This window comes from Carya illinoinensis, chromosome 5, assembly GCF_018687715.1.
Source record: "Carya illinoinensis cultivar Pawnee chromosome 5, C.illinoinensisPawnee_v1, whole genome shotgun sequence".
Taxonomy (NCBI): Eukaryota; Viridiplantae; Streptophyta; class Magnoliopsida; order Fagales; family Juglandaceae; genus Carya; species Carya illinoinensis.
Window position 1 is genome coordinate 18,715,836 of NC_056756.1, and position 72,089 is coordinate 18,787,924.

The 72,089-nt window shown below is 34.7% G+C and overlaps 5 protein-coding genes and 1 pseudogene across 5 annotated transcripts; 2 read left to right on the forward strand and 4 right to left on the reverse strand.

Moving 5' to 3' along the window:
• Positions 1-1,524: 1,524 nt before the first annotated feature.
• On the forward strand, positions 1,525-3,387 carry LOC122310718 (probable galacturonosyltransferase-like 9). Its single transcript, XM_043124839.1, has one exon. It carries the CDS (start codon positions 1,900-1,902, stop codon positions 3,058-3,060), a length of 1,161 nt encoding a protein of 386 aa, XP_042980773.1. The 5' UTR covers positions 1,525-1,899; the 3' UTR covers positions 3,061-3,387.
• Positions 3,388-3,435: 48 nt separating this feature from the next.
• LOC122310719 lies at positions 3,436-4,807 on the reverse strand (annotated as a pseudogene).
• A 3,019-nt stretch (positions 4,808-7,826) lies between these two features.
• On the reverse strand, positions 7,827-8,770 carry LOC122308929 (germin-like protein subfamily 1 member 1). The gene has a single exon (XM_043122206.1). The coding sequence runs from the start codon at positions 8,712-8,714 to the stop codon at positions 8,004-8,006; it is 711 nt and encodes a 236-aa protein (XP_042978140.1). The 5' UTR covers positions 8,715-8,770; the 3' UTR covers positions 7,827-8,003.
• Positions 8,771-10,301: 1,531 nt separating this feature from the next.
• LOC122310164 (protein WVD2-like 7) lies at positions 10,302-12,983 on the forward strand. Its single transcript, XM_043124043.1, is given in 4 exon segments — positions 10,302-10,896; positions 11,066-11,458; positions 11,461-11,486; positions 12,861-12,983. Coding segments are annotated over 4 exon segments (1,137 nt in total).
• A 6,257-nt stretch (positions 12,984-19,240) lies between these two features.
• Positions 19,241-22,188, reverse strand: LOC122308832 (formin-like protein 8). The gene is made up of 2 exons (XM_043122089.1): positions 20,825-22,188; positions 19,241-20,728 (listed from the first exon to the last, which is right to left on the reverse strand). Exons 1-2 carry the CDS (start codon positions 21,943-21,945, stop codon positions 19,408-19,410), a joined length of 2,442 nt encoding a protein of 813 aa, XP_042978023.1. The 5' UTR covers positions 21,946-22,188; the 3' UTR covers positions 19,241-19,407.
• A 15,712-nt stretch (positions 22,189-37,900) lies between these two features.
• On the reverse strand, positions 37,901-39,599 carry LOC122308918 (two-component response regulator ARR5-like). The gene is made up of 5 exons (XM_043122198.1): positions 39,086-39,599; positions 38,916-38,995; positions 38,719-38,796; positions 38,563-38,633; positions 37,901-38,446 (listed from the first exon to the last, which is right to left on the reverse strand). The coding sequence occupies exons 1-5, from the start codon at positions 39,234-39,236 to the stop codon at positions 38,134-38,136; spliced, it is 693 nt and encodes a 230-aa protein (XP_042978132.1). The 5' UTR covers positions 39,237-39,599; the 3' UTR covers positions 37,901-38,133.
• Between the last annotated feature and the right edge of the window lie 32,490 nt (positions 39,600-72,089).

The following is a 72,089-nucleotide window of genomic DNA, read 5'->3' on the forward strand; positions in this document are numbered from 1 at the left end:
TTTTTAATTAATGATTAATAAAATTACTATTAATAAATTTATATATATTTTTAATTTCTTAGTGATTAAAAACGTTTAAAAAATACTTAAAAAATAATAAAAAAATTTAAAATACACAATTTCATTAAATAATAAATAAATAAATAATCCACAGTTTGTGCGAGTGAAACTCTTTCAGAATTTATTACTTCGGACACGCTGGCAGATCACGTGGGACGCGGACGAGGAGGCAACGTTGGAGGAGGGATCCTTACAGCCACAGACAAAAATTACGAATAGGTTATTTCAATTGTTTTTACATACATTTATTACCACCATCGTTGGATTTTATCGACGGGACTAACATCATCCGTGGGAGGAGAGGGATGGTCAGAGCAGAGAGAGTGATGGGAGATGTCAACGTCATCAATGGAAAACAGAGAAATAGCATCGATCACAGCTGGCTTCATTGGACACGCAGCTGGCTTTTCATTATTGGTGGCAAAGAATATTATTACTTTCTTCCCAATTAAAGTGCTGAGCTGTTCCACACTTTTTTTGTCTCGTTCCATGCATTCCCCATTCTCCTGCTGCCACTTCATTACTCCCTGTCTCGCCCACTGTTTCTGTCTAATTTCCTACATTAAATATTATTTATTTATTTCCTTATTAAACTCTACATATATGGTGAATTTCTTAAAATTAAATATATAATTTTTTTAATTACTTTTTAAATAAATGAATTAATCGAAGCATCGCCGAATCCTGGATCAATGCCGTAATCTTACTCGATCAAACCCATGCATTACTATTCCTTGTCATTGACAAACTTTCCGAATTTTGATTTGTCCAGTTGTCTCTACAGACTACAACTCATGATCTCTCCCTTCCGCCCATCTAATTGCCTCAGCTAATTAAGGAAACTTTTAGAGAGTAAAAATAATATAATTTTTTTGTTGATTTTATTAATATGATTGATATATTATTTTTTAATATAAAATAATTAATTAGATTAATCACATCAATAAAATATATAAAAATATAAAATAAAAATTTTTATTTTTTCTGTTTAGAAAAAAATTATTTTCAAAGTGTTTATACATTTTTTGGTTGTGAACGCAATCATTGTGCCTTGTAATTTGGCCCATCACCTTGGATTAGTAGCTATTAAATTATAAAGCGCGTGATGGAATACAAAGAGAACCAAAAAAGTCATTAAATTTTGATAGAATGGATGACAAGAAATGAATTGAAGAAAACGAAAGGATTTTGGTTGGATATTTGGGTATTTCTCATATATAAAAAACCTCACTCAAATAAAATATGTTGGTAACTTTATAAACCACCTTAATTAAAAGAAGAAATAAGAATATGTTTATCTTTTTTAAGTGCTGTAACTTATTACCAACAATACTAACACATTATAAAATAAAAGAAAATAAGAAAATGAATGCAAGAGAAAAACAAAAGAGAACACGGACTTGGACATCGACAGTATGTAAAATTCCATACAAATGGCCTATAAAAATCTCTTTCATAAAACAGTCTACTCTGTCTCTGTCTCTGTCCCTGTCTCTCTCTCTTCTTTCTCTCTCATAGAAAGGGAAAACCGCGTTTGTTTGAAACGCTTCAAGAAGAAGAGGAAGAAGAAAGAAAGAAAGAAAGCTTAGCAAGGCGTGTTGAGCTTTTCTTTGAACTTTCTCTCGCCATTATTATTCCAGAGGCATATGCCCATTTGGCATTGACCCGACTTTGCCGTTCCAATCTTCAGAACCGTCTCTTTCTTTTCTCTTCCGCTCATATTCAAGATCTAGCCCTCCCCGTGTACTTCGTTTTCAAGAACTCCCAGCCTAGTAAATCTGCAAAAGATAGCCCATTTCTTCTCCTTGTATTTTTCTCAATCCACAGCTGAAGAGATAAATGATTCCTTCCCGACAAAGCGCCGACGTTTTGCTCATCCTACTTTCGCTTCTCTTGCCGTCGTTTTGTCTGGGTATTCGGTCATTTCCGACTAGGGTGGTGGACGCTGTGAATGGGTTGGGACTTGGGCCCGACGGTTTGTCCCGCTTCACGGAAGCGCCGGACTACCGTAACGGAGCGGAGTGCCCCGGGTCGAGCAACAGGGAATACGACTTGTCGTGCGACATATCTCTCGTCCATATCGCGATGACTTTGGATTCGAAGTACCTACGTGGCTCCATGGCGGCAGTGCACTCGGTCTTGAGACACGCTTCGTGCCCGGAGCATGTCTTCTTCCACTTCATCTCGGCCGAGTTCGACCCGGTGAGCCCCCGGGTCCTGAGCCAACTCGTCCGATCAACGTTCCCTTCGCTTAATTTCAAGGTCTACATATTCCGTGAGGACACGGTGATCAACCTCATCTCCTCGTCGATTCGCCAAGCTCTCGAGAATCCATTGAACTACGCAAGGAGCTACCTGGGTGACATACTCGGTCGCTGCGTCGAACGGGTCATTTATCTGGACTCCGACGTGATCGTGGTTGACGACATTCGCAAGCTCTGGGACATCCCACTCTCCGGGTCCCGGGTCATCGGCGCGCCCGAGTACTGCCACACCAACTTCACCAAGTATTTCACCGACTCGTTCTGGTCCGACCCGGTCCTCTCCCGGGTCTTCGGCTCCAGAAACCCGTGCTATTTCAACACGGGCGTGATGGTCATGGACCTCGTGAGGTGGAGGGAGGGTAATTACAGGAAGAGAATCGAGAATTGGATGGAGTTGCAGAGGAAGAGGAGGATCTATGATCTGGGTTCTCTCCCACCGTTCTTGCTAGTATTTGCCGGGAACGTAGAACCCATTGATCACAGGTGGAACCAGCACGGCCTCGGCGGTGACAATGTTAGGGGCAGCTGTAGGTCGCTGCACCCTGGTCCGGTCAGCTTGCTGCACTGGAGTGGGAAAGGGAAGCCCTGGGTTCGACTCGATGCCAAAAAGCCCTGTACTCTCGATCATCTTTGGGTGCCGTACGATCTTTACAGAGCAGAGGATCACACCGTGGGTTCTACATCTCCGGCGTCGTCGTCTTCGCCGTTACCTGGGTATTGGGGTTATTTCTTATGACGATTCTTTGGTACATTGTCTGGTTATTCTTTTTGACAGCTGTGTACAGATTGACGGGCCTGTTTCTTTCTTTTCTTAGTTTTTATCTTATTTATTTCTCGATTTCATTCTTGTGTTTACCTTTGAGATTTCGATTCCCATTGTTTGGGTTCCAAATTCTTTGGAACAGTTTTGACATTTCCATTTCTTTGTATGTAAATTGTAGTAGGAATTTTGGAAGCATTTTGTGGGTGGGAGGACACAGAATAACGGAGTTGTTCTTTGTTCTTTTCATTATAGTTTCCCAATTTCTTTTTTTAATACAAGTACAATTTTATTTTTGTGTTATATTTTTCGTTTTGGCAAATGATAATACAGAGAGTTACTCACACCAAATAAAGGATAAGCTTGGTTCTCGCAAATTCCAACCTTAACGACATAGAGCCTTAGTATATGATGCATGCAATCAAAACGTTTCATTACAATCCAAAATATGATTGCAATGGTAAATATCTATACAAAAGAGAACTAAACCTCCCTCCTTGCCTGTGTAATGCGTAAAACATAATTGAAGCAAAATTAGGCAGTGGGAAGGACTTTCTTGACGATATCCTGACTGAGTGCAGCGATCTGCGAATCGAGTCTTAATCGTCTCTTCTTTCTGCTGCTCCAAACTGATTAAGGCCTCTTGCAACTCCGCCTCCACTTTCTTCCTGCCTTCGGCCAGCTTCTCCTCCAGCTCTTCTTGCTTCTCCTTCTTCATCTTGTCGAGGGCGGCGGATATCTCAGCCCTGGCGGCCTTCGCGATGGCTGCAGCCTGTTCCTCCAACTGCTTCACCTCCCTTGAGGTGTCCTTCACGCTGTTCAGCTTCTCCCGAATGGCGGCATCTCTTTCATCCATGAAGTTGCCAAGAGGAGTGAAGTAGAGCTTGTCAAGAGCGAACTGTAGGAACAAGAACTCGGCCATGATGATGGGGAGGGTGAGGTTGAAGTCGAAGAGAGCAACTTTTTTAACCTCAATGATGAAGGAAGGAGGGGCGAGGTGACGGCCATGAGGGAGAGGGACTTGAGAGTGGAGGACGAGAGGGTAAGGAATTGGGAGGGCTTACTTGTGAGTTTGGGGAGTGGGGATTGGGAAATGAAGAAAGAGTTTGGGTTTAGTTGTGGTGGTGGAGGAGGGGGGGGAGGTAGAGGCCGTGAAAGAAGGGCTTGGAGGAGGCCATGATTATGTTGGCCATGGTTGCTGCAGCTGATGACTCTGGTGGTGGTGGTTGATTGAGTCTTAATTGATTATGGAATGTGTGAGGTTTGCTAGATTGCGAGGAGATTGAGAAGCGCTATCACATTCTTCGCCCCAAAACTCGCCGTCCCATTTTAATTTTTCTTCTGGCCTGACAAAGAACAAGTTTGAGAATAGATTTTTTTCATGATAATATTGAATAGTTGCGTGTGTTTTGTGCGATTTACTTGGGGGGGAAAATGTAAAGAAGAAAGAAACAAAGATGGTCCCAGCACTTTTATGGTGTTATGATTGAATTTTTTTTTTTTTTTTTTTTTTGGGTGTTATGATTGAATTGATCACAAATTCACAGTGCTTAAGCGCTAAAGATGATAAAGTTGAGAAAGGAAGACGAAGCTATTTTAATTGCTATTAGTCTATTAGATACAAGTACGGGGCAAAGTGGGGTTCACGGGGCCTTTGTCGTTGCTGAGAAAGCAGCCTCAGCCTGTCACGGCCCCCCCAACTATCTTCAACCACCTAGGATACCCGGCCATTTATATCACACTTTGTGCTAGCTTTCTTTGTTTTTGGGGGCAAAATGTGTTCAATACCCTTGACATTCTGAGGTGTGAATTTGGACCGATCAATACCTCGTTTTCTTTTTCAAAAATATTATCTCCAGTCACTTTTATATTTTTATTTGTACATTTTATTGATATGATTAATTATGTATTAAAAAAATAATACAATCTATCACATCAATAAAGTATATATAATATATATAAAAATAACTGTATATAATATTACTCTTATATATAATAATTTCATAAATTGATCTAATTTCATTTGATCTGTAGATTTATTTTATAATAAAATTAATTTTATAATTTAATGAATCACATTAAATCATATTAATTTATGTAATTATTTTTTATATAATCTTTTCATGATTAGAGCATTTTCCAATATATATATATATATATGAGTTTTTTTAACCGAGCAATCATACATCACAAACTTTTAAAGTTCATCTTTAGTTTTTATTATTATTTTTTCTCAGCAAATATATGATTGTAGGACTGTTGAATACCCTTTTAAAAAAAAAAAAAAAAAAAAGAATACAGGGGTAGCCAGTAGGAGTGGAGGTGCCTACAAAACCCCGCTGAAAAAAAAAGCGGGTTTCTAATTTTAAATCTAGGTTTTGGGCGTAGAGAAATAGAGATAAGTTAGTTAATGTTGATATGTATTCATTTTGACTATTTATGTATTTAAATATTTTATAAAATCTTTTTTACTTATTAATTAAATAATTAATTATTAATAAATTGATATTTTTGTATTTTAAAAAAATGTTTAAATATATTTGTTTGAAATTATAAAAAAAAAAAATACAATTCACATTAGAGGACAAACTGAAAGACATGGTAGCACTGCCCGTGAATGAATATGGTTGGAGGTCGTGTTTTGGGTGGGACGAGGGGCAAATTGAAGTACATAGTTGCAGTACCCGTGATTGAATATGGTTGGGTTGGAGGTCGTGTTTTGGGTGGACGAGGGGCAAATTGAAGTACATAGTAGCAGTACCCGTGAATGAATGTGGTTGGAGGCTGGAGGTCGTGTTTTGGGTGAATTGAGTATATCCACTTGCTTGTGTCTCTATGTTAGGTGGCACTCGTATTGAACATGCGAATGATCGACACGTAGGCTGGAGGTGCTAATCTAGAAAATTTGAGGCGAAAGAGTGTGGTGCGCTTTGGATAATAGATAAACAAAAATTTTATGTGCAGTACTTTTTGTGTACTCTTTTGTGCATTTCAGTGATATGATTGGTTGGATATTAAAAAAAAATTAATCCAGCCAATCATATCAGTGGAGTGTACAGGAAATACGTAAAAGTGACTGTATGTAACATTGCTCATAGATAAATGATATGGTTTTAAGCGAAACTTAAAAAGGGGTTGGTTTGGATACCATCTATACTATCTTATTTTATTTTATCGAATCATCTTATATAATTATTATAAAAAAATATAATAAATAATTTAATTCTTTTAAATTTTAAAATAAATTAATATTAAAAAAATATATTATAATAATATTTTATTCAAATCTTAACAAAATATCTCATCTCATTTGAATTATATAACTAAATGAGGTCTAAAAGTTTAATAAAATATTATTTTTTAATATTATTATTATTTTAAAATTTGAAAAGTTAAATTGTATTTTATATTTTATGTAAGAATTTGATAAAATTATAATGATAAAATGAAATGACATAAAATATTTTCACTATCTAAATGGCCTTAATCAAAATAGAAAAAAGAAATGAAATGATTTCAGATGATCTATAAATAGTAATAACAAATAAAAATAAAATATTAAACAATAATAAATAATAATAATAATAAAACTTAAATAATAATAGAATAGTCACTGTCCAAATACAGCCTAAGCAACGGAAATGTTTCACACGTCATGCCAAAGGCAAGAACAACATGAAGAGTGGCTGAGTTTCTCCTTCACCTACTACACTCCAGTAATAATAATAAAAATTATTATATTCTTAAATTAGTGTATAAAATATATCATATATATTATTAAAATTTTAAAATTTAAAATTTTTCTTTTAAATCAAATTATGCCATATAAATATTTTATTAGATGTGTTATTAATGCCAATTTATAAATATAATTTTAAAAAATCCCTCTTCTTCTTTTTTTATTTTTATTTTTTAAAAATATATATATTACTCCCTCTAGTGGTTTCTAGACATGGAGTGGAGTGGACACGATGGAAGCATTCATATTTCAGTATTTCCTCCAGTTCAGTAGTTGAATTTGAACTATGCAGGCCGATAGACAGATTTTCATTTTCCTTTTGACTTTGAATACAAACATATTTTAATCATTAGTGTAAAAATTCAAAACCACTTTCATTAATAAAGATTGAGAAGAATATCATAATTCAGATGGGTCACAAAAAACTTTCATCGGTTCAATCATTTGTCATTCTAATCGTCTTTTCAATTAATCCTAAGGGTATTGCTACTGGACTGATATCCCTACCTACAATCCAACTGATAAGTGCATTTTAAGCTTCTTCTTTTTTTAATTAATTTTTTTTTATCATCTTGAAATATTTTTTCTTTTTACAAAAAATTCATAAACTCAATAATATTCACTTAATTAATCACTAAGAAAAGAATTTAAAAATTAAAAAAAAAAAGAGTAAAAATTGGTCAACTATCGGAACTTCATCGGTTTAGACAGCATTATCCGTCTACCAAACACAAGCACAAAAATATTCGCAGAACATTTCATAGTTCAATATATCCGTTAACATCTTTACGGATGTCAAACAATACAAGTGGATTGAATCTTTTATTAATTGTTCACATGGGATGGGACAGTTCGTTTTGCCAAAAGCAATTGACAAATAGTCATCGGGTCACATGCCCAACATTCATTTGGCCCAAAACATTTGAAAATTTGTCATTTGGGTCACATACCCAATATTTCAATGGACCAAAATAACTGGAAATCAGTGAATTCATCATCATCAAGGGAACAAGATCCGCAGGTAATAATAGGATCTACCAGAATGTGTCAAAGATTGGGTAATTTTTTATTGAAAACAATAGGATTATAATATGAGAGTTGGATAATAATCCATTTTATGTGAAACAAGTGGGGGTTTCTAATGACCCTCTCAATACATATGACCTTGTGAGCAAGCATCTTATTTGCATAAGCAAGCATAGTCAACCTCTTTGAGGTTATTGCGAATCCTTTTGACATCTTGGTCATTAATTTGAAATGCCTTCTTCAATACCTCATCAGGAATTTCAGGTTTGGATGCAAATGTGGCTACTGATGTTAGATGAAAACCAGGGCTCTGGCTATTGAGCCCAGACAAGGTTAGTGCCGGGGTCTTTGAGTTTGGATTATAGAGAAAATGGATCAAACCCTTAGGAAAGACAAATGAGTCACCGGGCTGTAATATTTGCATAAATAGGCGGTCGGAGGAGTCGACAAAGCCCACAGTAAGTGGACCTTTGAGGCAAATGGTTACTTCCGAAGCTCGTGGGTGCATGTGAGGCGGGATGATGCCACCGGCCGCTAGGTCGAGTCGAGCCATGGCTAGGCCCATGGTGTTGAGCCCAGGAAAATTAACAGTGTTGGTCAGTGTTCTACTGGACCCGAACAGATTGCCACTCGTATTTCCGGGCTCGGATAAAATGGAGGTGACAAAGTGGGAAACCACTGCTTGATTTGGGTCAATGCAGGGTGTACTAGATGCAAAGAAAGACTGTGGACTTTTATTATTTGCAATACAGTAATCTTGAAGTGGATCCGGATCGGATTTGGATACGCCCAACAGAAGAGCCAATCCGAGGAATAATTGGAGCAAGGAGGAACACTTCGTTTTCAGTGTAGTGAAAATATACATTTGTTTAGTTGGGTTTGGTAAATATGATCTATAGAAAGCAAAGACTTTAAAATTGAAATTGGAGATGTAACAAATGGCGAGTATGTGAATGTGTTCTTTGAGAAGCGAGGACCATTGAAGTGTAATTAGATATATAACAAAGATTAGAGAGTGATGTTTGGGAAACTTAAGATTTGTGTTAGGAAGGTGAATGAGTAACTTAAAAGCACTTGAAGAATAAAATTCAAGGCAAGTTATGCCAATGTGATCAGTACGCAATCTCCCACACAAGTTGATAACAAACGCAAACGTCAGTTCTTGTACCCAACCTTCTAATGTCCTTTGTCTAATTCACAGTCACAACCCTCAATTTAATGTTCAGATAAACATTGCTCTACACAACTTTTGATGTGAATGAAGATATTTTAAAATTGATGCTCGAATTCGACCACTTTCTTAGCCTACATTACGTTTATTTAGGCGATCCCATGTGAAGGGACAACGAATGAGCTCCAACAATATAATGGTTACTTATTATTTAGTTCAACCAATTCAATCGTAAGGTCCCCAGATGAGGCATCGGTAGTCTCTGTAATTTAATTGGTAGAGAGCTGTCAGTCGCATTCAGTTGGGACTCACAAACACACACTCTCTACTATGCTTTTTTAGTGGGCCTTCCTACTATTTGTTTTCATGCCTTATATGTTCTGTTCAACTTCAATGTGTTTTGGGGTTATTGTGTCTCTCTGTCCTCAAGCCCTAGTGAGTAAGAAATGTGCAGGAATTTTCATAGAAAATGATGACAAATTTGGTTGTGATATCTTTGTTTCGTAGAACCTTCATTATTGAGCCAACTAACTAAAAGGCTCATCCCATTCCCTATTCCCTAAGCTATGAATCCTTGATAGAGTCTTGCCGATGCTACTGCACCTTTTTTCTTTTCGTCAAATCATGTATTCTTTCTCAAAAGGTTAACTTTTTATCTAATTAGAATGACTGTTAGTGAAGCTAATCTTTGGAAATATAATATGGGGTCATTTGCCATTTTTCTGTGTCTTTTTTTTTTTTTTTTTGTTAATTGGATTATCATTTAGGGGGACCTTCAGAAATTCTAGAAACAGACAAGTTTGTCATTACTGGATAAAGTTGGAAGCGGTAATTGAGTTTTAGGAGGAAAAAGAAAAAAAAGCTGTAGAATTTTGGAACACAACACATGGGGCATGTTCTCTTTTCTTCTTTCCTGGTCTTTCAGTGAGATCCATTGAACTTATGGTATGTCCATGCCAATCACAGGTCATGGTAAACACAGTTGGAGTCTTGGTGTGGTAGCTCTTGAGAAAATCAACCTTGAGTCAGGACATTGAGATGGGTGAATCAATAGTGGATGTTTCCAGATACGAAGATAAGGTGCCATAGCTTATCCTTAAAATCTGTGAAAAGTGACCCTTTTGTTCCGTGTTTATTTTATTTATTTTGTGGCTTATTGATTGATTCTCCTCTGTAATTGCTAATAGTCCATACTCCATACTGTTTATTGTTGTGAGTTGTCAGTCTGTTTCTTGCTGGAAAATATGATTGGGTTTTGGCTTTTCTTTGATATATGAACAGATGGGAGAGATATCTATCTCAAAAGCTGGTTTCGAAGTGTCGGTTTCCTTTGGTAGGTTTGAGAATGATTCACTGTCTTGGGAGAAATGGTTGTCTTTCTCGCCCAACAAGTATTTGGAAAAAGTTGAGAAGTGCGCAGCACCCGGATCAGTGGCAAAGAAGGCGGCCTACTTCGAAGCCCATTACAAGAAGATTGTTGTTCACAGAGCTGTAATAATAGATTAAAAAAAGCAAATGGAAGACGATTCCTTGAGGTCAGAGAACCAACATGGCGGAGATCTGGACGGTAATGTTAGTGGTGCTGGTTCTGAATCTGATATATCTAATAGCCACAACTTGGCAGAAGTTGTTATGCAAGAAACTAACTTGATTAGTGAGGTCTTTAGCACCCATGTCGATGATCTGAAGGAGGATGCTGCAACTAGTATAGAATGTCAAAGGTTAGTATCTGAGGGAGTGAGAGATGAACTTGATAGCAGATTAGATAGCCCCAAGTCAAGAAAACCAGAAAACTCTGTTTTGGTAAAAGAGGAAGAAGAAGAAGAGGGAACTAATTCGGTTGAATCTCAAGACATGAACCCAATTTCGCACAAATGCAACAACGAGGTGGGAAATTCTTCATAGGTTAAAGAAAACACGGCATTGGATCATCCAAAGGAATCTAAGAAGGTGAAGTGATTACTTTCTCTAATTGATTAATTTTTTTTTTTTTTTTTTGGCAAACTTAGGTTGTTACGTTGTATCTGGTGGCTCATGATTCTTAGGTTGGTTTTTACAAGTTACTTCAGCAAATAGGGAGAGAGATGTGACAAGGGTAAAGAAGAAAGTAGGATTGCTTGTACCTAAAGCATCACATATTTCCACCCCTAAAGTGTCAAAGCCTTCACCAACTTTCACTGCATTATCTGCGTCACGACCTTCAACAAAGAAGGGAAATTATTCATCTTTACCAAGGAACAAAAATCCTTCTATTCAGGAAAGAAAGTTTGCTCCTACATCTCTACACATGTCCCTTAGCTTGGATCTTACAAATTCTGATCCAACTTCACTTCATATGACTAGAAAATCCTTCATTATGGAGAAAATGGGAGATAAGGACATTGTCAAAAGAGCATTTAAGACATTTCAGAAAAGTATAAACCAATCGACATCTACTAGTGAGAGAGATCTTCTGTACCAAAACAAGTTTATCACATTATAACGTTTGCCTAAAAGAAGAAAACATGTTTGTTTATTGGAAAAGGAAACAACCTTTTGAAGTTTGAACAACTACTTTTATCTTTGCTGAGAAAAGGTTACAATTGACAATTCTAACACCATATCTCCATTTTGTGGAATATTTTTTGTTATTTTAATTCTTTTTGACCAGGTGCCTAGAAAGGGGAAAGAACACATGGTTTCAACTTCTATGACACCACAAAAAGAAAATTGAGGGTAATGTTTTGTTTTCACACTTTTTCCATCATGAATGTATTTACCGTAGCATGCTTGTTTTTTATAGTTTATTTACCATAGCATACTTCTGTGAATGTGTGTATTGTAGCTTTTGATTTAATGCATGTGAAACTTGCTTTTTAACGTTGTTAAGTGATTTTGCTTTAACGCATGCGATACTTGCTTTTTAACAATGTTTAGTTCTGCTACTTCTGTATGTTTTCTATCTAAACAAACCAGATCAAGGTAGCACAAATGGAAAAAGTGAAACCCAACTAGGTTCTTCAATTTTGTATGTGATTGGTAATGTCCAATAAGTGGATACCTGAATGTCTATTATGGCTCAGAAAAATATATCCTTTGAGATTTATGATGATTTATTTTTTTCGATGATTTTGATTCATTTATTTGCCTAAAAACGTATCACCCATCTCCATATAAGTCCGATCACAATTATTGATTGTCAAATCTTAACTGTAGGCACCACCACTTCCTCACAAATGCAAGGAGATCCAATTCTACTCATACGAAAATGAGATCCATTTCTACTCATACAAAAAAGATATCCAATCCTAACAATTTTATTAATTGCTATTTCCTGTGGGGATTGGTCTATTCCATTTCTTATGATGAAAGTGGGGTAGGTGGTGTAAAGAGAAGATTGAGGGGAGAAGGTTATAATTCCCTTATTGGGAAATACTCAAATTTCCATGCTTCATTATGCATTTTCTATGAAGTTTTGTTTTTGTTTTTGTCTCTAATTCATCTTATAAAGTGGCTAATTCCCTGAAATGTTTTGCATTAATAAATTATCAGGGCTGATTTTTTGAAATCTTTGAATTATCTCTATGGAAAATTCAATATTGAATAGTTTTCCTAGAATAGGTTACTAAAAGCAAGTTCTATGGATAAAAAAAGTGTTAAGCCGGCCCCTACTTTTGGCTTGAAAAGTGATGAAAGGGCTGAGAAAAAAAAAGAGGTACACATTGAACCCCTCCCCCACCCAACACACACGAAAAAAGAAGAAATCCTTTATTACGTGCATAGACAAATTTTCTTCCAGTACATTGAATATTCAATGTTAAACAAATATCTTGTAACCTTTTTTTACTGATTTATTTTTAGATTTCAAAGAAATTAAAGGAAAAACCAAATGTCAAAGAGGCAGCAAGGACTGGCCTTCAATCGAAATCAAAGGTACACTTGATTTATAATGAGTTCTCTTTAGATACAGCATGTAATCTGTAACAGCCCGCTAGAAATTTAATTGTGAAATTTTTATTAACTTTAAGAACCTCGTGAAAACCCCATAAATTTTCACGAATCTATTAATCGTATAGGTTTTTGTCTAACTAAATAGTTAGTGTTATTATTTACTATGGTATCAGAAGTGTGTTTTTGATTATTGGAAATAGTTAGAAGTGTCAAAATGTATTATGTTTTGTGCCATTAGACTCGGAGGGTTATTTAAAGTCTTATGGCGCAATAACATTTTTTCATATTTTCGGACAGAACGTCTGTTCAAAACTGTATATATTATTGGATAAAAAGAAATATTTTGAGGTAATTTTTGTGAATATTATTGGGTAAAAATATTTTGAGTTAATTTTTATAGATATTATTAGATAAAAATATCTTAAGTTAATTTTTTGTAGATATTATTGGATAGAATATTATGAGATAATCTTTTATAGATATTTTGGGTAGGAGAAAACTACACTCAACTCTCAACTCCAGCCTTATCATCTTCCTTATCTCGTCCATAAGTAGCTCCAGCCATCACCTACAAACTTATCTTCATTTACACGTTCCTTTAAAAGAATATCAAATACTTTCTCTCGGACAGCTTTTAGGAGTTCTTTTGCACGCCCATTTCGAAACTTTTGTAAGTGTTTTATCATAAAGTCTCCTTCATATAAGTTGTTTCTTTTTTAGTCTAGTTTACATGGATATATTATTTGCCCCATTTGAAAATCATTTGATCAGTCAAATATTATATAAACTATAAAAAGGTCATTCTGGGAGATAAACTGAAGAATATGTTATAGTTTGGAGTTTTTGACCAAGCTAATGGATAGATATTGGTCCAAAATTTTTATGGAGTATTTTTAACATGTATATGTGACTATTGGTTGAGGATTTTTGCATGATTAAAGGTTTTGATGAAAGATTTTCTTAGATTTAGAAACTTAGAAACTGGAAGAAGAAAAACAGTTTCTCTTTTAAGAAAGTTTAACTCTTTGGTGGTCTAAACCTATTCTAATGACTTTAATAATTTTATTGGAGGATCCTAAGCATCTTATATACATGTTATATTATTATTTTGAAGATATTTGATGTTAGTTTCAAAGATATGAAATTTTATGCAAAGAGATGTTCAGATAAGCCAAAGTGTGGATATTCTTGGCTAAATTTATGTTTTGGTTAATTTCTAACCATGTGATCTTGAATTAGAAGCTTATATATGTTTTAGGACATTTTTTTAAACCATGTGATGGTTTGGTTTGAAGATTATATATTTATAAGTCATAGATCAAGAGATTTATCAAAACTAGTTGAGGAAAAAGTTTCTGTTTTTGAACTAAGTGTAAAACCAAAAACTCCAAATGTTATTTTGTGATTTTGGTGACTTTAGTTTGATGATTTAAAGCATGGTTGATGTTAGGATGATATTATGAATATGTTAAAAGTAAGATTTGATTTTTGAAATTCTTGGAGATGTTTTGATTTAAGGTCAAAACTTGTGATTCAAGTGCTTGGATCTTTTTTACAAAAAAGTTTGGTGTTAATTATTAGCTTTTTCTAAATGGATGTTTTAAGTATGGTTTTGAACTTAGAATTGGAAGATGTTTGTTGCAAAATTTTGGTTTAAGCATGAGTTTTGAAGTTGGAAGGAATTGCAACAAAAATCAAGGGAAATGGCCAATGGATGTTTCGGCCATAGTATGTTCTTCATAATTGTGTTTTGTTTTAAATTTTTCTGAGTGGATATTTAAGTTTAGGACAAAATTTACATGAGGAATGTAAATTTTGGACACTTTTGGAGTTAGTATGCAAAATCCTTAAGTTATGGGTAAAACGATCATTTTCCCACATGTAGAGAGTAAAATGAAAATTTTACTCTTTAAGTTAGTATTTTCCATATTTCAAATTATTAGTGATTTAGTTCTAACTTTTAAAATCACTAATTACAGTTCCTCGTGATCGCACTTAAAGTTTTATAAGAAGCGCGAAAATCGGGGTAAGTTAGCTTTTAACTTACTAGCAGTCTACTGTGTATGTGTGCTAAGTAAAGGAACTACAGTGTATGTATGTGTGTTATCATATATGTCATGCCATGCCAAGTTATCACGTAATTGTCTATTATACAGAATTTATTCTGTCATCAATTTTTTATCTGTTACATAATATATTCTGTCATGTATTACTGTACCTTACAAGTACGTCATGCTAAGTATACCATCTATTACATGTATGTCAAGTCATGTAATATTCACTGTTGCAAGTATGTCATGTTAAATATGTTGTCTATTATATGTTATGCCATGTTACGAAATGTTTCTATCTCAAGTTGGTCATGTATTTCAATTTATGTTCAAGTCACGTTATGTTACGTCAGGACTTCAGTCATTTCGTATTCCAGTCACGTTTCATCTTGATTACTTATGTATGGGGTCACAGCAATTGTGGCGCATACACTACGTGAGACACAGCAATTGTGACACGTAGAATACATGGGGCCATAACAACTGTGGAGTATGTATTTTTCATGTTAAGTCAAGTTTGTGTAGAATACATGGGGCCACAACAACTGTGGAGTATGTATTTACACGTAGAATACATAGGACCACAACAACTGTGGAGTATGTATTTTTCATGTTAATTCAAGTTTCAAAGCAAGTTCATGCTAAGTCAAGTTTCAGATCAAGTTCATGTCAAGTCAAGTTCAATTCATGTTTCAATTTAAGTTATGTCAATTATGCTATGTTGTACGCCAAGTTATGCTTTAATTACTTATGAATTTGATTATGCATTTATGCTTTTACTGTCATCCATGCATTATTAGCTTGTGTGGAAGTTTTTTGTTAACTTACTGAGATTTATAATCAAATCTCATTTTGTTAGTCCCAACTACCATTCCCCCCGAATGGTAGATCTTGTTACAGGACCTGAAGGAGAATCAGGAGCTGATCAACTAGACACAGTTGACTAAGCGACTGTGTGACATAAATGTTAATATAGTAATTAACGTAAATTACTACTTGTATGATTGAGTTGCATCTCTAGTACTTTTTGGATCATAACCATTTTGGACTAGTGTTGTGATCTTAGTTGTACAATGGATTTTTATGTATGAAATATGTTTTAAATATTTGAGATATTTTCAATTTGGTGCATAGTATTGCTAAAGAAAAAATTTATCCGCTGCGAATATTGCATATTGTTAGATACATATTAGGAATATTCCATCTTATATGTCATGAACAGGGGTAGGTAACCTTGTGTTGCAGGTCTCGACGCTTTAAATGTTCGTCCGATCCCAAATAGAATTTGGGGGCATCACATAATCCTCTATTGAGGAATAAAATTGCAAAGTATTTCTTAAATGACCATTTCTATGAGCAACTATTAACAGCATTTAGTTCACAGAGCAATAACTTTATTCAGTGTACATAAATGGCATGTCTCAACTCCATCTGCCTAACACAGGAGGACAAAGGGGCAGAGATTAGAAAGTCAAGACAGAACTTAATTTTAAATCCACTCCATTACCTACCTTTTTCGGGGGACTAAAAATGTTGAAAAACATTTCAGATAAGGTATTCCATATCTCTATGCATTTATTTTTTTTTCTTTTTTTCCCCCTCCATATTTTAATCAGATAAGCATTTCACTTTATTTTTATGTCAGCAAATTTAATTGAAAAAGTCAATTCGTTGCTTAAGTCAACAAGTACTAGCCTTCCACAAGTTATTAGTTGTAGTGGTAGATGAAGCAGAGAGGCCAATGCTATCTTACTTTGCTATTGAATATATTCTGTCGAGTTGGTATCCCATTAAGTTATCACAATAACCATGATAGTTTTTCACTGCTTATCATTTCAATTTAACTTCTCTGTTCTTTCCTCCAAAATTAAGATGCATTTGGTAGAATCACTGGTATGGGAGGATTATGAGTACATAATCATTTGGTAACATAACCAATCAAGCATTAAAGGTGTTCCTTGAATCAGAGTAGCAATTTTGTAGAACCATAGAAGCATGGCTTCTACGTGTTATTATTCAAGATAAGTTTCATCCCTTTCTCCTGAATTCTAGATAATTTAATTAATGATTCATGAGAACCCAAAATGCCCTATGTTTTATTATCCACTTTCTGTGAGAACCCAAAATGGGTATTTTGGAGACTGGAAGAAGTATTTTATCAGCTCAAGCTGTAGTATCCTAGGTTGTTTGGATTTGGGTATTTCAAGGCATGTGCATCTCGATGTGTGAGAATGTTGTGTTAGTGTGTGTATCATCTCACATTGGATGGATACTAAGTTGATTTGTATTATAGAGAGGCGATTACAGAGAGTCCCAAATGTCTGGTCCTTTCGAGGCATCACATTGTTAGTGCGTCCGCAGGTTGTGAGACAGTATCAGAACCATTTAGTAGCACTATATGGCCTGGGAGTACTGGACATTATACTGGTTCTCATAATGAGGACATCATGCCTTTGAGTGCGAGAATTTTAGTACCCTAGATTCTGTAGATTTGAATGTGAAAGTATTGCATGTACATATATTGAATTTGCTTCTTTAAGATTATTTATTAAATACACCCAATCATTTTAGTTGTATTGTTAAGAATATAATACAAATAATTAAACTTACTTATTTTCATTAGTTTAAATTTTCGGGACAAGTAGTGATTTTACACGGTAATAAAGTAGAAGTTCTGAGTTCAAACCATGACTCTAATTCTACCAAATTTAATTATATATTACATGTGTTGGGTCCACTCATTAAGGGAGAGTTTGACCCACACATGAGAATGAGCGTTAAGAATATAATACAAATAATTAAATCTACCTATTCCCATCAACTTAAGCTTTTGGAATAAGTGGTAATTTCACAAGTACCAAAAAGCATTATTCCATGAAGGTCAATGCAATTATTACCTCTTCATAAAGGATCTCCCAAGCCTAATAAGCCAGTAATTAAGATCATGAAGTCCCGAGCTTTTTATATGTTCAGTTACTTGAGATCAAGATTGAAAACATTGGGTATATTTTTTAGGAGTCGTGGGTTATTTTTTTCGTGGGAGAGTGGGGTGGGGGGAGACAGAATTGGATATGCAAAATAAGAACTTAAATCTGTTTTAATGAGTTCTGGCTGCATACGTGAAGTTGATATTGTCCTCAATTTTTCTTCCCGTGAATGATGCAGGAATTTACTTTGTCAAGTTATTTTTTCTCCTTAATATGTGAAATTACTTTGTCAAATTGTGCAGGAAGTCTTGAAAAATGAGATTCATCGATGAGCGATGTTCTTGGAAGACTCAATTCATGTTCTAAGAAATACTTCTGCTTTCGAGCTAAATACTTGGGTGGATATGAAGAAATTGCTTCTCATAAGCAAATGTTGCCATAATATGTTACTTGGTCAAAAGGCTCTTATGAGGCGCAGACTGCATTCCTGAATGGCCAGAAGAGACAACCCATATCATCAATCTTCTTGGGTCGAATCCACCATCCATTGACAAATCATTACTCCTCTCTGGCGCATTCTTTCTCAAACCAAATGTAGTTAAAGCAAATATATAAATAAAAAGATGTGCATGAACCGTCAAACCGTTAGAAATGCATTAATTCTTGTAGTTGGTTGCCATTAAATTGTTCTGCCACTCTTTAGTCTTTAGTAATTTTGTTGAATCTATATGCTTTTTGCTTCTTATTACGATATAGAACTGCTTGTACCGCTAAATATTGACTAAGATTATATGAGAAATGATTTATGGGGCAATGTATTTCATTTTCTTTGGCGAATGACAATATATAAGCAATATCTGTCTGTGAGCTGCGTGCAGTTCATTTGGACTGTTTAAGGTGTAAAAATAATTTAGTATTTACCTAGTGGCCGCAGAGGAATTGGCCCCAAATAGCCCTATGTACGGACTTGCATAACTAATTCTCTACATCCTTAACAGTGCTTTAGAACAGTAATCACCTTAAAAACAATCACCTGAAGTAAATGCTGTTGTTCAAACGCCACCAAGGTTATCGAAATAAAATGTTACCTTCTAACATTGTATGTTACCGTATTTGCAAGTGGTACAAAGAAAACCTGGACTTTCACTTACGGTTCTACCACCCCTGTGGTTTTGCAAATTATGTCCGATCTCTTGGTTTGAAGTTATTATACATTATGAACATTTTCCCAACACTTATCTGCCATGAATTATCATATGCAGGTACCGCCTGTAATATAATTACCTCAATGACTAGAGGATTTAGACAAGAATTTGGTGCATCCAAAAAATTTCACTTAGGCTGTTCATTTCACAATTCATATGATTTGTTTAGCATCTATATACAGTGAACAAAATCCTCCTACTTCCATCCCCCCACCACAAAAAAAAAAAAAAAAGGAAAAAGAAAAGAAAAGAAACTATATGATACAGGCCTAATTCAAAAATCATCTGATTCACTAGAACTACTCCTTGACTTATCTGACATGAAATTTTCTGGCAAGTTTGGGAACGTCACTGGGGTCTTCGATGGCGGTGACTTTGGTGATGATGATCCCAAAACTTTTGTCGTTGTCTTCCTCCTTTGCAGTTTTCGTGCAATTTCAATGCAGGCCTGATCAACCATACCAAGAAAATCTTTTACTATAACAAATAGTTGAAGTGGGGATGCTCCCTTGTCGTTTGATGCTCCTGCTTGATAATATTCTGTTGTTCTCTTTACAACCTGCATCACCCTTGTTTCTTCTTCTTTCAACACCTGAAGTTCTTCTTCTGCCTCTTCAAGAAAACCTTTCATCTCCCTTGCAAACCCTCCTCCTCTATCACTGGAACATTTGGACACGAGTGCTCGAATTTCTGCTGCTCGTGCTGTGAGTGCTGAGTTCATACCTGTGAAGGTTTCATAATCTATAGTTGCTGCTTTCTTTACATTAGAGAACTCGGCACTGAGGCCTCCCACCATTGGTAATCCGAGCATTTTATATTCCTTCTCTCTTTCCTCCTTTGTTTTTGAACTCTCAGGATTAGAGTTGCTGTTGCTGCTGCGGCTGCTGCTGCGACTCAAGCTACTATTCCTGTTTATAACGCACCGCTTTCCCTCAGAGCGAACTACTTCTTCCACAACAAAGTGGAGTAAAGTGGTCCTTCCATCTGTACTTTTAACATCAGAGAGCTTTCGAAGAGCATTAAGGTTGAAGGCCAGGGCATTCCCTCGGGCGGTACCTGCATTCATGCGATTGCCAGCCTTTAGGACTGCTTCTAAAAGTTTCATGAAGAGCCCTCGTGTTCTAAGCTCCTTGCATCCAAATTCGAGTGTTTGTATAGCTTCCTTAAGGGGTAGAACCTCCGAGTCGTAGTTCAATCTGAAAAGCATGGCATTAAGGCGAGCAAAAGCCGACGGGACAGCTTTCAGAAGGTTGTAGAGGAAGGATTCAGCATCAGCAAGTCTTGTGGAATCTCCATCATATTCTAGGATCTGGGATTGTTCTTCCTCGGTTGGGGCAACTCTGACCAGCTTTTCAAGAGTATCTGTGTCAAGGCCTTGGCCTTCAATAAGTGCATCAAGAATTCCTTTGCGAGAGATTGCAAGAGATTTCAGAACAATTGCAGTGTTTTGAGACCTTCGAGGGTTGAGGATAAAAATCTGTGCCGGTGAATTAGAGTTGAGATTACTCCGATCCATTGTGTTATTGTTTCTTTGAGGCGATTGTCGGGTGGTGGCAACATATCCAAAGAGGTGTTCCATAAGATCTCCATCATACCTGAATTTTCAAATTCGAAATCATTGAGAGTCAGCATAATCTAGGAAAGGCGATTACATATAAGCTATTGAATCCAACCATGAAAATTAAAATTACCTAAAAGAACCACCATCGATTTTGTCCCACACCATGGAATGATCCGTGTTAGTGTTCACTTTGTCCCAATGCAATGGCTTCATTTTTATCTGACCATCTCCGGTTTCAGATGAAGACTCCCCTGTTTTATGGTCACCTGGCATCGCTTTTGGTGGTGCTGGGGGTGGTTTTAATGATGATTTCAAACTACCTGCCTTAGGTGGCGGAGGTTGTGGTGGCGTGGGAATTTTCTTCACTGGAATTGGTGGAGGCGGTGGAGGTGGTGGTGCAGGGCCTTTCATGCTAGCAATTGCTAAGGAAGAGGATAAAGGTGGCGGTCCACGAGGTGGTGTCGGTGGCGGCGGTGGAGGCGGAGGACGAGTTGATGGTTGAATTGATGGTTCTGGCTTCTTAACATCGGTGATGATGGCCATACCTGCATGAGTACTAATTGGGTTCGGATCATCCACTTCTGGTACAACTTTAACGTGGGAAGTTGAAGACTTTCCTCGGAGAAGAGGAACTTCTTGTATAGGTTCAGACTTCTTCCTTCTTGGATCTTTCTTAACATCCGTCCCTCCTTCATTTCCTAGATTATGTAATACCTCTTTACGGAGACTCTTGGGGGAGTTTTTCCCTTCAAGTTTCCTCCAATAAATCACATCCAAGCCGTTTTCATCAACGAACCCCTTAAAACCCCCATCAAACCGCGTAAACTCATTGCGTGGCAAGGCAGGCGGACCTTCATTTAAAGCAGTACTCCCATTCTCTCTTCTGCGTCTTGTAGCAGCACACCTATTGATCAGAAAGAAGAGTAACCCGGAAAGAACCAGAGTGCTGGCTGCGGTGGCGGCTACTGCCTTTACAATCTTACTCCTGCTTGACGAAGATGGTGGTGGGGGTACCGATGGAGGTGAAATTGGAAGAGGAGATGGCTGTAGTGGTGGCTCTGGTGAAGAAGTGGTAGGACGATCGGAGGGAGAACTTGGTGCAGGGGGAGGAGGAGAAGGAGCTTCAGAAGAAGGATAGAAAGTCTCGAGATTTTGGGGAGAACCGAATTGGCAATGGGAGAGAGGAATGGAAGAAAAGAGAAAAGCAAAGAAAAGGAACAGAGAGAGGCATGGCTGAAGCATCACAGCCATGATGTTTAGGATCTGTTTGCAGGCGATACATAAAAACAGAAGAAGTTCTATTTTCCTGTAATTCTTGCGGGGAATTGAAGGTTTATTCTTTGTTCTGTCGTGCACATTTGGGATTTGGTGGCTGACAAATTCAAAAGAAAGTGTAGTTAGTTGTTATCCCATTTATGTTTCGTGGCCTTTTACCTTTTGCAAAGTGTGATGCCAAAATTTACATATGATATCATATTGGGGATGTTTGAATTTTACTTTGAGAAAGTTTTTGAAATATGTTTCTATTTGAATTTTAAAACGCGGTGGGCTCTATCAAAAATTTGTTAATTTGTTTCTATTTTTATTGATAATTTAATGACAGGAGATTTTTTTTAAATGGATATTATAGCAAGGAAATAGTCTTAGACTGTGTTTTGAATAATAAATAGTCTTGTATTTATAGAATAGTGCTTGGCGGTGGATGGAGTGGGTTGACATGGTAAAAGTTCATAAAGAAAAATGATATAAAGTCAGAAGGAAGACTTCATCAAATTTGGTAGTTTTGTTTCTCTCTTAGCTAATGAATGTGGCTGAAAGTATGTTTATATAAAAAAAATTAATATTTATAGTTTTAGAATACGTAAATTTCGCGTAATTATTTTTAAAAAAATAAGTAAATATAATACTCATATGAAAAATTAATTTTTAAATGATGGATCCTACTTCTTTTCAAAAATAATACACGAGGCTTGCATATATTAAAATTGTATGTAGCATTAAATTGTACAAGTCTTCAAATGTATTTGCAGTCTTCGATACTCTATCTTAAAAAAAAAAAAAATATAAAATCTACATGAAACAATCATTTTTTAAATTGTGGACCTCACTTTTGTTTTAAAAGAAATATGTAAGACTTGTATATCTTAAAATTATATGTAGTATTACTCTTTTTATAATCTTCAAGCTTGTTAGATAATCTAAAATGGATCCATAAAAACAAAATCCATTTTCTTATATATATATATATATATGAGAAATGATATACACAAAATATATTTTATAATAATTTACACAATATATATTGTAAAATAAGAATATTTTTATAAAATATGACGTATGTTTATTATTTTTCTTATAATATGTAAAATGGAGAAAAGGAGTCTGGTCTGGGACCCTTCCAGCCAAACCCAATCCTGCAGAATGGTAGTAGCTCACCAGATTGTTGATCAAGACAAATTCGGCGGAGTGCACTGACGCGGTGTCCAGGGCATTTGACTTCACCTACTCCTGATGTATAGGTTGAAACTCTTTACAATCCCAGAAGCTTCTTGGGTTGACTCGGATAATTGGGCTACAAGTTACTTTTCATCTTCAATTTTGTTTAAATCGGTCATTTCGTAACGTGTCCATGTCAAATTAACTCGTTTTATCATAAGTTTAAATAATTATCATTTAAATGTGTCACATCAATAATACTTAAGGTTCACACTAATAGGATTTAAAAAAGGAAAATACTATTTGAACTTATAATTTTAATGATAAAAATTACCAATTGATTTTTTTTATTTTTTATTTAATAATTAAGAAAATAATTATTAATGAATAAATATTTTTTTAAAATATTTAAATATTTATAAAATGATTGAAAAACAAAAAAAAAAAAAAAAGTACATTTACACTCATGGATCAGATTTTAACTGTCCTTCATTGATTCCTCTAACAGCGTCCTTTAAAAAATAGGACCCGCTACTCCCACGGACCTATGCCACCGAAACCTCCCCCGTATAGGCAATTAAATTTTCATATTTTTTTTTAATCAAATATTTTTTTAAATCTATTAAAATTTTAAAAAAATTAAAAATTGTAAATTTATTAAAAAATATTTACTTAACAATTAAGTAAAAAATTAAAAAATTAAAAAAAGGGAATTGGCCACCATATGTGGATTTAATATTTCTCTTTAAAAAAAGGTCTGGACATAAAGATGGCAACGATTCAACGAACCCCCGCATCCTGCACTATAGTCTTTTGACTTTTGCTTGGATAGGGGTGAAGAAGTTTCGGTGCAGACCGGAAAATACATAAGTGGCAAATAAGTATGAATAATTTATGTATAATAAAATTATTTAATATTTATTAATTATATATAAAAAGAAAAATGTTACTCTTCTTGCTCAATATATATATATATATATATTTTTTATTTAGTGATTAAGTAATTATTTTTTAATGATGTTGTGAATTTTTTTATTTTTTTAAAAAATATTTAAAAGTGTTAAAAAATGCATGTGCAAAAAAAGCAAAAAAAAAAAATACAAAATACATTTCTAAGAGCTCCCAGTGGTGACCGTAAAGCCACCCTATATAAAATGTTAGAATTTTAATTTTTAATGTAAGATTCTATTAATAATTTTGCATACTAAAGTCTTAGTTAGCAAGTAGCAACTATTAGCGTCATAAATATAATTGTAGTTAAATATTTTTTTAATGAGTTAATTACATAATTCATATTAATAATTCATTTAATTTTAATTCTAGTAATTTAAATAATTTTTTATTAATTTATTTTAAAAAAATGAAACAAAATAACGAGACCAGACCTAACAAACTAACCAAATCGAACCAAATTGATAACTAATGGTCCTGTTTGGTCTACTAGGGGTGATCGGTCCGGTCCGGTCTGAGAAAATAATGGACATCCTGTTGAACCAATTTACACTTCTATGCTTGGGGCAGGTAGGGCCATCTGCCCGCATGCTATAAGCATTTGGGAACTGGGCCCGGGCTTGGTCCAAGCCCACCTGAGTTTTCATCTGTCTGCTCGACTCTATATATATATATATGTATGTATGTATATATGTATAAAACACTAGTACCACAAATAATCTCTTTTGAAAACTTTTTTTAATTATTTTTAATTTTTTATTTAGTGATTAAGTAAGCATTTTTAAATGAATATGTGATTTTTTATTTTAAAAAAAATATCTAAATAGTTTTAAAAAATTGTGAAAGAAAAAGTTAAAAAGAAAAAAAGAAAAGAAAATGATCGATAGGTAGAAGATTTCGATTGAAATCATCTGTGCATGTAGCGACGTCCTATATTAAAACAAATATTAGATTTGTAATAAAACGACATCTTGTTTTAAACGCAAGTCCCCCCCCCCCCCTCCCACATATTTCCTCTCTTTGTTTCTTCCTCGCTTGGTCTCTCGAACTCTCTCCCTAACTCTCTCCCTCTCGCCGTATCCCCCAACTCTCTCTCTCTCTCTCTCTCTCTCTCTCTCTCTCTCTCTCTCTCTCTCTCTCTCTCTCTCTCTCTCTCTCTCTCTCTCTCTCTCTCTCTCTCTCTCTCTCTCTCTCTCTCGTGCAATTTACCATGCAATGTGGGCCAATTCGCCCCCAAAATTTGGACGAGTGAACCTACCCATGAGAGGTGAGGCCGAGGCCCTAGAGCGTCTTGCTTGAGAGGAGCGAGGAGCACCCCTAACTCAAACACAAAATATTTTAATTTCAAATATTCAACTTGCTCATCTAATCGGTATATAATTATTATCCAAATACAAAACAATACAACTTTTTTAAACTTCAAAACAAAACTTATATTCAAATAATTTCTTTAACTTTATAATATTTTTTTTGACTTTTTTTCCTCTCATTTTCTAAAATCTAATAAAACATTTAAGTTAAACCATTTCACTATTATTCACGAAATTGTTATAGCCACAAAAGATTTTAGAAAAATAAATCTACAAACTGATATGATTTCATATTATACATTAGATCTACTTTATAATAAAAATAACTTTATAATTTAATGTGTTACAATAAGCCACTTCAATTTTTACGTTTACAATTGTAAATTTTATTTATGGCTAAAATATTTTTCTTCACATAATTTTGAAATACTTCAATTGTTGAAATTAGCATAAATGCTAAGTACAAATATCAAATAGACAAGTATGTCATTTGTAAAAAAGTAAATCTCACTAAAGAATAATAGATTTTTTAAAAAGTTTTTAAATGTGAGACAACTTTTTTTATAAATATTTGCACACAATTTATCTATTTAAAATTTAGACAAATGATTTATCTTGCCTGTGCCACTCAGACATTCAGGTACCTTAGTCAACAATAAACCACACTATGCAATCCACCGGTCAAATTTTGGTGGCTGGCAACTATTGCAATCGAATGTCCGTGTTTTCGCCACTTCCTCGTTGGGAGCCAACTATGACTTCTTTCTTCTTTTGTGAAAAAAATCTATGTTTCTCTTGGTATTCAAGACATTAATTAGGTCACGCTAGGTATGCGAAACCTTTCGCAATCATAACAATTCTTGTCACTTGAAATAAAAATTGAAAAATTGTTTTTGTATTGATTTTATGAAAATGACTTAAATGATAGTACTTTTTTTTTAAAAAATATATATTTTGGAATAGAGTTTGTAAAAGTAGCAAAATAGAATTGAAAAATTGTTAAGAATATTTTTTTGTAAAGATTGTTTTCTTTTTGTGAAAACTGCTTTTGACTCTTGTTAGTTTTAGTCACGTTAAGCTAATGCCAAGTTATACAAATTCGTCCATCCAATCCTGAATGCTGTTCCGTCTCTCTTTTAAGTTTCTATCCGAATCAAACTATGATTGGTAGCCGTTTATCTTAGGGTTGAATTAAAATTCGAAAATTTAACTCCAATTCCAACTTTGGCTTGGAAGTTGGAGTTTTTTTTAATAATAATAGTTTAGTATGTATATATATATATATATATAAAATGAACACCATAGTATTACTACCATATAATAATAATGTATAATAACACTAATATTGTTAACGTCATATTTTGTACACTTTTGGTTCGGCTTCTAGCAACTCGAGTCTTAAGTCTTTCACATGCACACTTAAAAAAATAGGAAGAGTTTTTTTTAGGGGGGGGAGGGGAGAGGTGGAGGTCGGGGAGTCTCCAATGCTAAAGTCAGTATATCTCCTTAGTATTTTATGCAAGAGTTTAGAGGAATCAAAGAGAGTTTTTCATATATGGAGGTTGGCTTTTACACAAGGTTTCTAGGTGGGGACAGCCAATTCCTAGTCTCAGGGGATTCATATTAGTTCAACTGTTCACTTAGTTAGAATCCTTTAATGAGGCGTGACTCTTGGGGCATAATCATTAATGTGGTTTGGAGTCCGAGGAGTGGTGCCATTAATGTGGCAGGCTCCTTGACTCACTTTACTCTGTGGACGTTCCTTGTCAACCCTCTCCATGCTTGTTGTCAGGAGATCAAGGGTTCCCTGCATTTTTCATCTACCTACATGCGCAAGTTCCTAAGGGTTGGGTGTCAACGGGGGGTATCAAGGTGGCAAGTCCCATTTGCCCCTATCATTCGCTTTCCCCATGTATGGGTTGCTTCGTGGGTGGGTTTTGCTCGTGTGCTTGTACTTTGCAAAGGCCCACTGCCTCCTTTTAGAGGAGGATCGTTGGGCTTAGTTGGGCTTGGCTGGGCTGTTGTCTGACTCACTATCGAGAGATCCATTGTGGGCTTGCCATACGGGCCGAGAGGAGGGGCAAATCCCCTTATACTTACCCTGCCAATTCCAATTGGGCTGGCCCAACTTCTGCCTTTATCTTCAAGCTGTTTTTAAATTTTTGGTTTTAATCAAATTTTACATATGCATTTTGGTTTTGTTTTTTGGATGATTTCGTTGATTGGGTGATTCATGGTTGGTGATTGTGATCTGTGATTCGGTGGTTGTGAGTCTTGTATTCTCAGATTTGTGATTGGGCGTAGGGTGGTTGTGGATCTAAATTCGCTCCGATTTCAATTTCGACTTGCCGAAGCAAGTCTACAGTGGTCAAAGATGGAGTCAGAGTTTGGGTTCGAACTCCAACAAAGTCAAAGTCAAAGTCGATATTAGAGCATATTGACTCTGATTGAATCGGTGCTCAACCCTAGGTTATATTATCCTAATGGTCTAGTTGGGCTGGAATATGATGCAAAGAGATTAGAGCAAGATGATACAGAACTATCATATTGCATGTTGGTGGCGTTGAACTACCTTGAGATAGCATATTAGCTCAATACAACAGGAAACAATGATTTTTCTTTGATTTGGGGTAGTTTTGAGCACGTGTTGTTATTTTGGCCATAACTTTGGGTATAGATATCGGATTCACACATCTGACCCCAATCTAGAAAAATCTTTTCAGTGTGCACACTGTTGTTACCCAGCTATGCTTGGTGTGCATGGTTTTCGAGCCCAAAATTAGCTATTTTCCCCCTTCAAATCTCTAATTTTAGATATTTTTTTTGGCTTATATAGTAATATTTCATTTCTCAATTAGGAAGTGATTTTGAATCCCGTTTTGGTCAGATTTTAGGTAGATTGCTTCTTTAATTACTTATTTATTTTTAGTGTATTTATTGGGATTTTTCTTTTCTTTTCTTTTTTGGCAAAACGATAATATTTTTGGATTTGCAGCTATTTCAACCCAATTTGTGGGTTTGGTTGGACCATTTTGAAGTTCTAATAATTTTCAATTGAAAAATAGTTGTTTTCTCTGTGTTTTGGGTGAATCTCTTGTCTTTTCTATTTCGATTATCTATTAAATTACTCGATAGAATTAATCTAGATTCTATTCGGCACTAGAATAACACGTTGCTCCTTTATCATATGTCTATTTTTAAACATAATAGTACCATTATACTTAATTTATTAGAAAAAAATTATGTATTTGATCAATTTAGTTGGGAATGAAAGTGTTGTACCCTTTTTTCTTAAAGAAAGTTAAAATTAAAACGGGTTGGAGTAACCAAAACTAGAGGTGAGGAAAATGGTTTGAAACAATCGGGTTGGGACAAAACAACTTCTCAAAAAATTGCTTTTGGATCATACCATGTCAACTTATCTCAAAATTTGAGGAGCCCTAAATTGCAACAGTTGGTTGTTGTCCTCTTTAGGGTCAAGGAGGGTCAAGGGTTTTAGAGTAGGTCAGGATTAGGGTTGGGCTTTGACTCCAATGAAATCAGACTATCCAACTATGACCTTTGATTCTAACCAAAGTTGGAGGCCAAGTTGAGCTCCGGACTCTAACTCTGAATCAGAGTGGATTTTGTCAAAGTCAATCGGAGTAACATCCAAACAGCATTGAAATATTCCAAACAACACAAAGCATACAAAAAGAATAAACAACATATGAACAACACAAAGCATACGAGAAAAGTAAACAAATCAGAAGACTTATTCAACATCCAAACAACATCAAGGGATGGATCAAAAAGCTTTCCCAACATCCATACAATATCAAGGGACGAGTTGAAACGACTTTCCGAGCATCCAAACAACATCAAGAAATGGATAAAAAATGATGCTTCATGGCACAACGGTAGAAATGAGATATAGACCTCTTTTTTTTTTTTTTTTTTTTTTGTTGGGGGTGGGGAGAGCAATGGTATGCATTGTGTAACATTTTAGTCAAATGATTTCACTATTGATGAGGAAGATTCAAGAGAGAATGAAGCTGTTCTCAAGACTCGAGTGTCGGCTGAGGAAATGTTCAAATGCATAGGGTTTGGTTGAAAGAAGAGATGAATATATAGGAGGTATAAACAAGCTATTTTAAGAGCTAAAAAAAAAGTTTGCAAAAATACACCCTCGTATACAATGGTACTTGAACTCAAGTTGCGTGTTGTAAAACGAATGCTTGCACCGTTAAGCCACTCAACCATCTATTATTAATTTTACGATATTAAATATATTAAGTATAAATGTCGAAATCAAAGCTCAGATGTCGGAGCATACATCAGCTCCAACTCTGACGGCTCCAACCAAAATTTTCGAAGCAACTGACTCCACCTACGAACTCTGAATTTTCCAACTAGATATTGGTCAAAGTTGGAGCCATAAGGGTGTAATTGATCCGGTTCAGTCCAGTTTTAGATATATTTTAAAATCGAACTAGTATATACCAGTTTTGATATTTGAAGAACTAATACACACTAATTATACTCCTAAACTAGTACTTTTAGTTTTACCGATTCTGGTCCAATTTTTTCGATATATTATATAGTATATTATAGTATATTATAGTATATAATAATATAGTGATAATATATTGTAACATATTAAATATATTATAGTATATTATAATATATAGTGATATAGTATTAGTATAACAATTAATACAATAGACTATAATGATGTAGGATTCTAAAATTTAATATTATATTAATTAATAATTTATAATATAATGCAAAATTATTTTATATATAATGATATATTAAAATATTTTATACAATATAAAAAAATTAAAAAATATATATAAACCGGTCTGGTCGGATTCGGTTCGGTGTTAGAAAAAAGAAAACTGGAACCAGACGGATTTGACTATTTTGAGAAAATGAAATTAGTACCCAACCGAACCAAATCCACTTGTTCGGTCCGGTTCACTGATTTTTTTTTCACCCCTACAGAGCCATCAGAAGTTTTGCACAGTCCTAGTCAAGATTCCTTTTTTAGTAGCCAGGATTATTATCATTTCACTAATGGGATGCCTAGTTGTGTAATACTAAATACAGCAATGGATTGTATAAGTGCTGCGTATTTTTTTTTTAAATAGTGGGGTATACCATTAAAAAAATTTAATTTAATTTTTCATGTAGGTCCTATATTTACTCATTTTTAAATTGAGTGTATGACTTTTGTACACTCTATGACTATAAATATCATTTCTCTTATAAGATATTTCCTTCCTAAACATCACTAAAAAACAAAACACTTTTTATTTCAAATATTAAACATTTTCATATGATCATTACACAATTATTATCATTTTCTCTATCTCCCAAATAAAAAATAAAAAATAATACTATTTTTTCAAATTTTAAAATAAAAATAATTTTTTAACTTTATAATATTTTTATTCAATTTTTTTTTTTCAAAATTCAAATCATTTCATTACTGGTTACCCATATACTAAAATATTTTAAATATCTAAATAGGCTCTAGTCTATACGAAAGAACTCACTCGTCCGTATAGAATACGATCAATAGAGAAGAGAAGCCGTAGGTACAGGTCGGATTAGATGTTGTTTGCATTGTACTTCGTCATTGTTGTTGGTTTTGTCAAGTTCTTGCTACAGCTAATTGTGTTGTCCTCGATCTTTATGAGCTCTTGTGTTTTGTTGATGCGGAGGACAGATAATTAGGCTCACGAGTAATTTACAATTGTTTATAGCTCATTTTATAATTGATTAATATAATTATAATATTTCATTAAAATCTAAATTTAAATTTAAATAAGGAACCTCCATTTGATTTGAGATTACAAAATTGACCTCTTTTTGAGGAAAAGAATACTTCTCCATGACATATTTAATATGTACTAATTGCACCGAACAGTTAAATGTTAAGTCGAGGCTTGAAGTGGTAGATGTCCTTTACTCCTCCTATTCGGCCTATTGGAAGCCTACTACAAGACCTAGCCCAATGGGCTACACAACTCTTTTTGAAAACCAAATATGGATATGTGGACTAACGTTAGAGGCATGTATGTCAGCCATGCACAAAGCCGAAAGGCCCACATATTATTTACTTGATAACTTGAGATGTTTAGTAAAAACTAGATGTTTACAAAAGTACAACAAATCCACAATTGAATTATTATTATTTTTTAAATGCCTTGAAAATAACTCACAGAAAACTTTATATATTTTATACTTGTATCTAACGTTAATCATCTATCTAAGATAGAGGACTACCTTTATTTGAGTATAAGAAGATAGTTTTTAATGTTTTTGTTCTGTTTACTTTTTTTCTCTCTCATTATTATGCAAAAAAGCAAACCATACTTTTAAAAGAATAGAAAATTAGTTTTCATTGTAACTTTAATGGGACCACATCAAATTAAGATTAACACTATTATGCAGCTACTTCTGCTATCATAGCAAAGGAAGTGTTGAGTTCTTAATTTGCAACCCCGCCGGTCGCCGAGGAGGGGGGAGTTCAATACAAAATATGCATACCTCAAATTTAGCAACTGACGGTAAGTTGTGATGTGAACCGATCAATGCATTTCACAACTTAGAGCATTAGTAATGGCTTAATCAAAGTTAAATTTTAGCCAAATTATAACTAAGTTGTTTAAAAACCTCATACACCAGACTCAACAAATGTACTAGGGGTGCGAGGGGTGGGATAGCCCTCCAGCCTCGCATGGACGAGGGTGGAGTATCCCAGTCGAGTACTAGGATGTGGGGGCGGACACCCCATCCCTCTACCCCCTGCCCCCTAAATGGGCCATCAGCCCAAAAGCTATTTAAGGGCCTAAAATGGCCCAAAGATAGTTTAATGGGCCCAACTGGTTCTAGGCCATTTTGGGCCTATATCACATCATCAATCATAATCTGGGAGTCAAAAGCAACAACCCATATAACAAAATATTTAGCCTACTCAAATCTCCCCAATATTTATCATATTTGACCCTCATCATCAATAACATCTTCTGCATCTTAATATGGTCAGCCCTACACATTTTATCCAATTCTTCTTTCACCTTACATATTTGTTGACAGAAATCATTAGATGTAAGGTACAAAGAACCAAATAGTCTTAATGCGATCTTGCAGAAAAACCTTAAAAAATCTACAAAAGTGGTAACCTCTCAATCAATATCAATAGGCTTTCCTAATCCCACGTGCTCATCAAAATATTTGACATATTAGATATCTTTATCACCCAATAATGCAAAGGTCAACTTATATTCTTAGGCCACTTCCAACCAAGAAGGTTGAGTTTTATCTTGTAGGAGCATCAATATAAAAGCCTTTCGTGTAGGTACAGCCCGCATTCCTCGAAGCAACCTTAAATTTCTCCAATTTGGCAATATAAGATCTCACAAATCCTACAACTGTTCAGACTTATGCAATTGAGTCATCAGGATCTTTCAACTCATCAGTCACAATTAAATTCAAAATATATACAACACATATGATGCAAACAGTCACCAACCAAAATTGTCTTATTGGTCTCTCTAAGATAGGTCTTAAGATATCCCAAGGCGATATCGTTTGATGAGACATTATCAATTGTAACTGTCAAAATCTGTGCCAACCCCCACTCATTTAATATGGCCTCAAAGGTCTTCTCAACTGTTTCACCCTTGTGATCGAAAATTTAAAAAAATTTCACAATTTATTTTTGGTAGTGTCCAATCACAATTAATTAAATGCACAGTCAAAGTCATTTAATTATAATTTTAGATGGATGTCCAAGTATCGGTAGTGAGTCAAATTACTTGACCAACCAATTGGCCACTCAACAAATATTTCTCTTTCTAGTAATGTATTTTAATATCTTGTGCTAGCGAGAATGAATATTAAATCTAGATTTCAAGCAATTAGAATATTCTTGGGCATCTCCCTTCTACAAACCGAAAAGATAGCTCATTAATAATAACCATACAAGATAACTTTCTTCTACACTCATCGGGATTATACTTAGTATACCCCTTCATTGAACCCCCATTACTTCCATCCATTTTTTTTTTTTAATTCCAATCTTTAGTTTAGATTGACTCTTCTGCAATAAGGATTTTAATATTAGACTCTTTTTGCATTGTTCTTCTAAATGAACCTTTAATTGTGATGTACCATATTTCATATAGTGACATCCGGATTTACCATAGTGGTTACACTTTGCTTGAAGGTTATTGGGGTTACTACCCTCTAATTTGATAAAGTGAGACCAAACTATAAAAACATATTTCTTGCTTTGTGTTCATTTGGGGGCCAAGGCAAGGTTTCGTCTCTGCAGGGCTAGGACTAGGGTCTATGGGGTTAGTGCAAGATGTGGGATTAGGTGTTGGGGTAGAGGTAAGAGAGTTATCACTGAAATTTGCTGGACTAGACAATCTTGATTTTCAAAATAGTAAAAAATCAAAAATGAAAATATGCCACTAGCATCAACAGTCAACACCACAAATTCACAGCAACACAAAGGATTCACAAATTCACAGCAACACCATAGATTCATAGTCACTAACATTAATGATTCAATTGTATACTGCATAGATTCACAACCACTAACGATGAAAAAAATAGAAAAAAAAAAACTATCAAAACTAATGCAAAACACAATAAATGCAACTGCTAATACAGAATAATTGTAATTTTTTTCTGTTTGACTTGATTGTAGAGTTTTCTAAGACATTTTGATTACCAAATATAATAAATTAGATAATTAAGAAAGAGAATACAAAATAGTTTTCTAAGCTTTTAAAATTTCAAATTGTAAGAGATTTATTGACATAATATTTTTTAATATATTTTAAATCTTAATAATCAAATTCTTAATCATTTAATTGTAGTCAATGTGACTTGATGACTACAAGAGCAAAGATTATATTTAAAAACAATTGATACATGTCAGAGATAAAAAAGCCACGAAAACTGTATATCAATGTGAAAAGGTTGCAAGAAGAAATATTTCGCTGCAAAAGATTATCTATTGCAACAATTTTAATTGCAACAAAATAAAAAAACGATGCAAAAAGTCTAATTTCTTGTAGTGAGAAAGAGTTGCAAATAGTGGGGTTCATAATTTAGATTCATTTCATAGAAAATTTAAGAGCATTTGAAGAATTTCACCTAGTCGTCGTTCCATGTAGATCAATGTTGAAGATCGCAATAGCACTTTAGAATTAAAGTTGTATTTTGAAGTTCTTTGCAAGTACATATAATTAATTTAGGATATAGTGTTAAGGATAATAAAATAGGATTTTCCTAAATTAATTTAGGGTTCCAATCCAAAAACTTAAAATCACAAAATCACACAAAAAATCAACACAAACATCAATATACATGCACAATCGAATCTCCACAACACACAATTCACAAAGACACAATTACATCCTCCAACTCCATTTAATTTCATCATTCTTCCAATCTCAATAACTCAACAAAAAATAAATAATACTTCGAAGTTCGAATTTGATTAACTTACCTTTGGCGATGGAGATGCATATGGAAGGCAATGGCGTAGTGCGTATGTGAGAGAGAGAGAGAGAGAGAGAGAGAGAGAGAGAGATTTCAGAGTCTGAGAGAGGTAGAAGGGCCAGGGGAGGGGGATGCTCTTAATAGACAAAACGAAGTCATTTTGGTATGGGTGTTGTTTTATAAAAAGTTAAAACCCCCAACCATAAAACGTCGACGTTTTATGGCTAGGCTTTTTTTTTCTTTATATAAATACATATACATATTTATATAATATAAATATATATGTGGGACCGATGGGTTTCGGTCCGGTCCTGGTTTAGGAAATTTTTATCTCAAACTAGACCGGACTGAATTAAAAAATATATATAATATATTTTATTATTTATATAATATTTATAATTGTATATTATTAATTATAATTTTTATCTAACCTTATAGGTTAATATTTATAATACTAATATTTATAATTTTATACTAGTACTAATATTTATACTAAGACTAAATTATTAACAGTCTAAATTAATACTAATATACTATTATATAGTTATATAGTATACTAATCATAAATTCATAATAACTAAATCATTATAAGTCTATAACTATATTTAATTGTATTAGTATTAGTTAACTTAATATCTAATATGCTAGTATTACTATATTAGTAATAAGATTATAAGAGTATTAGACTATTAGTATTAGTTAACTTAATATCTAATATGATTGTATTAGTAATAAGATTATAAGAGACTAAGAGTATTAGTATTAGTTAACTTAATATCTAATATGCTAGTATTAGTAATAAGATTATAAGATTATAAGACTATAAGAGTATTACTCTTATTTAATAAATGAATATAGTATTACATAGAGTATTAGTTAATGTGTTGTGTTTGAAGACAATGAAGAGATATAGTAATTATTAGTTATTATCTATTAGTAATAGTGTTATTACATATTATTAGTTATTAGTTATTACATCTAGTTATTAGTTATAATATTAGTGCTAGTGTATTATTAATTATAATAAACAAGTTAATAACTATTACTAATTTACTATATACTAATAGACTAATAGTATTAGCATATTACTAATATATATATAATAGTATACCATTGTATATATATTAAATATATTGCAATATAATTATATAAGTATTAAACAAAATGTCATTGGATTAAAAAAAAAAAATATCAAGGTGGACCGAAAGGACTGGACTGTCCTAAATGGGACCGAACCGTCCCGATTCTTATAGAGTTCGGTTTGGTCTAGGGTGGGCAAACCCTAGACTGAATAGGTCTGGTCCGCAGACTGGACCGAACTCTCCCCTAGTCAAATCAGAATCAAACCTTGGGCACAATTGTATTTTCCAATTTATAATCATGGGTGGCATGAAACCAAGATTTCCTATGTGAATGAGATGATGCTGATACCACCAAGGAGTCATTGAAATGGAAGGCAAACTTCATCCCAATTATTCACCATCAATACATACTGAATTTTAATAAAAGGTTTCACTCACTATATTTATTTTTAATTTTTTTAATTTTATTCTTTTTGAATTAATTAAAATTTTTTACTTATCATCCGTATACCATATATTTAATAATAAAAAAATAAAAAGTTATATGTGATGTAAAAATAATGACTAGAATTTTTCTTTTGAATAAAGTTTTGTGGTATAAATTCTATACAAGTACGCTTCAGCAGAAGTGGGCAAGTGTAATTTCCTTTTTCTCTCACAATTTTACAAAGATCCATGTGCAGTAAGTTGAATGAGATAGTCGAGAAGAATGATAAAGAGATATTTGAATTGAGATAAGATAAAATAGAAATAATTTAAATTAAAATATAGTGTAAAAAATAAGAGGAAAAAATTAAATTAAAATATTATTAGAATATTATCTTTAATATTATTGTTATTTTAAAATTTAGAAAAAATTAAATTATTTTTGTGTTTTATTTAAAAGTTTGAAAAAATAATAATTAGATAATTAAAAATTTAAAAATTAAAAACTATTTATATTTGATATTTAAATATATGAGACAAGCGTCTCTATCCAAATCCGTCTTAATTTTAAATAGGCCTTCTACACATAATTAAGTTCTAAAAACAACTACTAAAATTTATAATCCTCTTCTTATAATGAAAACACAAAATGGAATTTAGACAAATAAAATATAAAACAAATATATTTCAAAAATTGATTTGATTCCGTATCAAATGAAATCTGGGTCAAGACAAGACCCATCGTCTGATTTTTCAAACAAAGAAATTTCTTCTCGTTCCGCTCACGTTGAAAACGATGAGCAGGGAGCGCAATTTGTATGTTTATGGCCACTTGCAACTGACGAAACACGCGACTAATAATTATAATAATGTTCGATAAGACCAAACCGACATAAGTGGCATCAAAAGAGACGCCGCCCCTTCTGTCACAAGTGGGGTCGAATGATTGAACAAAACGAACAGATATGCCACCAGTCCAGACCAGACTGGCCTGTATTGGTTTTATTGGGCATTTTTGGGCTTTGGCCAGCAGAGCAAGAGCTTGCATACTTGCCAATGTCCCAAAGAGACAACTAGACAATCACCCACAGTACAGCATCCAAGCCCCACCCCCTCCCGCCCATCCCCCGACCTTCAACTCGATGGGGGAACATGTCATACATGTTCATTTCACTTCCTATTCCAATATTCTTTCCAGCAGACAAGATCTTACATAATCTACTTACCCAATCCCAACCAAATCCTTTCCAATCAAAACTTCAACTTTCTGTACTGTCTTCTTCCTACCCATTTTGCACTTTCTGTTTTTTTCTCCTCTTTTTTCAAACTTTCCAAAGGAAACATCCGACTATATATATGATTAAGATGTAGACAATTTATAAAATACTGTCTATAAATACTTAAAAAAGATCTGCCTTATGTCTAGAAATATCAGGTAGGAAAATTATAATCATAATCTTCACCGGATTACCATGCATCAGTCGGCCAATAAAATTCAATTAAATGACTGGCTAGTATTATAATTTAATCGGTTTAATTATCAGTATTAGTGGCTGCAAGTCTGGAACTCATCCTCGTACGAACAAACAAAAATAAATAGCTAAAAAATACCCGTAATGCAAAAAATAAACCGTTACAACTAACGGAGAATTGCAGTTTTGACCGAAAGAGGGAAAAAGGAATTGCACGATTTTCGACTTTAGGGTAAGAGAGAGGTGTTGAACGATCTATATCAATCCGCCAGTGTTTGTCATTTTAAGCCGTCTGACCGGAGAATCTAAAGGCGTCGGAATAGAGGACGATGCCGATGAAGGTGAAATTGGCGACCTTGATGGCGAGTCTGATGAGGACGACGACAACGACGAAATGGACGGCTCAGATGAAGTGGGATCGCAACTCTCTTGTAGCTTTCTCTTGTTGGTGCCTCCGCTATTTGCAGTTCCAAATCTAACCTCTCTCATCATGTAATCCTTCAACCGTTTCACGTCCGATAACTTCACCGGCTTCACAAAGAAATCCTCCGCCCCTTCCTCCAAACATCTACGCCACACAATTTGAAACAATAAAAATCATCAATCACAAGTAGTCGAGAGATAATATCATTGACTGATGTAGATACGAACGTTAATGCATGGTTTGAACAAAATTTAAAATACCTGTCAATTCGCGCTATGACGTTCTCGGAAGACATGATCACCACCGGAATCTCTCGGAAATTAGAAGACTCCTGTTCCAACAAAGCTTGCTTTAGAGTTCTGTAGCGCATATGGGCTTAAATTTCGGTTAAGTTAATTAAGTGGACATTTTCTCACCTTGATTTTCTTGAGCAATTCGTACCCGGTCATTCCAGGCATACAGTAGTCCGTTATGATCAGATCCACTTTTAAGCCCTGAAAATGACAAACAGCTGCAAATCAGAACTTCAAATGCACAGCAGCTAAATCCTATGGGCTATACCGGAAATGAATCTATAACGATCTAATTTAAATGCAATCCTGTTCAAACTTACATCGAAACCAACTGAGGAACTCTTCTCCTCGTCCAGACCCAAGAATTGTAGGGCTCTTCTTCCGCTATCCACAGCCGTTACTGCAAAATTCGACCGTTTTCCTATTCAGAATTTAATAAAGAAAATGAACATTTAAAAAAAAAAATGGAATTTTGGATCAACGGGCTAACCTTTGAAAGAAGAAATCTTGAGCAACTGCTCGATGACCTTCCGGTCGACGAGGCTATCATCGACGGCCAGAACGTGAGCTTCTGCGGAATCAGACGGCAAAACATCAAAGCCGTCTATCCTCCGCCTTGAAACGAAAACGTTCCTCTCCATCTAATCTCCGAGTCAGATATATCCACCGAACAGTAAACTATATATTTCTAATCTCGATTCCTTCGAAGAAGAGCCAAATACAAGACAAGAGTTCCCTCACTACTTCGGTGGCTAACCTTTTTTTATACGCTGTAATGCAAATGTCTGTGCCTCACACACACACACGCTCCCTCTCTCGTTTAGTCCCTTTCTTAAATCAGATACTCTCTCTCTCTAAGAAATCTCAAATCTGCTTTATTTTAATTGTAGCCATTAAGGCCGAGATTCTGATATCCACTTCGTTGCAATCTCCAAATCACAGTCCCGACATATCGCGATCGTCCCAATCGTATCGTGAGTGATTTGGAGCACGATATTTTGGTCAATCTTAGAGATGTGTGACACAGTAATTTGAAGGAATCGAGGGAGCTAGAGGAGTTGACTGGAGGTCAATAGAGGACCCCCGCCGTCAAATCCGTAGGTGAAAAAATAAAAAGACAGACAGAGCAACAAGACGGCTCGGGAACCGGCGGCATAAAAATGAGGTAACAAGACATTTCCTGCCGTTTTACTACTAGTCCGGCTTTAATTATATACGTCAAATGAAATAGAATGATAGTTAAAAATTAAATATGATATTCTTATAATATAATTTTTATTTTATAATTTAAAAAAATTAAATTATTTTTTATATTAAAATTTAAAAAAATTATAACAATTAAATATAATAATTTGTATAATAAAAAGAGGAGAAAATGTTTGGTTCTTTTCTTAAAAGACAAAATAATAATATATATTTTTTCTATCACTGTAGACTTGCTTGGCAGTAAAGATAAGAGAACATGGCAGTATCTTTGGTAATCTTGTAAGCGTGGATTACACCCACCCCACCGCCACAGAGCCACTGCACGTGCTGCCTCGTGCACCGTATTGCCCTTTTCGGTCTACTTGATACGACTGAACTGCTTAACGAATCTGGTATCTGTTATATATAGTTTAAGCAACATCCGAGTATATATCATGCGGTTGAGCAAGTGATAGCTTTTTATTTAAATATTATTATTTTAGACTACTCTTTCACATTATCTTTGATATAATGCTGATCTTCACGATCCATTCTTCCTGTCATTTGATGTGTTCAAGTTGCCAGAAACATCATCTACCGTCGTTATAAAAAAATTAAAAAAATAGAGGAAATATTGGGTAGGATACGGGATACCCACATCAAATTGGAAAACTCTAGTTGTAAAAATAATTGTATATTAATATGTATATTAATTTAATGTGATTGGTCAAAAAATAAATTTTATTAAAAAAAGTATTAATTTAAATTTTAAATATAAAATAATTAATATTAATAAGCAGATTAGTACTCAACTTTACTTATACGTAGTAAAACTTCACTAAATATCTAGACAAATTATGTGAAAAATAAAAGCACTTTTGTTGCAATTCGGTCGATAAAGGGTGGTATAATTTGTTGAGTTTTGTTACATACAAATACAATCGCGCACTAATTTATGTATCAATATTGATTTATTCATACTTAAAATTTAAATTAACACTATTTTTAATAAAATTTACTTTTTAACCAATCACATTATATTGATATACAGATTAATGCACAATTGTACTTACAACTATATTTTTTCTAATTTATTTTACGGTCAGAGAGACATCGGAATACAAAAAGTAACCCTAAAAATCACACTTCTATTGAACCCTCGTCTTATCACGTGAGGTTTTCTTTTAAATTTTAAACATAAGGTAGAGGGGCAGCCTAAATATTTATGCGACAGAGGGGAACATATAAAAGGTTGGCTAAAAGTTGTTGGCCTAAGTTTGTAGAATAACCCTACTTTTATTCTATTTCTTAATTATTTCAGTATTATGTTTTGAGCGTTTTTCTAAATTAATTGCTTGAAAAAAAAATTATATAAAATGTACTATATAAATTGATATGTTTTTAAAAAAAAATAATTGAGATAGAATAACAACTTTTATCATATGTTTATACTAGGATGCTACCTGCCCTATATAAGTGTACCCTCCCCTGTCCCTGACTCGTCTTGAGCTGCTAAGCGACCTCTTCCATCTAAGGGACATGCGAATTTTTAAACCCACCGCCTGTATGTTTCACCTAACAAAAATTTGTTATGGCTGTCTATCTCTCGATTTGCCCCAAACCTCTTCTCAAAACACATACAAGTACAACTCTTGCCCAAATTATTCGCTTCTCCTTTGTTGTCTTCATTGCAAACCTACAGAATCACATATCCATCCCAAATCTTTAGATCCAAATCTTAGAATTTAGATCAAATTTCAAATACGTAGATTCAACTAGAATTTAAAAATAAAATTAGGGAAAAGCAACTTACTCACTGCTGTTGTTTAATTCCATGACCAGGCCATGGTCATGGGTTGCAACCAGCTCGAGAGATCGACAACCCATGGTCTAAGAGAAGGAATGAGTGAGCAACGAGAAAGAGGGAGTCAAGATTGAGAGAAGAAAGAGAATAGAATTATAAAAAGTCTACCCAGCCTCCGGTTCGTGGGTCGCACTCTACACTCCTGACGTGACAAACTCGGTTCTTCACCTAAATTACGGTTTAGTCACCCACTTCTCTCAACTTCTCACTCGCCTTCCTACCACATTTACAAGTACTACTGCCAGTCCAGAGACTGTCACTTTTGCCATTATGCTTCATTTTCTCGTCTTCCCCTCTTCATCCTCTCTCTCTCTCTCTCTCTCTCTCTCTCTCTCTCTCTCTCTCTCTCTCTCTCTCTCTCTCTCTCTCTCTCTCTCTCTCTCTCTCTCTCTCTCTCTCTCTCTCTCTCTCTCTCTCTCTCTCTCTCTCTCTCTCTCTCTCTCTCTCAAAGGTCCTTCCTTTCATTTGCTAATTGGCTTTGTTGTGAAGTCGTTCAATGGTTCATGGTATTTTCATTGGAAAATAAATATGTTTCTTGTTTGACTTCTTCTTGCTCCGACCGTCATGATGGTTTGCTTTGCAGCGTTTGCTTCTGGAGCCTTTATACTACCCAATAATGAAGGGATACACACACAAATATATCAAAGCCCTTTTATTTTTTTATTTTTTACTTTTATCGATTGACATATATATATAGTCGGTTAATCTAGGAGTGAATTTGATTAGTTGGGTTTGCCTAATATATAATTCTGGAGTTTAATTTACAGTTCAAGCTTTACATGACTTATTCAATATTTTGGGGAAGAAGGACTGGGACTTCTCTAATCCATGTAGTACTAGACTAACAACGACGGATGTAAAAGAGATTGCTATTGTTACCTGCAGCAACTACGTCGTTAATGGCACTGAGGCATAAACGGTTTCAGAGTGATGGAGCCACACGGTGCGGGCAGATGGTCAGGCCGGCGAAAGGAGACGAGCGGAGGGAGTTGGGGAGAGAATGCGGAGGAAGGGAATGAAGAAGTGAAACAGCACGCCAGGAGGTGAGAACTTGAAATCAACCAAAAAGGACAAAAACGCATATTTTCAACTTTTTCTTTTAAAAAGAAAAAAGAGAAAAAAAAAAAAAAAAGAACCACATGGGTGGGAGTGCGGAGGTTGAGCTACAGGAGGAGGTTCTATAGAAGAACTCATAGAATTAAGGTTTTTTTCAAGTGTATATACTTAGGCAGGTGGGTACCCATGCTAGCTGCCTACCAATTTGCTTTTATTTTAAAATTAATCCGCCTGCTCATTCTATGTAACAAGTTGATTTTCCATCAATTATCCCTGCTGGCTGGGCAAATTAGACGAGTGGGCTAGATTGCAGGGAGCCACCGCCCATCCCTAATTTATATCAAGTAAAAGAAGAAAATGGTTGCTAATTATGAAAGACTGAGGGATTCGTGAATTTGATTGACTTTTATTAGTAACGTGTGAAAATTGCCACTTGCCCCAATAGCTTGAGCTTATGAAAAATAGATAGATTTAATTATTTATATAGTCTTAATAATTTAATGCAACATATTAAATGTTTTGGATAGGTTGCTAATTGAAAATAGGTTAAATTAAGAATTGGGAACATAGATGAAATTATCCAAATATATGTTTGGATAAACGGATATGGGAAATTGGCAGTTGGGTAGGACTAGCAAGGCAATAGGCTCACAATCAAGAAAAATAATCAATTGAGATCACATTTAGTCATTGGTCCTTATTAGTCGAAAGTATTGATAAAGAGAAATAATATTTGCAGTCATAAAGTGTGCAAACGGAGCACACTCCTTTTTAAAAAAATAAGTAAACATAAAATTCACATGAAAAAATTAATTTTTTAATAATGAAACTCACGCTTTTTCAAAATGATTACACTGCACTTGTATAATCTATGACTATATCTAGTATTACTCATTAACTTCAATCTCCTTCAAATGGTCCATATACTTACAATGGTCACATTTTGATACGACATACATACTCTCACAATCATACCAATAGAAGAATTGTAAATATAATTACATCAATTATATAGAACGGAAGAGATTAAATTATTTTTATCCTCCTTAATTGAGAATAAAGTACCCTTTATTCAAGTTGAAAGTTAATGTATAAAGAGAAAGCTCATTATGAAGAGAAGGTTGTGAATTATGGAGACCCATTAAAAACTAAAACTCACATCCAATATCATGTAGGATGTAGAAGAGATATTTTTTACCCATATCGTAATAAAAGTTTCAAACTATCCATTATTTTATTTACATCAAACGTGGCTCTTGGCTAACCCTCACATATATTTTGCGATGAGAGAATGGTCTATTAATAAATTGTATATTTAAGACTAACCAACCAAAAACAAGTTTCCCTTTAGTTTGATGACACTCAATTTCGGAAAAAGCTAAGAGAAAGTGAAAGAGTAACGATACATTTATAATAAGTTATACAATCATGTTTTATATTAAAGATTTTCATGTAAAAAAGTATTTATTTTATAAAAAGATCACTCATTTTAAAAACTTGGTTATTTAGATAATTATAGAAATGACTATACGTATTGTTATCATTTTTTGAACATATGACATAGTTAACTAGCCTTGTAATTAGGCTGTCCTAATGCTAGATAGTTTAACAAAAATGATTTGTACAAGTTTTAAATTAACAAGTCTCATACAAATCATTGTAAAAAATGTGAAAAAAATTATTTTTTATTAATGAGATTTTCTTTTGTTGTCCAAATGACTACCACAAGAGGAGGGTGAATTGAATTGTATTTAAAAAAAATAATTATAAATCAAATATACAATATAAAATATAAAAAAAATACGAAACAGTAATAAATATAAAGAATAAGGGTAAGAGAGAAACAAACTCATTATGTTAACGAGGTTCGGCCTCACTGCTTACGTCCTCCCCTCAAGCTACCACTTGAGAATCTTCAAATTTACTATTCAACTTCCTTCAGGTGGAAATAGAAATCTATTACACATTTGAACAACATCGCTACAAAGGATCTGTGTAGAACACCCTCTACACTTGCAATCACCTTACACGTGATGATTCAACTATTCCCTATGTAGAACACTTTTTACATGCACAAGGATTGTACATACCCTTTTACTGATAAATAGCTGATAGTAGGTAGGTTATCAGAAAACACTCATCAATGAGTGAAATAAGAACAATACAACCCAAACTATATTTCTCTCAAAATGAATAAGAATTAAGACTCAATGTTTAGAGAAGAGAGAATAAAAACTTTGAATGAATGTTGTATGCTCTAAATGTTTTCAATGTGAAGCTCTCAAATGATCTATTTATAGGTATATAAGACTTTATGTTCAAATCTAAAAAGATTTACATGTCAAAGACAATATCATTTATTTTTTTTCAAAAAAATTCAAATAAAAGGTTTTTCTTTTTCAAAAGGTTTTTCTTTTTCAATTGTCAAAGACAATATCATTTATATTTCAAAAATTTTAAACCTAATCTTTTTAGTTTATGCATATGACAAAAAGAGTATACTTTACTTTTCAAATATTTCAAACCTAATCTTTTTACTTTTTGTATATGACAAAAGGAGCACACTTTACTTTTCAAATATTTCAAACAAAAATATCTACATTTTGCATAAGTAAAAAAAAGCATCAATCACTTTTAAAAATATTCAAATAAAATATGCACATGTGAAAGATAACAATCAATCATCTTTAATATTTTCAAAGTTCAACCCTTTAATCAAGGTATGCACATGTGAAAGATGATAATTAATCATCTTTCAAAATTTTCAAATTTAATTTTCAAAAAATTCATGCACATGTGGAAAATATATTTTAATATTTTATGATAAAATATTAATTTTGAACCTTAATTCTAATTTCAAATTTTTAAGAGATTTACAATATTACTCTATGACTTTAATGTGAACTTGTTCCCTTCTTGCTCATATTTGTTTCCTTGATGTGCTTGACTCCATTGTATAGACAACTTAAGATTGAGACTTATTTATTTTTTGAATTCATTTGTTATCATCAAAATTCATGTTTAAATATATAAATACACAAAATTTAAAACTTTGAGTTCAACAACTTTTTTACAAAAGAAACTTGTGTGATATTTGACTATTTAATATTTGTACCTAATATTATTTAAGATGCTATATAAAAATAATCTATGCACACACAAATGTTCATTTATAAGGATAAGATTCTGCCTGTTCAGATTGGAGAAACTGATTGGATAGGTTATTTTTGAATTGAAACGGTCTAGTCTAGTCCAAATTTTATAGGACCGAATTCATTTAGTTTGGTTCTTAGTCTAGTGGTTTTTCACTTTAAAATGGGCCGAATTGGGCCGAATGAAAATTAAAAAAAAAATTAAATAACATTTCTTATATTTTAAAAAATTTAAAAGTACGTGATAATTTTTAAATTGTAAAATATAAGTCAACTACGTCGACAACTTTATGATAAAAGGAGGTAAATAAATAAAAAATTTGAGAAATGAATACAACAACAACACGTCTACAACTAAACTACAATTCTTTAAAAAAAATAATTTTAGAAACTAAAGCTAAAGAAAATATAAATTTTAAAAGAAAAGAAAATACTATTTTATTAATTGAACCAAATATATGATGTCATAAGACAAGATTACAAAATCCATATGTGGTATGAAGGCTTGTTGAGGCAAGAGAAATGCATGCGATATGAGAGGGAGAGAATTCAGGAGATACAGGGGACTCCCAATTCCAAAGAAATCCGTGGTGGGACCCAATTCGTTTACCCTTTTCTATGTTTGATTTTTTTCAGCCACTGCAGCAATATCAAATCTGGGATATTACTCCACTTGTCTTTCCAATATTGATTTCTCCTTCTCGTACCCAGACCACCACCACCTACTCTCACACTGCCTGTTCAATGCTTCTCGTCACAGTCATCTCCGCAGCCGTCAGATCCTAATCGTACCCTATGTACGAGTTTTGTTTCAACAAAATTATTTATCATTATTTTAATATTAATCTTTTGATTGGTTTGTGAGGTGCCGAAAGAGATTCTCCTACCTTGGTTTATTTTTTAAAAAAATGATAAGCTGACAGCTTGTATATCATTTTAATACAATTTAATAATAACAAATTATTTTTTAAAAATTTTCTTTGATTTTGATGTCGTTTTGATACGTTTGAATAAAAAAAAAAAATATTATTTTACACTAAAGTGATAAAATAATTATGGACCGGTGTTAGTTTATCAGTGCTCTTTTCTTTTCAGTAATGCTGTTTGGTAGCGACGTAGCGCTGCTATCCGTCCTGTACAAGCAGTAGCTAATAGCTATCCTTCCTGCTACCCTTTTCGCTTGGGTGTGGTTGGCACCATGCTATGTCCCTGCCTCTGTTTGCCCATACCCATTGAACGGATGGGCAATATTAGAACACACTCGTTCGTAAATCCGCCATAATAATTATTCCCGCCACAGATTAAAAAAAAAAAAATCACTAAAAAGAAGAAGAAAGAAATCCAACCAAAATCGATAGATATGCATATGAGTAATGATATATCTTGATGTGGAGTTTGTAAGTATTAGAGCATCCCTATTCGGTTCCCTATATCATCCCCATCTTTAAATTTTGGAAAAAATTTTAGGGATTTGCTTATTTTGTGTCTCTAACCGGTTTCCCATTTTGGGGTTTCGGTTTAGGGTCTCTACAGAAGTTCCCCATAGATGAGGAACGACTGTACATCCCCATCGCATCGGTGAGCCAACGATTTTCCTTTACCTCCCGCGTCTTCCTTCTCTCTTGTTAGGGTAAACCGTTGGCCCCTCCCTCGCAACGCTCCACCATTGATTGCAGGTCTCCATCGGCACGCACGGTAAGATCTCCACAACCCTCTCTCTTCACCTTGAGGTCTTCTTTTCCCCTTTCGCTCGGCTGTGATATTTGGAAAATGCCCTCAACTCTGTGATTCATCTTGATAAATGCATTCGGCTCTCTCTTTGGGTACGAATTTCTTTGGGGATTGCATCATGGCCAGACTGTTTGGTTGCCGAGAAAGTGGTGTTGATTTCTCACGGATTTTTTTCCATGCAAAATGACGAAGCTCATGTTTGAAAATTTCTTATTATTCTGATCCATTGATTGAGTTGATGTTGAGAAAATACAACACGCGATTGTGGGTTTAAGTACTTCCTGCTGTGTTGGGTTTTTGGTTTTGAGGAGAATTTATTTGAGTATTGCATATTCATTGATTTGGTGTTTGGCTGCCGAGAAAATTTTGCTTTGGTTTCTCAAGGATTTTTTTTTTTTTGGATTTTTGTCTCATCTTTTACCATTTATAATTTATTGATGCTGGTAGTTGACAAGCCGAGATGCTCTGGTTGCGATTGTGGCTTTGGTGACTTCTTGGTGTGTTGGGTTTTTGGTTTTGAGGAGAATTTGGTGGAGTTTGTTGGTATGGAATGGATTTTGAGGCTTGAGAAATCTGTTGCCCTTATTTATGTTGCCATTTTGTGATAGAATATTAGTTGTGATATTCTTTGGTTAAGCTGTGATTTATATTGGTTTGTCATCTTCAATATTTTGCATTTCCTTGGTTTCTACCAAACAAGCATGTATACTCTTGGTTATTTGGCCAATTACGTGACTGCATCAATCTTCCCCTCTTCCCTGTATTCAGCCCATATAATTATTTGTCGATTATTTGTGTTTCTTGCGTGTACTTATACACTCATTCTCTCTTTTCTTTTCTTTGTTTTTTACATCTCATTCGAAAAATCGAGGTGGTGTTTCGAAGGAAGTACCTTTATGTTGCAGATGCTTTAAGCCAGTGAAACTTTTATAGGAAACTCAAACAATAAACTGTAACACACTTGAAACTCATGACAACTTGTGCAAAGCTGCTTATACTTAGCAATAGACTCAAAAAATGGCATACGTAAAAATATACAAACATTGGAATCGTATTACATAATATATTGATGGAACACCTTCTTTTTAACGTTTGGGCAAGTAAGAACACCTTTATTTAACAAACTGGAAATCTGAAACTATTATTATTATTTTTATTTTTGACAGATTCCACGCTGGTGTCTTCTATTTAATGAATTTTTTTTCCCTTTGGGTTGGTCAATAGCACACGCACCTAAGTGGGTCTTGATTCCTCAACTGCTGTTTAAGCTGTAGCTTGGCCGTGCATGTGCTTTTTTTTTTTTTTTTTTTTTTGAGTAAGAAACTTCAATGAAAAGTGAATAGAATGCCTAGTGTGTACTTTGGAATATGTTTCTGAGCATTGCCACTTTTTGTGTTACCATTGATCTGAAATATGTCTTTTCCTTGCTAGTTGAAACCACATACCATAATCACTGTGTTGGTGGGTTAATTACCTTCGAAATACGTATCCCCATCCCTTTTCTTATTTCATATTCTTGTGTTTGTGTATATGTTATGTTACAGGAGTTCTTCGAGGAGTCTAGCTTGTGATCATTGCACATGTTCATTTTTTGACTCTATAATTCTTGATTCATCAGCTTCTGAACCTTGTGAAAGGACATTATTATTTCTACTTTATATATATTACATCATGTCTTAAAATTTATGTACTTATAAAAAAAATGTCTTAAAATTTATTTAGGTTGTTTAAATCTATTGAAGCTTATGCCATCAGTTTGGCCATTTGCATTGCAGTTTAGAATTCAAGTTATGATACATTCAAAGTGTAGACTTCAACTTTATTGCCTCTGTGTGCGTCTGTTATATATCACATTGCTGCTCAAAATCATTCAGCTAATATTTTGGAATGGTTTTTTGAAATTCCACAATGTGGGGGATCACTTTTTATGGCCGGTGAAATCTTGGAATCTCATATATTTAAGCCTTGAGAAGCTACTTGATGACACACTTGAGAAGTTAATGCAATAATTACACCTTTTGCACCGTGTAGATCCTATAGCTAGATCTCTTGCCTATTCTTATGATCAATACAATCTTGTTGGATAATAGTATTGTGGTTTTGACAGTTTCCTTGTAGTTTGGTTGAATTTGTGCAATCTTTTTGGATTCTTTGCAGTTATTCATATATCTCGGGGGAGGGGACCTATTAATAGGCTATGATGATGGTTATAGTGCTGGTAGTTCACTAGTGTATTAGGGGACCCATCGATATGGCGGGGTAAACCTCATTCGGATGACCATATTGCAGTTTGTGGTACTTTCCACAAAAGGCAATCGGGGTTCGAGTGGGGTTTTGCAGCCATTCGATGTTCGCCACCTTACTTACGCATGCTGAGCATATTTACACCATTTTGAGCCCTTTCTCTTATTAAATTATGTTATATTAATAATGGATATCGGATGAGGATGCTCTTATATAAATTTCCATGATCTGCATGCTGATGATGTTGGTGTTTTGTATTATGTTCTGATAGAGAAATAAATGTATAAACTCAACCCCCTCGGCTGTGATGATGACAACCGCATGTAGGGATATATCATATAGATTGCCATCTCCTCAGTGGCTAGATAACTCGGACGGCCAACAAGTACTGACAACCGGTTGTTGCAGCCATGAGTGGGTGGCAATCTTATCTTTTGTATTGCCATTCGGTTCCTAAGCCTTGATCAAAAACCAAACATCAAGGTGATATCTTTTATAATCTCTATATATTTTTTTAGAGATGGATTCACAAGACGTGACTAGTATGTACTTCACGAACCTGCTTAGTCAAGATCCTCAACTCGACCCCACTTACGGTGGGCAAAGTGGAAGTTCTCCGTTAACCCTGCATGACTCTCCAACCCTACCCCCTAACGAGCCCATCGGCGTTAGGAAATCAGTGAGGAGTGCGAATTTCACCCCCGAAGAAGACAAGTTACTTGTCTCTGCTTGGCTAAATTGTAGCCTTGATGCCGTTCAGGGAACAGATAAAAAACACTTCCAACTCTGAGAAAATTTTTTTGAGTACTTTCAGCAATTTAAAGAAACCACAACTGAGCGGACAATAAAATCTCTAATTCATCGGTGGTCGGTTATCCAAAAGGCCACGAACAAATTTTGTGCGAAACTAGCCCAAGTTGAAGGGTTAAATCAAAGTGGCATGACCGACCAAGACAAGGTAAAAATTCGAAGTCCTTTTTGTTGATCTCTAAAACTTCTTCTCTTCTACATTGGTTTAACATTGGTTTTTTGTTTTTGTTTTTTTTCCATGCAAGTTCGACAAGGCCAAGGTTATGTACCAAGCGCTAGAAAAATGCTCCTTCCAATTTGAGCATTGTTGGCACCTGTTGAAGGACCAACCTAAGTGGATTTGGCGCGCCACAAAGGAGGATCCAAAACGAAGGAAGACGATGTCCCCATCCCCGACGCCAACTCGATGTTCTGGCGCTACAATTGATTCAGCTTTTGATGTGGAGGTGGATGAAGTCATGGAGAATGAAGTTATCGAGTTGGACCGACCAATTGGAAGGAAAGCTGAGAAAGGAAAACGAAAGGCCTAAGGCCGACAAGCAGAGGAAAATTTCCAACTCAGGAAGATGAAGTATACTCTTTTGGAGGAGTCACGCACTCAGGAGAAAGAGTTTTATCGAATGAAGGCTGAGAAGATGGAGTATGACAAGGAAAAAGAGGAAAAAAAAATACACCTTGAGGATGAACGACTGAGGTTGGAGGCCGAGAAGATGGTAATTGAGAGGGAAAAGGAGCTCGCTAAAATTCGTCAAGAGGACGAAAGGTTGAGGTTGGAGGCGCAGAAAGTGGCGCTCGCCACGAAAGATCAAGATCAGCGCATTATGATGATGGACGTGGGTGGCATGCTTGAAATGCAGCGGTTATATTTCCAGCAACTCCAGAGGGAAATCATGGCGAGACGCAATACTTCTCAAGATTGAACATTTCAGCATATAATATTTCCATTTTTACTTGTATTTGGTGTTTTTTGTTTTGAACAATGATAAATGTATAAAAAACATGTGTATGTATTTTTTAGCATTTGCATGTGTTGTATTGTCCCTCAATATGCTTGTGCAAGTAATATGTTATTATAATTTTAAATTTTATGAAAAATAAAATTTTCATCATCATATAGATTGCAAAGCTTATACTCAAGGAAAGGCATTAATAAAAGGGTTTTGCATTAACATAGTCACTAATGACACGAAGGAAATACAAATGCAAAGCAAATCAATTCAAATATAAAAGTAAATAACACGAAGGAAATACAAATGCAAAGCAAATTAAGTTAAACATAAATCTTAAATAACATGAAGGAAATACAAATGCAAAGCAAATTAACTCAAACATAGAAGTAAATAAGCAGAGGAAAAGAGGTCATAGTTTGAATGCGACAGGGCTAATTTTGGGAATATAATAATCATTGATGTTCAATTAGATCTTCTTGGAGCGGATGATGTGCCGAGCTATCTCTAATATGATGATGACGCTGGATGAAGTCCGTAAGCTCAATTGTATGATTGCGTGACAATTCTGGAAGATCATCATCAAGTTGATCATACTCAATGTTCAAACTCTCACTATCATCACGTTCGTCTTCAATTATCATATTATGTAAAATTACACATGCTTTCATAATATTTGTTAGGTCCTTAACTTTGAACATTCGAGAAGGTCCACGAATGATAGCAAATCGTTGTTGAAGTATCCCGAATGCAAGCTCGACATCTTTTCTTGCGGATTCTTGTGCTTTCACAAAGTTTTTCTTCTTGTTCCCTCGTGGTGATGGAATCGTCTTCACAAAAGTTCGCCACTTGGGATAAATACCGTCGGAAAGGTAATACCCCATAGTGTAGTCGTTGTCATTGATAGTGTAATTGACTGCAGGAGCACGCCCTTGGGCAAGTTCCGTAAAAATAAAAGATCTTTCTAGCACATTAATGTCGTTATGTGAACCGGGCATGCCGAAAAATGCATGCTATATCCAAAGATCATATGAAGCAACTGCTTCTAAAATAATAGTTGGTTCATAGATGTGGCCAGAGTACATACCTTTCCAGGCTGCGGGACAATTTTTCCACTTCTAATGCATGCAATCAATGCTTCCGAGCATTCCTGGGAATCCTCGTTGTTCACCAACCGAAAGCAATCAGGCTATATCATTAGCATTTGGAGACCGCAAATATTCATCTGAAAAAACACTTACTATTGTCTCAGAGAATCTTTTTAGGCTCTTCATTGCGGTGCTTTTACCAATACGTATGTATTCATCTATAAAATCTCCAGTAACCCTATACGCTAGCATTCTAAGTGCTGCGGTTATTTTCTGCATAGAAGATAAACCGAGTCTTCCGGCATTATCTCTTCTCTGGACGAAATACGGCTCGTAAGACTCTGCCTCATTTAGAATACGAAGAAATAGGGGACGGCTCATCCGAAATCTCCTTCGAAATAGATTCGAGGGATATACTAGATTCTCTGCGAAATAATCACGAAATAGGCGCTCGTGCCCCTGGGCATGATCACGCCGAATAAACTTACGTGGGTGCCTATTGTCACGCTGCCTCGATGACTGTCCATCGACCTCCTTAGTATGAACATCGATATCATCTTCAAAGGATACGTATGTCAATAATTTGTAAAAGAAGGTACGAGCCATTTGATGAAGGGAGTGGAAGATCAAAGGATAGAATAGAATCTTTGTTCTATAAATGAAATGAGACTTGAGCTCGTGAGAATGTGAATGTTAGCAATATGCTAATTTATAGAGGAAAAAGTTACCGTTACACTACAAACAAAAAATGTTACCGTTTGAGAGAAGACAAAAAAAGTTACCGTTAGAAAAAAGACAAAAAATATTACTGTTGGAAAAATGACAAAAAATATTACCGTTGTAAAAAGGATAAAAAATATGACCGTTGGAGAAAGGACAGGTAATATTACCATTACATCCAATTTGAGAAATTATATCATCGATACGTGATTACGGATCCTCATTAATCTTTAATTGATAAAGAGTACTCTTCAGAAAAAATTTTCCATCACGTTAGAAAATGTATTAATTTATTAATAAAATTTACTATTTTTATAATACGATTAATGATTTGAAAAAATACTGTATTTGGTAGTCAAAATCATATAAATATTTAGTAGAAAGTGATATTTGAAAAAAAGATAATAAGACAAAAGAGTTAGTAGTTAGGATTGTAAATGGAAGAGAGAGAAAAAAGTAATAAAAAAAGAATAGAGAAATATTATTTAATAGAATAGAGATAGGGATGATGAATGAGATGTAGAAGGTTTTTAGATGATGAATAAAATTTAGGGATAAATTTAAGGAAATGTGATTTTGAGTTAAATTATAGGGATGTGGATGGAAAACCGGATGAGGATGCTCTTATATAGTCATTTTAAAAAATAGTAGAATGTATTATTAAAAAATAATTTATTTTTAAATAAGCCGCATATTTATTTATTTTTAAAAAAATAATTATACGACTATTATGTATTCACGATTACAACTATTATTTCTCTAGGCAGATATACCAACCAACATCAACAAATATGCTAATAAACAAACCAAATATAGATTTGCAATAAACTAAGCAAACTCAATAAATTTATCAAATAATCGATAGATCTGTAAAATCACAGGTCTCATTACACTGTGCATCAACCGACGGTGGTGGTAGCACTACAGTGCATAGTGAGACCAAGTTGCTCACCTAGCCAACGAGAGATGACTCAGATGAGCGAGGAGAGGCGTTAACATGGTTTCACAAAGTTATAAACCAAAGAATACGAAAAAGGAAAGGAAGAGGAGGAGAATAAAAGATAAAAAAGATAAGAAATAAATGAGGAAGAATAAAAGGAGAGGAGGGAGAGGCACGAAATATGGAAAAGGTGGGGGAGGCGGCTATACCAGTGGGAACCAGAAATTCTACTTTGAAGGGCCATATTGATCTATGTAAATGTAATGACGACGATGCTTGCCTACATACCTATAAATGCATTATAGACGTAATTTAGTTTCATAGTCTTTCAATTTATAAGAAATATTTTATGAATTGTATATTTTTTAACTAATATGTTCAAGTTTTTAAAAATTTTAAAGGTATATTTTTTATATTTTTTGTGTGTATATACTCATTTTTTATATTTTAGATACAAAAATTATGAACTTTTAAGAAAATATAGAAACTATTTTTTTGCCTCTTATTGTTAAGTAAATGGGCCAGGAGGTGAAATCCCAACCCACTACACAACTGTTTACCCTTATGTGTTTTACTATCCACCTCTCGTTCGGGATATCGGATGGATTTTCTGCCTGTTACCATGCGGCCGGAACAGATTGGTTGGACGGGTTGAATTACGGGAGCCAGTCTCCTAAGCCCTATTGATTGGCATCCTCTCTCATCTAACTTATACAAATGTTTACATTTTTATTTTACCTTTCTTCATTTTACACGAATAAAGATCAATAATGTTAAGAATATGTCCCATCACCTCAAACATCACCGTTCAAACATCACCGTTCACCTACAAGATGTAAGGAAATGTTGGTATGATATACCTGCAAACACTCCGATGCTTAAATCAATAAATAATCTCACCCAAGTAATCAAGAATTCATATTGAGATTGTCTTTATAATTACTTGGTATATATAGAGGCTTTAGATTGAATTAAATTAGTATTACAGTTAGATCACGCTCATGTGTTGTTTATCATTGTGGATTATCCCTGAATAATCGGAATGACCATGTATGTGCATAGAATTCTTATCCTTACATGCAAGGTGGCGCATAGATCCTTATTGAGCCTTGAACCTCTACTTTGGGCCACGTGATAAAGAGCTTTCTCCATTGGGCTTGAACCACTAAATGGGTCATCCAGCTACCTTGTTTATTCTCTTCGCTCAAAGGCGTGGGGAATTTCTTTATGTTGTGAAACATTATTGATTTTTTCCCTGTAATTTTGATTTTGTGCAGACTGGCTTTTTAAATGCGAACTCTATCATTGTTGTGGGTTGAATAGATTTTTACATTTCAAACCCTTTTAACCACCCCCAAGCCCATTTTCAAAATTGTCAGTTACCCCACTGTCCCATCATGCTTCTTGTCCCGCCACTTCCAGTTTTCGAGAAATAGGGAAGCTAATGACTTGTTGTTGACGTGGCGACGGTTAAGAGATTACGTGCAATGGTTACCATTCCGCTCATTTGTTAGGTTATGATGCTTACAACAGCTGGCCCTTCATATTCAATTTTCAAATATATTGCCCTGACCCTTCACTCTCCCTTCTTTCAGTAAGATTTCTTTTTTGCCTGTGTCTCCCTACTCGTGCTTTTCTTCTGATTCTCTCTTTCTTGCTCGTACCTCCTTATCCAATTGTTTACTATTCTTCACTCTCTCTTCCCATGGCTAAATACAACGTCATATATGCCCGTCTCACTAACGTACAATCATCCTACGTCTTGGATGTCCCAACTTACGAGGGATTTGGATGGCGTTCAATCCTCAAGCAAAGGGATTTGGCAGTGATTTCGGGAAGAGTATCGCATTCCTGATACGACTGATTGAGCTTAAATATTGCATATTTTATATATTTAAAACTAATGTATTTTAATTGTTTCGTGACATTGTTATTGGTTTTAAATAGAAAAATGGTTAATAAGCATAAATGCGAGTTGTGATTTTTAATTGATTAATAACATGTTTATGCTTAATTTTATAACTATGATTTAGTTGGACAATATTTCCTCACATATATAACATATTTTTGATAATCTATTTTTCATTTTAATTTATGTTTGAGTGTTATTTTTATCTCCTTATTTTCAACTTAAATAAAATTCACATGGCATCCGGTTGAAATATTTGACCAAAAGGACATGCTAATTGAGATGAAATATAAAGAAACATGCAGAAGATAAGACAAAAGAGAAGGAAGGAGGCGGTGTACTTGGGCAGCTGAAAAAATAAACACAAAGATGACTTTGAACGTAAAATAATTTTCGACAAGAATGAATCACGGAGGCAAGTTGAATAAAGAAGAAAATGGTTTGCGGTGGACAAATGCATGCAACATAAAAGTCATGGAAAATGGCTGAAAGTCAAGAACAGGTTTGGCAAAAGAAGAATGAAAATCTGAGAAGAGAATTAAAAAAAAAAAAAGAGGAGCGGGATTGACGGAATCGACTTCACTGGCTTTTCGGAAAGAGATTTAGTCGGATTTAAAAAGAAAATGGAGGAAGTCTGGACGTATACGGAAAGGAAAAGAAAAAGAGGATGTTCGGTGGATTTTATGGAGAAAAAGGCAAGAGATATTATATTTTAGGGGAAGAAAAGCGTAGCTATAGGACTCGTAGCTAAGTGTCTTAATCCTCTGGTGCAGCTAATTGATTGGATAATATTTTTTGGAGTGTGGCGGCTAGGAGGTCCCATGAAGTAGCTATTTATTTGATATTTGCTTACTCTATTGGAGAAAGTGGATTGACGTTGGGTGAGAGGCTTACCATAGCATCTTTCGTCATGGTGCCGCAAGCTGCCAAGGCTTGTCATAGGTGTCTGCCCATTCCACCTTCTTCTCTGTGAGTTTCTTTTCTAGAATTGAGAGTAATGCTTTATTTGTCGCCTCTAATTGTTTGTTTGCTTGCGGGTGACCCGACGAGGAGTATTTCACTTTTATCCTCAACTCTGCACACCATTCATTGTAATGGTCCGAGTCTAATTGGCGCTCATTGTCCGCAACTATGGTTTGCGAGGCCCATATTTGCAGATAAAGTTTTTCCACAAAAACCTTGTCACGGCCTTACTTCTCACGGTTGTCAGTGGCTCTGCCTTCGCCCACTTTGTGAAATAGTCCATTGCTACGACCATAAATTTCACCCCCCTCTCCCTGGAGGGAAGGGTCCAACCAGATCTATGCCCCACTGGACAAAGGCCAGGGTGCAGTCATGGATGTCAACTCCTCTGGGAGGGCGTGCGGTACCGGTGGGTATGTTTGGCATTTTGATGCATTTCTTAGTGAACTCTCGAGCATCTCTTAGCGCATTAGGCCAATAGTATCATGCTCTTACTGCTTTCCTAGCTAATGCCTTTCCGCCAGAAGGGTTCCAACATATTCCTTCGTGTATTTTTGCTAGGACATACTGCACTTCTTGTGGTGAGATACACCGTAGTAGCGGGGTTGAAAAACCCTTTTTGTAAAGGACCCCACAATGGGCATGAACCTTGTTGTCCTTCTCCTTACCTCTTCATTTCCTTCAGGCAATTTATCCATATCTAAATATTTAACCACATCACTAGCCCATTCTGGGATGCTCGAGCCTAGGATGTGCACTTCCTTCCCGATGGCTAGGACCTCGACGACGGTCATTACAACTTGCTATGGGAGGGGTGCTTCTTCCATTCCCAATGCTGTGTGTGCCAGTCTATCCACCACTTCATTATCTACTCATGGTATTTGAGATATATTGAAATATGAAAAAAGATCACGTGCCTCCCAGACTCGAGCCAAGTGCTTCTTCAATTTCTCCCCCTCCGTGGCATATAGACCCAACACCTGATTGACCACTACCTGCAAATCCAATTTTACCTCTACCTCGGTTGCTCCTATTATATTGTTATAGAGAGCCTAGTCACCAATGCCTCATATTTTGTGACACGTAGTGTCGTTCCTGACCATTAGGACTCAACAAATGCACTCCCAAGCCTCCGCCTGCCCGGCAAGAGGAGCCATCTATAAAGAGCACCCGTTACTTTTTTGTTGGAGCTACCGCATCCTCTTAGGGGAACCCGAGAAATCTGCCACAAAATTCGCCAAGGCTTGCCGCTTTACCGCCTTCCTTGGCATGTATTTTATATCAAACTCACTTGGCTTAATTGACCAGCCCACCAAGATTTCTAAGTTGTCAGGTTTCCTTAGGGCCTTCTCTAACGGGCTCTCTGTGAGCACTCTTACTGCGTGAGTCTTAAAATACTTGTAGAGTTTTTTGGCCGCGGTCACCAAAGTGAAGGCTGACATCTCTACTCAGGGGTACCTTACCTCTGCTCCCCTCAAAGCCCAACTTACATACTATATAAGAAGTTGGACAACTCCCTCCTCCTTTGCTAGGACGACTGACACCGCATGTGGGGAGACTACTAGATATGCATAGAATATGTCACCTTTCTCTGGTTGCTTTAGGTGTGGCGGGCTGGCCAGGTGTTGTTTCAACTTTTCAAATGTCTCATCACATTATTCATTCCAGGAGTGCATCTTGGTAGCACCCAGAAGAAAGGAAGGCATTTATCCGTCAATTGGGCTATGAATTTGCTCAGAGTAGCTACTATTCCTGCCAGCCGCTGAGTGTCATTCAGATTTCTTGGCAGCTTCATGTTGAGGATGTCCTCTATTTTTCTTGGAAGCTTCAATTCCTCTCTTGGTCACAAAAAATCCCAAGAATTTTCCTAACTAGACCCCGAAAGCACATTTTACGGGGTTTAGCTTCATTCTGTAACGGTGTAGAATCCTGAATGCCACCCGTAAGTCGTCAAGGTGCTGGGTGGGTTCCTTGCTCTTCACAAACAGGTCATTTACATATACTTCCATGGACTTCCCAATCTACTCATTAAACATGTGATTGACCCACCTTTGGTAGGAAGCTTCTACATTTTTCAATCTAAACGGCATAACCTGGTAGCAATACAGGCTGCGATCTGTAATGAACGATGTCTTTTCCTCATCCATTGGATGCATTAGGATCTGATTGTAGCTTGAATATGCGTCTATGAAACTCAACACCCGGTGTCCTGCTATTGCATCCACAATAACATCAATACGTGGCAAAGGGAAACTGTCTTTTAGGAAAACCTTATTCAAGTCAGTGAAATCTATGCACATTCTCTACTTTCCACTTGCCTTTTTTCACTTAGATGATGTTGGACAACCACTCCAAATAATGGGCTTCTTTAATGAATCCAGCGGCGAGCAGACGCTTTACCTCTTCGTTAATGGCGGCGTACTTTTCTTCGTTGAACGACCTCCTTTTTTGGTGCACTGTCTTTTGTATGGGATCTACACATATTGATGCTCGATGAAACTATTTTCTATCCCGAGCATCTCTTCATGACTCCAAGAAAAAACATCTCTGTGCTCTATTAACAACTACTTTAGAGCTTCTCTGTCCTGTGGAGGGACTTCAGTCCCAATATGTGTGGTAGCTCAGGGGCAGTTAGGGTATAGTGTCATAAGTTCTAGTGGCTCATTGGCTTTGGCCTGTTGTAGACTCTATTCATCTCTAACTTCCACGCTTTTTTCTAGAGTCACTGCCAAAGGTGGCGGTAAGAGTGGTGCTGACGCTTCACTTCTTTTCGTGATGGCACACACTTCGCTTTGATTGCTCTTTATCTATTGTACATAAGATTCTCGTGGTAGAACTTGTTCGCTCTGTGCCTCCCCCACCTCTCATTCAGTTGAGAACTTCATCTTGAGGTGGTAATTGGATGTTATCGCCTTGAGATGGTTGAGCGTCGGTTTTCCTAATATGGCATTATAGGAGGATTGGGCTTTTACCACCAAGAAGTCAGTCATGGTGGTGGCTGTCTGTGTACCCATCTCGGCGATCACTGGGAGGGTAATAGCACTGACTGGTTGCATTGTATCTCCAGAAAAACCCTTTAGTGGTGTCGGGGAGGGCCTTAGCTTATTGGCACTAATATCCATACTGGTGAAAGCTTCCCAAAATAGTATATCTGTTGAGCTTCCATTGTCAATTAGTATTTGCTTGGTCGTATAGTTGGCTATTATAAGGGTAACCATTAAGGCATTATCATGCAGATACAATACTCCTTCTCTATCTTCCTCCCCAAAGGATATTACCGTATGAGCATCAAGTCTTTGATGTTTGGTGCCCTGTCTGTCACATATATTTCCTCATAACTTGCCCTTCGTGCATGCACTCTTCGGCTAGACATGGACACACCGCCTCCAGCGAAGCCCCTGCTATTGTCCAGATTTCCCTTATGGGCACCCTGTTCCTATCACCCTTTGATGGCACCTTGTCCCTGTTGTCTCAATGGGCATCAGTTCAGAATTGGCGTTGCCAGCCAAGACTATTGTTTCTTCAAGAACCACGTCCAAACTCATGGTGTCTTTTGGGTTTTGAGTGCTTTGCAACCATCCACTCCAACTCTCCCTTTCCTGCTAGCTCAGTCACCCTATTCTGCATAGTTGTGCAGTTTTCAATCCAATGCGACCTTGTTTGATGATATTTGCAGTAGCGATTGCCTGTCCTAGTCTGACGCTGTTCATTGTTTCTTGTTAAAACGAGTAAGGTAGGATTTCAGGTTCTCATCCTCCTTTTGTTTGACCGTTAGCAAATAGGCGGCTGTGCATCGATGTCTCCTATTGGGCATAAAATGTGTAAGGAATTTCTTAGCCAATTCTTCGAAACTGTTTACTGACCTCGGCCTAAGGGTCCTGAACCATCCTTTTGTTGTCCCCTTTAGGGTCAAGGGGAAAGCTTAGCAGGCGATCTCTCTAGGAAAATCATGAAATGTGATGTGGGCGTTAAAGTTCTCCAAATGGTCTACTAGATCTTTGGATCCATCGTACATATCTATTTGGGGTACCTTGAATTTTGGCGGGAGTGGCATAGCCATAATCTTTTCACTGTATGGCAGATCAGTTTGGTTTAACAAGCATTCAGGAAGACCCCCCATCTTTTTCACCATCTCCTTATATTTTTTTGCTAGACTTCTCAGCTCATCATGCATCTTTTTCTTCTCCACCTCTTCTAGGCTCGACTCTCTATTGTAATGTGCTTCGCCTTCACCTTGCTCACTGTGACCGAGTGCGATGGTGTCGTTGAACTCTACCTTCTTTAGCCGTAAGTCATTGATTTCTTTCTTTAGAGCCTCCATGACCTCCAATGCCTTCTTCATCTTTTCTTCAGTCGTTGCTAGTCGTGCTTCCACTGTTGTTGGTAATGTATCCATTTCTCGGTTTGCTAAGGAACGGGTTACAGTCGGCATGTGAGAACCACGTTGGTATGCAATGAGAAACTCGACCTAGATCCCACAGACGGCACCACTGTTAAGGACCTGTTCCACCACCTCAAACGTAACCGTTCACCTGCAAGATGTAAGAGAACATCGGCGTGATATGTCTGCAAAGACTATGATGCTTAAGTCAGTAAATAATCTCACCTAAGTAATCAAGAATTCAGATTGAGATTGTCTTTGGAATTACCATATATATATAAGCTTTAGACTAAATTAGATCAACACTACAATTAAATCACGCTCACATGATGTCTATCTCACGTGATGTTTATCGTTGTGGATTATCCCTGAATAATCGGAATGACCATGTACGTGCATGGAATTCTTATCCTTCCATGCATGGTGGCGCATAGATCCCTACTGGGCTTGGGACCTCCAGTTTGGGCCGCACGATAGAGAGATTTCTCCGTCCGGCTAGAACCACTACATGGATCCTCCAAGCATATAATGATTTCATACATATAAAATTAAAAAAAATTAAAAAATCAGTTTAAATCCAGAGCATGCTAAGTATTGATGATTTTTTTTTTTTTATTCCTCTAAACCCAGGACTAAACCATGTTTATCAACTAAGGACCCTGATTCCCTCTCCATCCTTTTGTTACGGAAGAGGAGGGACTTTCATTTCTCATCATGGACCCATGGTGGTTATTTACTGACTTTTTTTTTTTTTAATCTTATTTTCTCTCTTCAATGGTGGAAAATAATGGAACTACAACCTTTTGGTCATTTATGGATGCCACTGTAACACAAATCACTCCAATCGACCAAGTCGCCAATCTACGGAACTAACAAAGAGATGTATTATAAAAGTTTTATTATATACAAGCACAGTCGTATATTAATCTGTGTATTAATACTGATTCATTTATATTTAAAATTTAAATTAATATTATTTTTAATAAAATTTACTTTTTAACTAATCACATTATATTAATATATAAATTAATACATAATTATATTTACAACTATATCTTTCCTCGTAAATATATGATAGGTGCGTGAGCTTCGCGCTATGGCGCATGGACTTCACACAGTGTCTATCTTTGGTGCGCGAACGGTAATAATGCGCCCTCTCCTTTTATAATTTCTTGCCTTCTGCTACCCCGTACTTCGCCAAGACCGGAGTCTGGTCTACGTGCGTCCGTACAGTTTCCCAACCCTTCTGAAAGTCATTGAAACTATAAAAGACAGAGAGCTGACACACCTACACCTACATAAACACATGGGAAAAGTGACTCCTTGCTACGTGAACCACAACTACGTTCAAAATCACTCAGTGGCTTCTTCTTGCCAATGATCTTCGCCTTTATTTTTATTCTAGCCTCGGCGAATTGAAACCTTTTAAGGAAAAATGGGATATAATTGTGAGTCAGGATCTATCGCTTAATCATTTTTAGCTGTATTAGAAAGAATTCTATTATATATAATTATTTTTATATACACTTTACGTATTTTATTAATGTAATTAATTATATATTAAAAAAATTAATATAATTAATAATATCAATTATTAAACTTAAGATTTTAAATTTCGTGTAATTATATATCTACACATAAATTTTAATGATAATAAATAAATTTAAAGAATAAAAGAATCTCAAGTTTAAGTTGTCTATACAATAGAATCAAGTACATTAAAAAAGTAAATATGAGTAAGCAGAGAATAAATTCACATTAAAATCATAAATTAATGTTGTAAATCTCTTAAAAACTCAAAATTAGGATTAAGACTCAAAATTAATATTTTATCATAAAATATTAAAATACATTTTCCATATGTGCATGAATATTTTGAAAATTAAATTTGAAAATTTGAAAGATAATTAATTGTCATATTTCACATGTACATGACATGATGAAATGTTTGAATTTTGAAAATATTAAAAATAATTGATTGTCATATTTCACATGTACATGTTTTATTTGAATATTTTCAAAAGTGATTGATATTCTTTTTGACTTATGCAAAAGGTAAATGATTTTGTTTGAAAATTTTGAAAAATAAAGTATGCTCCTTTTGTCATATACAAAAAGTAAAAAAATTAGATTTGAAATTTTTGAAAAGTGAATGATATTGTCTTTGACATGTGAATTTTTTTAAATTTGAATATGAAGTCTTATATACTTATAAATAGATCGTTTGAGAGTTTCATATTTACAACAATAAAAGCATACAACATTCATTCAAAACTTTCTTTCCCTCTTCTCTAAGCATTGAACCTTAAACTTTGTTTATTTTGAAAGAAATATAGTTTGCGCTGTATTGTTCTTATTTTATTCATTGATGAGTGTTTTCTGATAATTTATCCATTATCAGCTCTTGTATTAGTAAAAAGGTATGTATAACCCTTGTGCGTGTAGAAAATATTCTATACAGGGAATAGTTGAATCACCACGTGTAAGGTGATTACAAGTGTAGATTGTGTTTTACAGGGATCCTTTGTAGCGGTCTTGTTCAAACGTGTAATATGTTTCTATTTCCACCTGAAAGAGGTTGAATAGTAAATTTGGAGATTCTCAATGGATAGCTTAAGGCAAGTACGTAGGAAGTGGGGCTAAAACTCGTTAACATACTGAGTTTGCTTCTCTCTTACCTTTACTCTTTATATTTATTGCTGTTTTATATTTTATATTGTGCATTTGATTTATAATTATTAATTTTTAAATATAACGCAATTCACCTCCCTCTTGTGTTAGTCATCTGGGCAACATCAATGAAGTGCACAAAAGTAATTGTATATAACAGAATTTTTTCTAATATAAAAATTATATATACAATCACTTTTGTGTATTCTTTGTACACTCTGCTGAAGTGATTGACTGCAGATTAAAAAAATTGATATAACTAATCAATTTAATATAGTACATAAGGAGTACGCAAAAGTGCTTGTATATAATAAAATTCTAATCAATAATGCCTTAAGTGATAGATCCTATACTCCCAACCATATCTCATGTTATAAGATCCAATTTTCTTTAGCCAATGATCAAGAGAAAGATAAAGTACTGAATAGTTTCAACAACCAATTAAAAAAAAAGTAGAGTACCACCCAAATTGCCACGGCTTGCAAACTTGGGTGGTTGAGTATTCTCGGTATATTTTTCTGTTATTTATTATTTTATCTTGAGTTTTCACTTACTTTTTATTATTTTGTATTACTATTTATTACTATTTAATATTTTCTTATTATTTTTTTACTACTTTTTTTCTTACTATTTACATAGTATCTAAAATGATTTTAGTACCTAAACGTAACCTTATAATTTACAAGTCTAACTGTATCAAAGCCACCATTCTAGTTAGGTAGCTCCCCTCATGATTTATCTAAGAAAACGGAGATAGGAGGGGACCAACCCTTAATTGGGTCTTACATCCCTTTTTTGTCTACTCATATATCCTATTTTTATTTTGTAAGTATAATAACATATGTAGAACGAGCTCGATCTCGAGAAAGAATAATTTTTTTTTGTAATTTTTATTCATTTTTTTTAAATTTACAACATCACTAAAAAATAATTCCTTAATTATGAAGTAAAAAAATTTTAAAAAAATTATTGGGACACATAATCAGGACACATAATCGGAAGATAAAGCATTTCTATAAATATAAATACGGCGTGGCCTTAGAGAGAAACTCTCTTCTCTCTCTCAAAACATGAAGAGGGGCGTGTTATATTTTTAGTATTTATTATATCTTTCATATTATATTCAAATTATATATATATATATATATATTTTATTATTAAAGTTACTTTTTCAAGCCGATGTCACATTTTTTGAATGTTTATTCTCAAACGTTAAATTATAAAATATACTCAAAACTCAGGTTTGGATAATTTTTCACACTTGTTTAAAATAAAAATTTAATAAATTCAGAGGAATATGGTTAAAAAACTAACATTGCTTTAATAGATTTCCTTTAAATGTGTGTGTTAAGGATAATAATAAGTCAAGAAATAAGATAAGGAAGAGATAAACTAGGAGTGAATTCGGTCCGGTCTAAGAAGGTTTTGCAGATCAGATCAAACCTATTTGGTCTAGGGTTTTCCCAACCAAAACCAGACCAAATGGACATTGGGACCGGTCTGGTCCGATCTGGATCGGTCCATCCGGTCCTTTACAGTGCCAAATTGGCCAATGGCCCAATCCTAAATCTTACAATTTTCGGCCAAACTGTGTCAGTTTTAAATTTTCGGCCCACCATCATTTTATTCAATTTTAATTTTTTATTTCCAAAAATACAAAAAAAGAACTTGGAATGAAAATAAAAATAATTATAAAAGAACTTGGTGATATGTTAGTTAGATATCATATATTAGTTAATTAAAATTTACATTAATATTTATAATTGCTTTATATTTACTTACATGTTATAACTTAGGTATTTTACAAATAATTTATCTAGTAACTTTAATTAGATTATAGATGTAGATGTTAACAATTAGTTAATAGTGAATTGGTGATAGGTAAGTTAATTGATATCATATATTAGTTAATTAAAATTTACATTAATAATAATTGTTTACTTACAAGTTACAACTTAGGTATAAAACATTTATCTAATAACTTTAATTAGATCATAGATGTAGATGTTAGTAATTATTAATTAGTTAATGGTGCCTGGGCCGGGGTTAGTCTTGGACATGTGACCTTTGTCTTTTTTTTTTTTTTTAAAAAAAAATGTATTAATAGTTTAGATGAAAATTACCTAATTGATTATACAAGTATTATATAAAATAATATATATAAAATATATTTAAAAATTAAAAAAAATACATTACCCTATTTGATTAGTTTGGTTCAAGAAAACCCCACTCCGGGACTAAATCGAAAATCCACAAAACTTTGGACTGAGACAGATTGGTCTCATGGTCAGTTCGATCAGTTTCTCCGGTCGGACCGACTGTCTTTCACCCCTAAGATAAACCAAAAGAGTGACTCATAAAAGAAAAGGGCATTGTCAGGCAAATATGACTCAATCACTCCGAAAAAGAAAATAAATCTCTATAAAAGGAGGATATATCTATAACAAAAGGGCGCCTCTCTACGATTTCTCTATGCATATACTCCAGTATGCACAATGACTTCATAGGATTTCTCTCAAGGTTGGTATCGTCTTCAACCTCAAGTAATTCTACACTTATCCATTATATTAAGAGATACGTGAGGGTACAAGAGATTATAAAATTGTCCATTATAGTTAATTTTGCTACCAAGTAGCCCATAAAAGTAGGTTTTTATGTCGAACCATGTAAATTTATATCTCTCTATATTTATTTTTATTTGCTCATTTGCTATTTATTTCTTAGATGAATGCAAATAACACCATAACGACGCATCAAATTATCATCGTGGGCCAGAAATAATTCTTTTCTCCCTTCTTGCCTGTTGTACAAATTTAAGCATTAACAACATGTTTGATGAAGAGGGGCTATGTATGTTTTGAGAACCGAAAGATTATTAGTTTTAATTATTCAATTTGTGGTGGACTAACTTGTTTTTAACAAAAATAGAAGTTTCTTTTCCCTTTTGAAAAAAATAGATAATCAATTTATAAAATGAAAACAAATGTTTGTTTGTTTTCTCTCTCATATTTACTTTTTTTTTTTCAATAAAAGCATGTAAGATTTGAGTTAAAAGTTATGTCCATGAAGACATCATCTCACTAATATAAGCATGTAGCATTTTAAGAATATTTATAGATTTATTTTATACCAAGAAGGGCTTCATTTTGATGGAGGGAATTAACTCAAGTATCATATTTATGGTGAAAAAGGAGATTTTTAGTGAGATAATTTATGGTTGGTTGACTCAATAAAATGGTGGGCCTAGTGTAGGGAAGAAGACTATGAGAGGTAAGTATCAAATTACAAAAATTGTGCAAGCAGCTTGGGGAAATGCCATGTAGTCGGTGCCAACGTGGCATAAATGAAATGGTTCGTTTCATTCAAATTTCACTTCGCGTTTTATCACTTTGATTTCTTTCTTTCTTCTTCCTTCTCTCGTGTTCAGTCCCCATCCCCTTTCTCCCCATGTTTTTGATTTCACCATCCCCTTGTCCCCACAGATTACAGAGACTTTGATTCCTCCATCTCCCAAAAGCATTTGCCTTCAATTCCCCCATCTCTTCATATGTTTCCCTTTGATTTCTGAGGAATTTTTCTCCCATTCAATTCTGCCATATGTTTCTCCCATTCAATTTCACCATCTCCTTCTCCCTTTCTCTTTGTTTTCCATATTCAAGATCTCCATCTTCGTCTTCCTTCATAGTTCATTCCCAACCCTAACCCTAATATTTCCTCTTTCTCTTCGGTTCGAAAACCATAACTCTAACCCTAACATTTCTATTTCTCTTAAGTCTGAAAACTCTAACACTAACATTTCCCCTTTCTCTTCATTCTGAAAACCCTAAGCTACCCACTTTCTATTCATCCTGAAACCCTAACCCTAGCCAAGCTTCGATTTCACTTTGAAACCCAAGCCCTAACCCTAACCATTTTCCATTTCTCTTTGAAATTCTAACCATCACTAAATCACATGGTCTCATTCTCGTGAATGATAATGACTGACCGAGAAGCTAGAAAGCTTGGTAAGCTCCCACACCCTAAGTTTGAAAACTAATAATTTATAATGTAGTAAGTTCTATGATATTTTACATCTGATGATTCATTATTTCATTTGCAGGTTTGAGTGTGCAGGATCTTTAAAGTAAATCAGTTCTATTTTTTGGTTTGGATTGCTATATTATTGTTTTTTAATTTAATGAAGCATCTAATTTTCCCTTTGTCAAACTGGTTGATGTTAGATATTGTTAGTCAATTCTGTTTATATTCGACAGCCCATGATGATTTACACCAACAAAAGGTGCAAAGGGCATCCCGTATCTCTTCGTCAGGTACGTGGTGTCAAATGTTATCACATCATCAAAATCTTGATAAGCTACCCTACTGTATGGATATGCCCAAAAGATATTCTTTAACTTCTCATCATCATCTACATCCATTAAGGTAAAAAATCTGGGATTCTTGTACTGCATCCTAGAAAAATAGTCTTGAAGCACTCCAGCACCACTTGCTTCAAGTCGTAGATGTCTTACCTTATTGATGTAATTGCGGCCATCTTTTTCCAAAAATGGGAGGTTCTCAAATCCTCCCACGCCAACAACAAGAGATCCGAAACTCTTGTTCATTTGGATGCTAGCCAGATCATTACTATCTAGTATTTTTTTTAACGATCTTACTAACTTCGCGATTACATCTGAAGAAGCGGGATCTCAGTCGACTCAGTCTGTGATTGTGGGTATTATGAACTATGGTCAACCGCATCTTTCTCTTAACTTTTAAGGCATTAATCATTGTCTTACAGTCAGTCCTTCCCGTCGGGCATGATTTGGTGACATTCATAGTCCTATTCAGAGCCTTTGCCCCACGAGCACAACCAATGGTTACATATTTGGCACTCCATTCGTCATCCCTCTTACTTCTTTGTGTCATAGATCTAAACCCACATTTCTTAGCATATAACTTATAATAGCTCATTTATTCATCAAAAGAACTAAACTCCATCCCCGCTTTTGGCTCCTCAATCATATCATCACCATCCATTTGGTCACACTAAGGTGTCCCGATAGTGCCATCATCAGTTTCCCATGAATTTAGCCTATTCTCTTCACCTTGTTCATCAACTCTAGTGGAGGAATATGGCGCTTAAGTTTACCTACAACTGGGTGTATCCTCTTTACTAAATCTTTTGGTCGTTCCGGAGCTTGTAGCCATGAGAGGAGTTGGAGGTCCTATCCAATATTGAAATAGGTAACTAGCATTCTACTTAAAATGAAAGCATTTAAACTTCCAAAAAATGAAAAAAAAAAGAAAGAAAGACAAAGAACTAGGTTGCATCACCATCTGCATGTTGGTTAGATATTAGTATGCATATGGATATGTCATAAAAGTTGGTGACCATACAGAAATTGGTCCATGGTAATCGTGGATGTAATTTGGAAGGTTTGGAGCAATTTTTGGGATATCATAAAATAAAAATAATAATGATAATTAGCCGTATTAGAGCATTGATGTATCCTAAAGAATGTTAAAAATCATATAACATACCACGGTTAGGGGATTTGAGCTAGACAGTGTTGAATGAGATGAATTTTCTTCTCCTTTTCCTATGCTAACAAACTCAAATACTAAAAACAATTGTACAACCATTTTTATGGGAGCAAAATAGTTCGGAAAATTCAACATGTTTGGAAAATAGCAGCTTTGAAAAACTTTATGCAACAATTCAAATATTTAATTTACTTCTATACTAATTATTTCATGTAGACAACCTGAATTATAATGTCTACCTATCCAATGGCATGTCGAGAAATACATGAGGAGGATTAGTCGGTTTAAAGGTAAAGGTTATATTCAATTGTTAATATTTTCAAATGCATCCAGAGTTTTGCTCTCTTGTTTAGATTTTTGTTGTTTGTGGAAGATTTTCCTATTTTTAACATTGCTTTCAAAGATACATTTAAACGGAGCTTGCACAAATAGTTGATAGTATCTCTAGAAATGACAACTAGGTGAAGATAATAAGAACTCTAAAAAATATGACGTCTCCTTTTTGTGATTACTGGTTTATGTTGTTGTAATCCTCTACTGCATAAATATTCGGTTTAGTGACAAATTTTGTTTGTTTCTTATTCATACAACTTCTGGTGGTTTGGAACATTGGGATTGAAAGTGCCATCAATTATATTTATAGCTTCAATTTTTTATGATTAAGATGGGATTGAACGTGTCAGGGCCTAGCTTTGAAGTACCTGTAATATGGCCATGTAAAATCCATAGCTCCCTCTTATTATGTACATTTTAGTTATTACAAATATAACTGTTTCCATGCAATTTATGGAAATAAAATTGGTCACAAGTTTTAGAACAAAAAAAAAAAAAATGATGCTGATCTTTAACACCTATTGCTTTTCCCCTTAAGATCTTCTTCCTCTTCTTCTTTTTATTTATTTATTTATTTTTAATTTTTAATTTTTTACCTTTGAATTGCAAAAGTTGGTTGTAGATATGTCCTAAGTTTCTAGTTATGACATCCTCTTTGTGCCAATAATGGCATGTTTTTTGTTTTGTTAATTCCACTCATTTCAAGGCCTCTCAAGTATGAAGACAAAAGATCCACTAACTTTATAAATTCACCAACTTTATTGAGGAGGTTTCCTTTTAGTGCATTTTGAAATGATATGCAGTTTCTTTTATGTTGCAAACCCAAATGTATTTGGATTTTGAATCACTAATAGACAGTGCTAAAACTTTCCAAAAGTTGGTCCCTTGAAATTGCAGTCCTTGTAGCCAACCTTAGTTTGGCTGAAAATAGGCAATCTTGCCTTTTGAATCTAATCATGTTTCATTGGACATATAGCAAGTCCCAACTCTACCCAGCATCCATTTATTGGTATAATAGACTACCGAAGTTGTATAATTAGCTAAGAGCTTGGTTTAAACTGTATCTATTCTATTGGGATTTCTTGCATGCATGAAATTGATGAGACTTCTAGATCATAAACCCCCCTCCCCCCCCCCCCCCCCCCCCCCCCCAAAAAAAAAATCTCCAAAAAGGAAAATTTGATATTTTGTTGTCTACATGTAGGAAGTTATAACAAGGATTATAAAAATGAAACCCTTGTGCTGTTTAAACTTGTTGAGGATTTTAGTTTGAAAATAAGGAAATTTGTTAGGAAAAGCAAATTCCATTAAAACACATTTACAAAGTTATTCATTTAATAATAAAATAGACTAGAAAAATGCATTACCGCGAAAAATGTATAGATTTAGAGGTAACAAAGACAACATGAAACTTCCAAAGGGAGATAAGGTTTCTGCAAACACATGCCCTAGCTAAGTTGGGTCTAGTTTAAGATGAAGTTTTTCTTTTGTTTTCTCGGCAACTAAACAGACCTAAGTAAGAGTTTTGATAGCAAAACCCACCGAGCATTTGTACCAAATGAGAGACTTTGCCAAAGCAATCACAAAACTTAAGAGTTAAAGAAAATGGACAAGTACATTCTTTTGAATTTATAAAAGATGAAAGAGTTGACGAAATGTAGACTGAGAAAAGAAAAAACTTTACCAATGCCTAATGAAGCTGCCGATAGAGAAGACCTACTACATGAAAATACCCACAAAAATGGAGACCCATGGCCCCAAATGAACAGGACAACTCAGAAGCACGATGTCGAGCTGTGTTTCAGGCTTTCAGTGAGTTTTTTCTTTCTTAGTTTAGTTTTTGGCAAGCTTCTTTTCTTCCTCTATGCGTTTTTTTTTTCCTTCTTTCTTAGCAGAGGCTGCCGCATTATGCTAGTAAAGGGATGGAACTAGCTTAAACGAGCACGAAGATGAAGAAACACACGCAAGATCTAGA

Excerpts from the sequence above, each read along its gene's own strand:
- LOC122310718 (XM_043124839.1), top strand. The coding sequence starts at position 1,900 with ATGATTCCTTCCCGACAAAGCGCCGACGTTTTGCTCATCCTACTTTCG.
- LOC122308929 (XM_043122206.1), bottom strand. The coding sequence starts at position 8,714 with ATGTATATTTTCACTACACTGAAAACGAAGTGTTCCTCCTTGCTCCAA.
- LOC122308832 (XM_043122089.1), bottom strand. The coding sequence starts at position 21,945 with ATGGCTGTGATGCTTCAGCCATGCCTCTCTCTGTTCCTTTTCTTTGCT. Across the intron at positions 20,729-20,824 it reads ATCGATGGTGGTTCTTTTAG|GTATGATGGAGATCTTATGG; the intron begins GTAATTTTAATT and ends TTGAAAATTCAG.
- LOC122308918 (XM_043122198.1), bottom strand. The coding sequence starts at position 39,236 with ATGGAGAGGAACGTTTTCGTTTCAAGGCGGAGGATAGACGGCTTTGAT. Across the intron at positions 38,634-38,718 it reads AATTGCTCAAGAAAATCAAG|GAGTCTTCTAATTTCCGAGA; the intron begins GTGAGAAAATGT and ends TTGTTGGAACAG. Across the intron at positions 38,447-38,562 it reads GTCATAGCGCGAATTGACAG|ATGTTTGGAGGAAGGGGCGG; the intron begins GTATTTTAAATT and ends TGTGTGGCGTAG.